This window comes from Solanum lycopersicum, chromosome 1, assembly GCF_036512215.1.
Source record: "Solanum lycopersicum chromosome 1, SLM_r2.1".
Taxonomy (NCBI): Eukaryota; Viridiplantae; Streptophyta; class Magnoliopsida; order Solanales; family Solanaceae; genus Solanum; species Solanum lycopersicum.
The window spans coordinates 69028207-69100295 of NC_090800.1; the positions used below are offsets into that span (position 1 = coordinate 69028207).

General features: G+C 31.4%; 1 protein-coding gene and 2 long non-coding RNA genes across 4 annotated transcripts; all 3 read right to left on the bottom strand.

Moving 5' to 3' along the window:
* Window positions 1-19626: 19626 nt before the first annotated feature.
* On the bottom strand, window positions 19627-21995 carry ERF6 (ethylene response factor). The gene is given in 2 exon segments (NM_001279196.2): window positions 19627-20398; window positions 21741-21995. Coding segments are annotated over 2 exon segments (765 nt in total). The 5' UTR covers window positions 21952-21995; the 3' UTR covers window positions 19627-19844.
* Window positions 21996-32101: 10106 nt separating this feature from the next.
* LOC112941300 (uncharacterized) lies at window positions 32102-44533 on the bottom strand. The gene is made up of 2 exons (XR_003246382.2): window positions 43945-44533; window positions 32102-32427 (listed from the first exon to the last, which is right to left on the bottom strand). It is a non-coding gene; the product is annotated as an uncharacterized lncRNA (long non-coding RNA).
* A 4948-nt stretch (window positions 44534-49481) lies between these two features.
* On the bottom strand, window positions 49482-56133 carry LOC104647587 (uncharacterized). 2 transcript variants are annotated; one of them, XR_741672.4, is made up of 3 exons: window positions 55525-56133; window positions 54774-54861; window positions 49482-51471 (listed from the first exon to the last, which is right to left on the bottom strand). It is a non-coding gene; the product is annotated as an uncharacterized lncRNA (long non-coding RNA). The 2 variants fall into 2 exon arrangements; XR_011221442.1 differs by lacking the exon at window positions 49482-51471 and adding an exon at window positions 53467-53853 and having other exon boundaries at window positions 55525-56095.
* Window positions 56134-72089: the final 15956 nt, after the last annotated feature.

Sequence of the window (72089 nt, forward strand, 5' to 3'; positions counted from 1 at the left end):
TCAGAATTAGGTGGGTCTTACACACTTATGTTGTGGAAATCCAAAAAAAAAATAAGTGTCTATTTTGTTAAGATATGACACCTGACCCAACTCAAGTTCATAAGCTATATTTTCATGAGGAGAAGATTGCTCGAATTTATATAAGGAGACCACTAGTCCATTTCTCAATAAATGTGAGACCTTTAACCATTCTAACACCTCATTTCATTCCCATACACACGTGATGACATATGGATCGAGAGCTCAAACGAGGATGAACCTGACTCTGATATCATATAAAAATATGGCACATGGGCCTAACTCAACCCAAATAGCAAGCTCATGAAGCGGGAAGTTTTCCATTTTGTATAAGGAGACCTATAATGACCTAGTTGGTCATTTTTGGGTTCATAAATTATCATTCTGCCCCTCTCGATATTGACTCCGAGTTAATTTTAATTGAGTTTTGAATGATAGTTTCAAACTTTGAGAAAAAAGTTGTGAATTTTTTTAAGTTTTGAACTTGAACGACTAAAGTTGTTAAAAATAATTTTTGGTGTATTTTGGAGTTTCGAGTATCGAAATAAAATTTTGTCAATGCCATCAGTCTTGAAATGTGAAATTGGTCTAAGAGAGTTGTTGGTTTCATATTCGGAGTCTTTTAAGGATTTGAGGTCCTAAATTGAAATTTTGTGAAAATTTAATCTTTGGATTGACTTCGATTTGCGTTCAAGGTTTGGATGCACAGATCAAAATTTCGAGAGTTCCGTTTGATTCGAGGAATAATGTTAGGTCTAAGTGAGGTCTTGATTGAATTTTCAGAGGTTCCAGACCTTATTTGACCTTTTTAGGCGTTATATTAATTCTTTGTGGCTTTCACAAGTTTCGAATCAAAGATACCTCAAATTCCTTCTTTGATGGTTCATCAAGTCTGGAACGCCGGGTATAGTCAATTTGCATATATTATTTGTGTGTACTGAATTACGAATCTTTAGGATCTTTTCGATTATTTTTGTGTTGGCTGATTTGCTAAGGTTTGATATTAACTACCCCTCGCTATTGCGATAGGATGTTCGCTTTCACGAACCTCGCGATTGAGAAATTCTGATCGTGAAAGCGAGATAGGTGGAATTCCAGACCTTCGATCGCAAAGGGCTTGTTCACGATTGCTATCTTCGTGAATGTGAAGGCTCTGCAAAGGCGAAGGCCGAGTTGGAAAGAAAATTCAAATAGTTTTATTTGATAGGTTATGAGTCACGTAACTATTTAAATTCAAAGACAAATGGCCGTTTGAAGTTAACCCAAGTAGAATCTTAAATCTAAAGTTAATTGGTAGGTATGCTTTTAACTTAACTCAACTTTGTGCTAAGGAATTCTATTGACCTTAATTCATATCAAAATTCATTTTCACACTAAAGAATTGAGTTTTACATATGTTGACAAATTTAAGAAACACCCAATACGATTTTAAATGTAAATGAAGAAAAGTTCGAGTCTTAGAATTTTGGGTTGACGTATCAATATTAACAAGGTTACAAAGGAAGAAATACATAGAAGTTTATCTTTGTCTGTTCCTTACAACTTGGGTCGGGTTCATGTTATTCCAGTATTGGACTTGGTCAAGTTTATTCTCAAATAGTCCACACAAAACAAAGCAACTATTGAAGAAGTGTCCCAAACAATGAGTTAATACCTCAGATGGTCACTCAACTATGCAGTATTCTCTCAGAAAGTCATTCAATTTTCAATTTTCACTCAAAAGTCACTCAACTATGCACTTCTTTCTCAGAAAGTCACTCAATTTTGAATTTTAACTCAAAAATCACTCAATCTATTAAATTATTTTTTAATTGAAATTTGTTGATATTAATTATTTATATAACAAATCAAAAATCTTAAAAAATAAATTAAACCATTTAGTGATCCATCAACCAAACCCGACCCATTAAAAAATATGATATGACCCATTTCATTGTCTTTGATCCTAAATTAATCCCTCTCTTTAAACCTTGAATTAGGATTAAAGACAAAATAAAATGGGTCATATCATATTTCTTAATGGGTCGGGTTAGGTGGATGGATCACTAAATGGTTTAAATTGTATTTTTATTTTTTTAAAATTTTGGTTTGTTATATAAATAATTAATATCAATAAATTTTAATTATAAAAACAATTTAATAGATTGAGTGACTTTTTTAGGAAAGAGTGGATAGTTGAGTGATTTTGAGTTAAAATTCAAAGTTAAGTGATTTTCTAAGAAAGAAGTGCATAGTTGAGTGACTTTTGAGTGAAAATTAAAAATTGAGTGACTTTCTGAGACAAGAGTGCATAGTTGAGTGACTATCTGAGGTATTAACTCTCCAAACAATTTGACCGCAACCTTTTGGCTATATAATTTTGGTTTTATAACTATATGTTTAAGAGTCAAAAGTTGGTAGTGGTATCTAATCAAAGAGGACAACTTGGTAATGATGAAAGACGTCAGCATGAAATTAGATATTACAATTGATAAAAAAGAGTTGTTGCAACTAGGCTAAATATTTGGGTGCATGTACGATGTTGTATTCTTTTATGTCATCACCCTCCTAGTTGTTTCAATTGCATCACCTCCTAAATATTCTTATTTTTTTTATTGTATTTATATACTTATTATATAAATTCAACCCCAAAATTATTGATTGCTAATGAATCACAAACGTTTCTCATTAAAGTATTTGGAAATATTTAGAAAAACTCAGATAGAGAAATACGAGTTAAATTAAAGTATCATAAGATTGAGGAATATTATTAAATTATTCAATTTCTCTTGGTTCATGTATGAAGTTTGTTAGCCAACTTGCCTCTTAGCACTCAATTGAATTTGAACAAGTGTTTAAAGATGGACAACTTTCACATATAGCAAACAAAAAAATTATATTTGTATAATATAGCAAACTTTGCATAATTGCGCTCCATAGCAAACATAAAAACTGTATAATTTGCTATACATATAAAAGTGTATAATTCGCTGGCCTATTTCGCTGCAATTGTATAATTAGCTTGGCATACAGTAGAATCGAATTAAAATGTATGTATATTACATAATTATAAGTGTATAGCAAGAAGATATATGTTTTTCTCGCTTTATACAAAAACATAAACACAATATATACACTTTTGTTGTATAAAGCTAGAAAAAAATTATATTTCACTGCAATTGTATAATTCTTTGGCCTTTTTCTCTGCAATATTTGAAGTAAAATGTTTGTAAATTATATAATTAAGTGTATAACACGAAGATATACATTTTTGCATGTGTATATACAATTTTCTCTCGCTTTATACAAAACAGAAACAGAAATTATACACTTCTGTGTATAAAGCGAGAGAGGCGAGAATGGGAGAGTGGCGAGCGAGACTTCTGGGAGAGAGACGCCTGGCAAATTTTTGCCAACGTTTGCTATGGAGCACAATTAAATCAAACCCTAGCTATTCCATTTAATTTAGGTTATTAGTTTGCTATTTTATACAATTTTCCCTTTAAAGATAGTACAGGTTAAAATAACTAAATAATAAAATCGCAAGGAACTTATTTGTAAGAAATAAAAAGTAGACAGGTAGTTAAACAATATATATTGAAATATCAAATACAATAGCCCTCAGCTGCGAAGGAAGTAATATATTTTTTAGAAAATTTAGTTAACTAGTCAAAAAAATTAACTTATTTAGTGATAATATTCATAATTTAATAATATTAGTAAACATGTCAAAAATGTCATTATTTTAAAAATAAATAATAATTCTGATATTATTAATATTTTCTCTCTCATTATTTACACCTTTTTTTCTCTCTCATAGATTACACATTTTCCTATATTTATGTAATTGGATAGATATTAATGTCATTTTAATTTTTCTCTCTTTTCTTAAGCTTATCAATTACTCTCTTTTACTTTCTTCCTAATCAAATCTCCAGATTTTTCTCTCTTTTCTTACGCTTCTTTTCAATTTCTCCCTCTAACATTCTTTCAAATCAATTCCACAGATTTTCGATTCAATATATTAATATTTTCTATTATTCTCATTTAATTTCATTGCAAGATTTGATTTGAAGATTAACATTGATTTGGATAGTATGTTTTTCAGATTACTTATTTATTTACTTACTGATTTTAGTGTTTTTTTTAAATTTTTTTTAATTTTGTTGTTGTTCTTAAAACATTTTTTAGGGTTTGAGACTACATAATTCTCTCTTCAATGGACGTTTTCAAGAGAGTTACTAAAGGTATTGGACAAAGTAATCAAAGTTCTTTCGATTTTTCATCATTTAATTTTTTTTTCACTCAAGAATTAAACAACAATATGGGTTCCACTTCTAAATATAAGGAGGATATACGACGGGAAAAAATGTCTGAATCCATCGATGTGCAAAATCACACACAAATTCATAACCATGAAGTTGAAGAAAACCAATTTGTTGGAGAAGAGGTATTTTTTTGTATGTTCTGTGTCTTGCATGTTTAGTTTAATTTGTTTAGTAATTTTTAAGATTAAAAAAATTCATGTTACAATGTGTTTGGAAGTGTATATGAAATTTTTATTATGTTATAGTTAGTATTTATTTTTGTATTTCATATATTTACTGTATTTTATGTTCTGTTTTTTTTGTGTGTTAGTTATGTCAATGTAACACATTATATGAGTTTGACTGTGTATATTTCATAGTTTTATGGTTTTTTGTATTCATAGATTTGAAAATGTATATTGAATTTTGTTGATGCTTTAGTCGGTATGTATTTTTGTATTTCATGTTTTATTGTATTTTCATAGATTTGAAATTGTATTTCATATATTTAATTAATTTTGTATTATTATTTTTTTGTGATAGTTATGTCAATGTACCACAGTTAGTATTTATTTTTGTATTTCATAGTTTTATTGTTTTTTATATTCATAAATTTGAAAGTATATATTGAATTTTGATACTGTTTTAGTTGGTATGTATTTTTACAATTAATAATTATATTCATTCAAAAATTATGTTGCATTGTTTCTGAATTTGACATTTTTTTCTAATTTGTATTTGTTCTAAAGATATGTCAACTAGTTATGTATTTTATTTAAGAATGATTACACCAAATATTCAATTATTTCTTTTCAATTTTATATTCATTCACTTTTTCATCACACTATTTTTTGTATTTTATATATTATTATACAAAATTCTAAATAAAAACTAGAATAAATAGAAATACAAATAAAATACATATTGAAATGAATACATACAAATTTTTGAAGAAAAAAATAACTATATAGGGAAAAAAATATATGAATACAAATATATTTCTTAAATGACTATATAGATACATTCGGCATATCTATTGGAATGAATACAAACTAATAAAATAATAATAATAAATAAATATAAATAGAATATATTGTGGAATGAATATAATTTTAAAAAAGTAAAAATTCTGGAGACAAAAAAAGAACAAAGTTTATATTTTATTTGAAAATGTAATTGATGAAAAAATTAAGTGATCCTTAACTTTTTTGAAATATTTTCTCTCTTGATTTTCTCCCTTTTGTTATTAGATAATTATATTCTTTAAATTAAAACAAATAACAAAAACATAAATTAGATATATAATAAACTAAAATTTGATATTTTTATTAAATATTAAAAGTGATGCTAATGAGCCCTCTTAAATATTAAAATATTTACATTTCAAAAAATTTCCCATAATTTTTTCTATAATAAGTGGCTAACTGCAAAATAATACACCAATTGGTATATCAAATTATACTACAAGATTTAAAATACAAACAACACATTATATAAAGTAAAGTCATATTTCTACAATCATAGCATAGACAATGTTTTTTTTTTAATTCATATAAAATTTGGTTTATAAAACATTTGTATTAAGCAATATCATTTATGAGGCATCATGTCAATTGAAAATTTAATATTCTCTAGGTTCCTAATTATTTGTTCACTTTTTTTGTGTAGTTATTCTTAAGTATTTGTCCATTCTGACAAATCAAAAAAAGATTAAAAAAATTACATATTATATTCTTAATTAATTACTTTGAAAAGGGTAGAACTTCTTGCAATCTTAAATTTTTAATTCATTCATTTCATAATTAATATGGATAAAATGGTAAACTCATTGTATCAATCACTGTTCTCTTAATAGGTGTGTTAATTCAAAAGTGGACAAATAATTAGGAGCCTAAATCAATCCATCACAAATTAATAAGGAGACAGTGAGTTATATGATTAAGGATGAAGCCGCAGGGTCATCTTAACTCCTAGATCATTAAAGTCATCACTTGGGGTCTCATATTTTTTTTGGGTCCCATTATTTCAAAACATTGTTGGTATTTTATAAACAGAAATGATATGTACTATGAGTATCATGATTTCTACTACGGAAATTGTATATGAGATGAATATAGAAACTGAATTTTGTAAGAAATAATTTGACGAAGATATTGATTAGGTAAAATCACAAAGTCCCTTCAAGAATCTTTTAAAGTTTATATATATATATATATATATATATTATTTTTTTGAACTAAAAGTGTCGATAGAAATAATACAAATAAAAGATAATGATCTAATGAAAATACTCAATCAAATAAAAAGACTTGATACTTTTCCATATAGACATATTTGCTTATATAATAATGTTGACAGTTCCTATAACTGTTGCCTCAGTCGAAAGAAAATTTTCAAAAATAAAGCTGATTAAATCTTATTTCATATCAACAATTTGTCAAGAGAGATTGAAAGGGTTAACTATATTATCAATTGAAAAAGAATTACTAAAACAAAACGATTATAAAACAATAATTAATGACTTTGCATCTACAAATCTAGAAAAATAGATTTTAAATAAAAGTATGTATGAATAGTATTATGAAAAAAAATATTAGGACCCTTCTCTTAGGCCTCCAATCTTTTCGAGTAAGTCCTAGATGAAGGAGTACTTATTAATCCACCACAATCCTTGTTGATATAGTTAAGATTATTGCATACAAATAATGACTAAAATATTTCTTCATTATTACATATTGTTACTTTTATGAAATCACTAGGGGTGTACATAACCAGATTAGCTTGGATTTTTCAAATATTAAATCAAATTATTTGTATCGAATTTTTAAATTTACAAATCAAACAAACCAATAAAACTCGAGTTTTTCAACTTCGGATTTTTTCGAGTTTCTTCGGATTTTTTGAATTTTCGGGTTTTTTCGATAAAGTATTCATACAAACATATAATTTACTTGTAGTTCAAACATTTCTTTACTCCTACTAAAATGCAACTATCTAAGTTATTTCTCAAGAAAGTAACACAAAATATGATATGATTAATGATACTAAAATATCCAACGAAAAAATAAATAATAAAATCGCGTAAAACAAATATTGCAAATTAATAAGTCATTGTGAAATTGATCATAATTTAAAGTACTAAATTATGCTAAAATAAGTTTAGTAAGTATTAGTTACATGACTAAATATTAAAAGAAAGTAAAATTAGATCATATATTTTAATTGTCTAAATCTATGTAAACTAAAAAACAAATATTCAATATTAATGTCATTCTTAGTGTTGAATTGATTTTCTTTTTGCATTAATATTAATTTGATTTTTATTTAAACTTTATTATAATTACCAACATGTATGGACTATAATCTTTATTAGATCATTAAGAATTTTAACTTCCAAACATGAAATAAATATATTAAAAGATAAAAACTATGAAAAAGTATAAGAGATATTTAAAAATTATATCAAAGTAAGTATTTTTACGTTTAAAATAAAAATTTAAAATTATATATATATATATATATATATATATATATATTGTCGGGTTGGTTTGATTTCGGGTTGGTTATTTTTAGTTGAAACCAAACCAATCCAAATAAAGCCAAATTTTTTCAACACTAAACCTAGTCAAATCAAACCACTACTCGAATTTTTTTCGATTTAACTAAATTTGCGATTTAATTCGATTTTTGGGTCGATTTTCTACACCCTAAATGTTATCATTAATGATTGTCCTACTCTATTTGTCCTAATTTATTTGTCATTTTAAAAAATTTTAAGATTCAAATTATGTTACTTTTGAAAAATATCTTGTAACATTTTTTTTTTAACTGTCAATATAAAAAAAAATTGCAACTTATGATTCTTTTTTCAATGATTTTTATAATTAATTTCAATTTTAAAGATTATGTTAATCTAATTTGATTTAGATTTAAAATTTAATAAAATTGACTCTCGATAAATTGAAGGTATCACACAAATTAACGTATTTGTGTTTGTTTATCTAATTATTAATAATAGAGATGATTTATTCAAGAAAACTATAACTTTTCTAACGAGGAATGAAATGAGATTATCAATTATAAAAACAACTTTCCCATGTAATTGTAAAAAAAAAAAAAAAGGAATCAAAAAGGTCCGAAAGAGAATGAACAAAAATTTAGTGAGGTACTTTACAAATTACTGAACAGTTATATTTAATCATGATTACTTAAAAGACACTATAAAAATGCATAATAAGATTTGGGAGCAGTAAGTAAGGAAAGAGATTTACATGATATTTGAGGGTTACGTTGAATTACAATTCATTATTTAGTTTATCTTAATTCATTTTATCTTCAGACAGAATTGAGAATTAGTCAATTTATTTCTTTAGTTCATTTTTATCTTTTCAAATTATCTATTCGTGTGAAAAAAATTAGAATTTTGAACTTTTTTTTTATTTCTTTCCAATAAAATACCATTGAATTTAAGTTTTTCTTCCCATTTTTGGAACTATTGACGAACTTCTCTCATTGTGAGAAAATTATGAAAATAATTCAGCAAAATATATTACTAAAAAACAACGCATTGTTTATGAGTGAAAATCATTTACATCCTTCGATTTAACTTCTTTTTTTTTTAAAAAAAAAAAACTCCTTAATTATGAACAATGAAACAATCTCCCCCTTTAATTATGAACAATAGATATCCCCTCCCTCTTTCTAACGTGTGTCTAAGAAGCCATTTACGAATATATGAGTAATAATGTCTTGAAACGCAGCCTACAAAAGTCTAAAACATAGTAAATGACATAAAGATAACATAAGGGTGTTGTCCTCGAATGCTATGAGGACTCATCAATCTTCAATCTTCTCCAAACTTAGGAACCTAGCCTACAAACACTCAATCTCCCAAAAAACCCTACATTTGGTTAGAAATGTAGGCAATATGCGTACAAACACTCAATCTTCCAAAAAACCCTACATTTGGTTAGAAATGTAGGCAATATGCGTTAGTACAAAAGTACTAAGTAAGAAAGCTAATATATAAAACATAATATATCTCGAAGGGTTGGTCAATATAAGGCATAATCATTAGAGATAATAACATAATCACAAGATAATTACGACATACGCATTCTAACATAGTAATTCAACTTAAGACATACATAGGTTCATACTTCAACTATTTGTCCTTCTTACTCAAGTGAACTACATCACAAGCCACCTCTAAGTATACTTGTGCAAGTCCAAGGTGGCATCCCATACTACTACCTAAGCTAAGTACCTCTCTTTGGTCATTCTTGATCATAATCCACTTGTATAATTAATACCTATGTCTCTATACGGAGGCATGCCATACAAATCATTTGAAAAAACTTCATTGAATATGGACACCACCGTAATAGACCCAATAGATGGAGTTTCAATCTCAACATCCCTTACATGAGCCAAATAAGTTGAACAACCTTGCTCTTTTAATTTCCTAGCTCGGATGGAGAATATAATCTTAGCTTGTTTAGGTTGTGCACCCCTTTCCACTCTAATTTTTTCCTTCCCAAAATTTCTAGAGTCTCATATTTAGTATTTACAATTAAAAACAACATAATGGGGACACAACCAAGTCATGCCTAAGATTATGTCGAAGTGCTCCATATCAAAAATCACCAAATCAGCCCAAGTCTGAAATCCCATAAACAAATTAGGGCAAACACAATACACATGTGTGACTATGACTGACTCGCTAACAGAGGTAGAAATACGTATAGGGTCATTAATAATATCACCTAACATCTCAAAATTAGAGGCAAATCTCACAGACACATAAGAATAGGTGGAATCTGAATCAAATAATACATTAGCCATTCGATCCCAGACAATAATAGTACCTGTGATCACTTCATTAGACATCTCTACCTCGTTCTTTCCCAAAAAGGCACAACATTGAGCTCTATCATCAACAGGAGTCACCTCATTGCCTAGTTGCGTGTTACCTCTACCTCCTTTATCATTTTCTCTACTTCCACGTCCTCTCAGATTTCCTCCATGTCCTACTTGTGGACGTCCCCTGCCATTATTATCATTTCTCGTGGGTACAATTGCTCGAGAAGGTTGTTGTACAGATTCAAGCAAACACGCTTGTGGGCAATTCTTCATCATGTGTCCCAGTTCCCCACATCTAAATCAAGTGCGGCCGCCAGATGGTTTGCTGCCTGCCATATGCTCAACACTCTGATCAACTTAAAAATTATTAGAATGAGTCCTCAAATAGTTACCAAAAGAGGGGGCATGGCAGATTAAATTGGCTTGGATGCGAATGTAGGTCGACCGAATCATCTACCATAGGAGCCTTGAATATTTCCAGAATTCTTGGTCCTCTTAGCCAATGCCTTATCTTGACTAGATCGTTTCACCCCCTCCGCCTTCTTAACATAATCAGTCATTTCAGTGAAGCTCCTTCTCACAAAAGTTATGTGAACGGATGACACTTGTAGCTCAGAATCCAAACCTTTAATAAACAACCAGATCCTATCATCTTCAGTGGTAACCAATTGTGTAGCATATCTAGATAAAGCATGGAACTTGGCTTCATATGCAGCCACATATATTTAATCCTGTTCTAATGTCATAAACTCATCCTTCTTGCAATCTCTCAAAGTTCTAGCTAGGCACATACTTCTCTAAAAGAAAGGGCATGAAATTTGGTCCAAGTAACTAGAGGTAATGTAGATGCTCAGCATTACATATAAGCTCTCCACCATTGATTGGCTTCACCTTGAAGTTGAAATGACACGAACTCAACCCATGTTGGTGAGTGATACCCAAGTAATGAAACCTCTCATAACAATCCAATATGAACTCATAAGCATCTTCTGTCTCAGAACCAAAAAATATCGGGGGCTTGAGCTTCAAAAACTTGGTCAACATATCATGCTCCTTACCGATCATCACAGAACCTAACAAATGATGGAAGAAAGCATCATTACCTACCTCGCCAACTGGCTTGGGCACAACGTTAGCAACATGATGATTCGCTTGGACTTGAGTAGGTGTAATCATCTCCGAACCATCCAACCCTTTCAAAAATGACATAATTTGTTGAGCTTACGCCAGATCAATGGGAGGGATTCATGTAACTTCAGCGTGCCCTTCTTCCTCGTTTTCAACCTCCTCGACATTCTCAAACTCAACTTCCTCTTCTATCTCTTCGTTATGTACCAGAGGGTTCTCATTTACCGAATATAATCGTTTGGCACCTCATTCACAATAGGCGCCACTCTCCCACGACCTCTTCTCTTAACTCTTTCTCTACCTCTGCCTCGACTGCGAGCTCTCATTGCGGGTTCCTCAGTTGGAGAATTAGAAGAAGCTACATGACTAACGTTGTTATACCTAGTATTAACCATTTGTGATAGAATAGTGAAGGAATTTATATACTAATCTGAATCGCTAGATACCAATTGGAATGTCATAGAAAGAAAGAGATAAAGAGAAAATGGAGATTTTGTAAAGTCCTATAGCCTCTTCAAGAAAAGTAAAGGAGTCCTCGTACCGTTCTACAAGTCTCTATTAGACTCGTTTCTGTACATCGAGATCAAAACCTAGGCTCTGATACAACCTTTTTCACGACCCACATCATCGTGATTGACATCCAGACTACAACTCGGTGGGAGAACCACTACTAACAACCAACCAAAGCAATAAATCTAAAACTAAAGCACTTAAGTTACGGAAGTAAGTTAAATAACTAAGCTAAGTTTCATTATTATTTAAAGATCTAACAACTAATAATAGTGCGGAAGATAAACCTAGAATCTAAAAGTTAATGTACCAAAACTAGAAATGAGATTCAAATCTAACAACAATTTCTAGTGAACTATCTAACTAACTAAAAGAAGGTCTAGTCCGAAAATGGTGGACATAGACTAAAGAGAATTTCATGGCAGCTCGAACGATGTGGCTCACCCTTTAACTCGAATCGATCATCGATATTCTAAGCGAGGCTGTCAATAGTCGCGTGAAGATGACCTGTACTCAACAAAAATAAGAGCAAGTGCTGAATAAATATACAACCACTGTGTATTGGTAGGATCACGCGGCTATCCCACTAGTGTAACATAAACAGACAATTACAACATTATAACACATGCATAAATATTAATATTCAATACTATCATATGAATCAACATCATAATTCACATGCTTCATCACATAGTTGGTCCTCTCACGTAACCCAAAGTCAAACGGTTAGCATGCCGGAATTGACAATCCAATCCAATTTCTTATGTTGAAACATGTCAACCGATCCCAATTATCATGTCAGAACGTGGAAGTTCGAATCCAGTTAGCATGCCAGAACGTGGCAGGCGATCCCAATCACGCATCAAAATAATACATCAAGATCACCCATTCAATCATGATTTCATAGTATCGATATTTATATATCTTCTTTCAACATCTATGAGCAATATTGTGATATGCATACATATACAAGTATCACAACGAAAAATAAGTGTATATTATACAATCATATAATCACAATCATCACTTACCTCGAAATAATCTTGAAACCCTACACAACTTAATCCTTCCCTTTTCGGATTCGTTCCTCTTGTTTGTGGTCTACAACTAACAATTTATATACGGGAGTCAATAAAGAAACACTAAATTCCCAGAATACTAACAAACTATGAGCCCTAGTTCAAATCCATGATCCCAACTAGTCAATTTAGGGTTAATTCCACCATAGGATTCTTCAAGAAATACTTCGTCATCTATATTGACCCACTCTAAAACATTTTACGAATCGAAAGACTAATTTAGAGGGTGAAAAACTTACCTCTAGCTCGAAGAATGGTGAAAAACGAGTTGGAAAAGCCCAGAGATGGTCGTCTAAGGATTTTATTTATGATTTTAAAACCTGTCATCCCGCTACAGCGACACCCATCCCACTGTAGCGGCGTCGCTACAACAACACCAATTCCGCTGCAGCAACACTTTTTGAACCAAGAGCTCCGTCTTGAAAATTTTCAAAACTCCTATAAATCAATCTCCGCCTCATCCGCTACAGCGATATCCACCCCGATATAGCGGCAACGCTGCAATGGAAAGAATCTCGCTGCAGCGGCACAAAGCGAGTTATTGAGCTCCTAAGGGATTTTCAATTTCCGTTTTTCATAACATAATCTTAACCCACCAAACTCAGAAAGTACCCTTAATGTTACGATCGATTCCCAGAGGTCTATTCGATTTCTCAAAGTTGTACGGATCCCCTATCGAGTTATCTAGCCGATTATGTAATCGAATTCCTATTTACTCCACCATAATGCTAGCAGATTTCCCTAAACCTTGATACTCCAATTTCTTCCAAATCTAGACAAGGTTAGAAAAAAATCTAGTACTACGAAAAAGTTTATCCGACTTCGATCCCCCCCCCCCTCCAATTAACATTTCTATAACGATGAAACGTGATTGTTATACTCCAATTAATCAGCATTTCTCACTTTTATTTTTGACAAAATTTATATTTTTATAGAATTTTTAAAAACATATTATTAAATAATAAAAATACTATGATTAGAAAGTATTATAACAATAAAGATAGATCTTGATAATACAAAGGTGAAATTAATATTTGGAAAATTAATTATGCAAGAAAGGGAAAAATGATTATTTCTTAAAATTGAGAAGAGTTTAATTTTTAAAAGTAAAATTCAGTTAATGTTATAAAAAAATTGTATTATAGTGAATGTCTAATTATGTGGAGTCCTTTTAGGATATGTTAGAAATCCTACTTGGGGATAAAGTTAGGTTTCCCCTATAAATAAAGGGGTTTTCGTTCATTGTAAAGAAGATCCATGAATCCTGAATATACTTCTAGATGAATAAGAAGTCTTTTCTCTTCTTCCTACTTTATTCTTCTTCTAAATTTATATAGTTTCATAACACATTATCAACACGATTGTTCTATTCTTAAAGAATTATGATAGAAGACAGGAAAAGTGCAAAAGAGATCTAGCATAAGTTATGAAATAAGGTTCTTAAATATTCAAGGTGTGATTTATCTATATGTTATAATTATTTATGTGACAGATCGGAGTTACCATCTGGAGTAAGTATTTAAAGAGACTTGTGGACTTTTTATACGTTTAATTTTAATCGATTGGAAAGAGAATTCCTTAATTTATTTTCATAACTAAATAAACACAATTAGTGAAAGGTAGGCTTTCAATCTTTATGTGAGGTATGTGATCTATTAAGTTATATTTATTAAATACTAATGTTGATTAATAATAAATCAATAATCTCAATTTTGTGTGTAATTATAATATACGATCATATTAATGATCATCAAAAGTGATAAAATTACAATTATTTTGAAGACTTGAGGTTGAGCCTCATTGTGGGTAAGACGGTGAATAAGTTTTATTGCACCAAAAGAATAAGACGATGGATTTACGTTCAATCGCACCAAGAGGGTAAGACATTGACTTAAAGTCTTGATGCACCACAATGAGAAGCTATTGGGTTCAAATTCTATCGATATATTTATGGCCTAAGACATTTTTTGTATGGATAAAACATTGAATTTGAGTCTTAATGCACCATATTGATGATATAATAATGACTAAAGAAAAACTAATGTCTTTTTTATGAGAAGTCATGAAATTTACTGAATTTGCTCCATTACTAAAGCGAATGTGGTAGTAGTGCATATATGTCTAAAAGAAGTCAAGTGACTGAATAATGCACATAAATATGGAGTGAGGTACTAAAACTATCATAAATTGATATGCTCACATTTTTGTGTTCCATTCATGAAGAATGAGAACTTTTGATAAATGTTAAAGATATAGATTCATTTTCTAAAGTGAACGAGGTGTAAGCCAATTGAGGCACATTCTATACTAATTACAATACTGTCTTACTTTTACATGATTGTATGGGACATCATAAGGCAAATTATACATAATTAAAATGAACATTCATTAAAGAATTTAAATATTCTTTTTAATGGTGAATTTTCTTATATTGTTTGTTATCAAGGCAAGTTGATTGTGAGACCATCATCAGTGAAAATTGTGATTGAATCCCATGCGTTCTTGGAACTATACATAGGGATATTTATGGACTTATTCACTTACCTAGTGGGTTGTTTAGATACATCATGGTCCTAACAGATGATCCTTCTATATGGTCTCATATGTGCCTATTGTCATTTTGCAATTTGGGGTTTGCAAAATTATTGGCACAAATAATATAATTACATGCACAATTTTTCGATAATCAGAGTAGTTCATTCAGTGATGGAGTCACGACTCACCTCTAGAAGGGGTAGAATTAATGAGAAGAAAAAATCTAAAAATTACTCTCGGAGTAATAAAATTAAAATATACTCATATAATAGTAACTTAGAAATTTACTAAAGCAAAAAGACACATGACATAGTAAAACTTGGAGTTTACGAGTACTAATAATTATTAGTTGGCATGAATAATTTGGTCATCCCAAAAATGTGCATACTGAGTAATAGACATACATTGAAGAATTAGGAGATTCTTCAAGAATTCTTTTTGTTGCTTGTTCTCATGAAAAGTTGATAGGATCAACTAATGTTGGGACTAAATCCCTAAATTCTGGAAAGTATAAAGATGAATATGGGCTTATTCACCTATTATGTGATATGATAAAGAGATACTATGACGGCACTCATCTCGCTGTAGCAGTGTCAATGCAGCGACACCTTTTGAACCAATGAGCTATGTCTTGAAAAATTCCAAAAATCCTATAATTCAATCTTCGCCTCGTTCGCTACAGCGACACCAATCCTGATGTAGCAGCGTCACTGCAGCGACACGAAGCAAGGCAGTAAGCTCCTGAGGAATTTTCAGTTTCCATTTTTCACAACATACTCTTAGCCCATTATGCTAGAAAGTACCTTTAACGTTACAGTCAATTTCCGGAGGTTTATTTATCCAAATTCAATTTCGTAAAGTCGTACGAATTTCCTATCGAGTTATCTAATAGATTATGTAATCAAATTCCTATTTACTCCACCCTATTGCTATCAAATTTCCCTACACCTTGATGAGTTTAATTTCCTCCAAATCTGAACAAGATTGGAAAAATTCTAGTACCACGAAAAAGTTTTTCCGAGCTCGATTTTCTCCCATTTACATTTTTATAACGACAAAAACCAATCTTTATAGTCCAATTAATCGGCATTTCTCACTTTTCCTTTTAACAAAATTTATATGTTTTATAGAATTTTTAAAAATATATTATTAAATCACAAAAATACTATGATATGATTTTAGAAAGTATTATAACAATAAAGATAGATGCTGACAATACAAAGGTAGAATAAATATTTGGAACGTTAATTAAGCAAGAAAGGGAAGAATGATTATTTCTTAAAATTGAGGATAGTTTAAATTTTGAAGTAAAATTAAGTGTAAATAAATTCAAACCCTTTTAATATAATAGATGTGAGTGTCCAATTTTCGTGTCTTTTTTCCCCTCATTCCAAAATTATCAATAAAATGGAAAAATTATTGGTTTATTCAAGTTATTAAATTTTAATATTTTAAGTTATCATCCTGAAAGTAATTTTACTTTTTGTATGATAAATAAATTGTCTATTTTAAATTATTAGATGTTAGATTTGTATATGTATATTTAATTTGATTATAAATAATAGATATTTAAAATAATTTCTCTCTATAAAATAATTTGATATTAAAACTACATTTGACACTTTTTCTTTTTCATAATTTGATTAAAAAAGCATTTTTCAAATGAATTAGTTAAATATAAATTGTTCTTACAAAAAATATTTTTTAAAAAACTATTTTAAAAAGTATTTATAAAAAAATAAGCAGTTTTTAGAAGTAATGTTAAACAGACTTTTATAATCAACTCTCTTTAGAAGAAAAAAAAACCTTTTATACATGTTTTCTTACTCTTGAACACCTCCTTCGCTCTTTCTAACAACGTCCTTAAATAATATAGCAAGTCACATTTCATTTTTAATTGTTTCAGTTATACTTTTTAACTGATGATTCAAAGAAGTATAGAATTCATCATAAAATATAGCAGGGTAGTTGCTTTTCTTGTGTCTATTACAATTATCAGTTCAAGGATAGATTATAAATAAACTTTAATAAGTTGTTAAGAGTAATAACATTGGTATTGAAAAAAAGTCGAGGGTAAAAACTGGAGTTTATATGTAGCTTTTTCTACTTTCTTGTAATATTTTTAATGGTTTTGACAAAGAAGTGGGACATGATATTTAATTAAGATATGCTGAACTTATATAAATGTTTTTTTGTCATTGTTAGAATAAATTAATGCTTTTAAAAAAATGCTCAAATTCATTTTCAAACCATTACAAGATTCCAACTCCTAATTCCATAATAGATGTTTTCTTAAGAAGTTCAATGAACTTACGTGGACAAGGACAATATTTTAATTTGTTTCTAATTTTTTTCTCACACTTTTTTCTTCAAAGCTTTATTACTTAAAATGGACAGAACAATTATATATATATAAGTTACTTTGTTGAGAAAATGACATAAATAGTCCCTCAATTATAGGTCTAAAACGGTCCCTAAATTTTATACTTAATGAATTCAGTCCTTCTTCAATTAATTAAAAATTTGTTAATTTAATTTTTTAACTATACACTTATCGATTTTATTCTCTTAACTATAAATTTAAAAATTTTAATCCTTTAAATATTTAAAAACTTATTAAGTTTGATCTTTGTCCGTTTTTAAATATAAATAGCTTAGGTTTTTATATTAACAGAATCTACGCCTCGAGAAACTAAATCATTTAGCAACTTTTTCTGGTGGTTCTATCTCCGTTACTTTTTCTTCAAATTAACCTTATGCGAAGAAGCTTAACCTCAACGATTTAAAATAAAATTTATGAATAAAGAAAATATGAGTCATAATTTTATTCAACAGAGCATAAAATGAAGCATATTATTATTACTAATGACTTGAATATGTTAAACTTTATTATAAAAAGAAAAAAATTAATATCCGTTAAATCCAAAGTTTGTACTCCAACGATTTCATTGAACTAGATTTGTTTAAATTTTTCAGAAATGATAATTTATAAAATGATAGATTTTATTTTTTAGAATATTTTTTTAAATAGATCAATTTTATTATTCAATTCCTTTTATTTTACATAAAGAAATTAGAGTAAATTACATAAAATTCGGACTGATTAGCATAATGCATGATGAGTTTCTCGAACAAAACTATCAAAGTTTAGGATGGTGCGTACTAAAAACCAAAGATATTTGTATTTTAAAAAATGGACAAAAATCAAACTATTGTGAATATTTAAAAAATTAAAATCGGTAAACTTATAGTTAAGAAATTAAAATTGATAAGTGTATAGTTAACAGATCATTTTTAGATCTACTCATATAGTTAAGGGACTATTTATGTCATTTACTCTTACTGTCTTTATTTTAATTTATGCACTCATCAATTTAATATAATTTTTTCATATTATAAATTTTTAATTATTTTAATTTATATTATATTTATATAATTTTTAAATAATATATATTATTTCCTTTGTACAATTTATATAACAGCAATAAAATTTCAAGAACTAACCAAAAATCATATTTGAAATAGTTCAAATTGTTAACTATTACAATTTTTATATTAGTTTTTGTATTATTTTCAAATAATATATGTTACTTTTTATCATTCAATTTTAGATAATAAAACTTTGAAAGTTAATTGTTTTTTTCTCTCAAATATTTTAAATTATTAATTTATAATTTTTTTTGTATATTTTTCAATTTAATCGTAAGACTTATAAAAATATAAACAAACTAAAACAAAAATATATAAAATTTCCATAAATACCATCGACTAGAGATTTGAGCTTCTAGACTCTTCTATCTAGTAGTACCCTCTATCTTGTTCATTTTTATTTGTCATATTGCGTTTTTTGAAAATGAACTCACTAATTTTTAAAATTAAATTATATTACAATAATTCAATATTTTATGCAAAAACTTTAAATGTTCAAAAATGATACATAAAATACTATAAATTAAAATTTTTTGCAGATCAATATGATAAAAAAAAATACATTACAAAATGTTAGTCAATTTTTTTATTGCTATAATAAAGAAAAGGAAAGTATGACAATTAAGAAAGAACAAAGATAATATTAAAACAAAGTACTCCATAAAAGAAAGTATGACAATTAAGAATGAACAAAGATAATATTAAAACAAAGTACTCCATATATATATATATATATATATATATATATATATATATAGTTAAAATACATGCACCAAACATTATAAGGTAAATCCAAGATTTAGAAAAGCATAAACAACAGCACAAGACAACAAACACTAATACTATTACAATTGCATGCTAAGGCACGCAACTTATTATTATTATCATCATATGTACTCTCTAATCTCTATTACTACTATTACTACTACTACACCCAAAAGCTAATTAATAAACTACTCAGCCATAAAATACTCCCGAAATAACACTTTGATCATGTTCAGTAGAACTGATGATGAGTTGAAGCAAAGTCCTCCATCAGAAAAACATTAAGAGGATCAGAATCGACGATCCCTGAAAATTGATCAGATGGCTCCAATTCCAGGAACGATTCCAAATTGGAAATCTGTTCCTTCAGTTCATAATCTTCACTAACTATGGGCATTTCCATGGGGTAGTAGGGAGTTTGGCTCTGATACTGGACATCATATCCAAAGTTCATCAAAGGAGAGTTGTCAGAACTCTCAAGGAGTAGTGCTGGTGGTGTATCAGCAGCAGCGACAGTGCTAGTGCACTGTCGCTTAGCTGGTGGTGATGGGGCTGGAAAGTTGAGTTTAGCCTTATCACCACGAATGCGCTTAGCAGCCTCATCATAGGCTCTAGCAGCATCTTCTGCTGTGTTGAATGTACCAAGCCAAACGCGTACACCCTTCTGTGGATCGCGAATCTCAGCAGCCCATTTTCCCCATGGCCTCTGTCTTATTCCTCTGTACTTGTTCTTCCTTGGCCTTGGTCCACTACTCTTCTCCTTCTCAACCTTCACAGTCTTATTACCTGTATAGCAAATACAAAATTTATTAATTATAGATTTATAAATAATTGATGGCTTTTGTTCCTCACATTATTTCTACGATACCAACAACTTTTAGTGGTGATTTAATACTTTAGTTGAAAAATAATTAAAGCAAAGTCTGTCATATTAAATATAATGAATTAAGTGGCCCACACAATTAATTGTACACGTAAAAAAAAAAAAAGACTAGTCACTTAATTCTTGATAAAATAATTTTGTTGTCTAATTTTCTGTTTAAAAAATGATTTTCCTTCATCAAGGATCGATTTGGTTAATTGAAACTAAAATGGATTAAATAAAAATGACCAAAGAATAGTTTTCAAACATAATATTAATGAAGAAACAATTAGCTAAGGAAAGAGGGTGCTTTCTTTTGGCACAGAAGACAGATAAATTTTGCTTCCATCAAATATTACTTCATAATAATTGATTTTCATTTTTTTTTTCAATTATGATAAGTTTGAGCATGATAATTGATTCGAAAACGACAAAAACAAAATACAGCATATAAGTAAGTAAATTAGTTTATGGAGAACACATGTGCAAATAGATAAACGCAATTGACAGATACTAGTCGCTGCAATAAATTTATTTTATTTTTCCCAAAAAAGAATTGAGAGTAATTGAATATATATCCTGATGGCTGATGCAATAAAAAAGATTAAAAATGAGTATATACGTACGTGTAGATAGCTACAAATAATAAAAAGCCACAAAATTTGATGGTATGTTCTATAAAAATCATAGGTCACTTTAATTCGCAGACTGTCCCGGCCTATAATTGCATTTATTCCCTCTTTATCACAATTTTTTTTATCACCTCCTGACATTATTAACTGTTCACACTGATTTTAAACGTTTTGAAAAAAATTATATTTTTCAAATAACTAATAATTTTGAAAATAAGTAACTAAAAAAATTAAGCAAGGATGGCCAAAATGACCAAAATATGTTACAAAGAACAAAAAGTAAAATTTTGATTTTAAGGCGAGTAAAAATAAATTGAACAAATATTTATTTCTAGCTCTTATGAGTAAAAATTAAAATCCAAATAAAATCTCTGGTAAAAAAAAAGACTTTTTGGTACCTGACAGTGAGTTCTATTGAAAAAAAAAATTCAAACGGATTTCAAAAAATATTTTCAATCGTAAAAAGAAAAAGAAAATTACATTACTTGGTGCATTTTTATACATAAATTTTAAGATAGTTATGTACAAATTCACTTTAAAATTAGATATTAAATAATTTTATCAAACACAGAAAGAAGCTAAAAATAAATCATTAGATACATACATTACAAGCACAGATATATCTCTATGTTACCTTTTTTGCCGGAATCTGATTTATTAGGCTTATCGACGGAGTGAGTCACCGGCGACAGAGCGGAATCAGGTTTTCCGACGGTTGAGGATGAGGAAGAAGAGGACCAGTAGTCGGAGATAGGGTCCAGCTCAGCCCAGAGGTCACGAGCAGAAAGTTTCCGGTAGAAGCTTCCGGCGGGATCATAATCGGAGATTATGGCACCTCCACACATCTTTTCTAACTCTTTTTTTTTTCTTTTTGTTTTCTGAGTGAAAGTAATTGAAAGAGACGATATATTTGTGCTTGGGGTGAGTGCTAATTTATAGAAAAGGATATTTGCAGTTTAGTCCTGTAGTGATTAATTACTTTTAATATTGCACCTCTTAGATAATTAATCTAGCATATACAACCTGAAACTTCTCGAAATGTTCATTTATGGTAACTTTTCATAAAAACTCACGCGATTTTGACAATTGTTAATCCGTAAAAGCACATTGGAACTAGTGATTCCGTTACGAATATGTAGTTTTATACTTCCTCAGTTACTATTTACTTTTACTTATTCATATGCTCTTCTCCGTTACTATTTAGAGAAAAATGTTTGTAGTATTTTTTTTTAGTTGAAATTGTTATTACGTTGTTAAATTTTGTAGAGGTTCTTTTATCCTGCATTATTTAAAAGAGTATTTTATAAGTATATATGTGTGCTTACATAGACACATTGTTATTTATTGTTATGCAATATTTTTAATATCCACATGAACATATATATACTTTTAAAATACACTATTAAAAAGTTAAAAAATAAAAAAGTTTTTTCTAAAGTTTGATATCGTTACTATTTATTTATTCATCTTTGATGTAATATATTATTTTCAAAGAATAATTAATATAGTGAATTTATCATTCAATTTATAAAAACCGATAAATATTTATGAGTTTATTTTGAATTAGGTATATTTTAAGAATATAAGTATTACTTATTCAGATTTAAAAGTTAACTTTGAATTAGTTTAAGAATACTCAGAAAATAATTTAAAAGATAAAAATAAAAAAAAAATATCAACTTATATCAATTTTTTAAAATAAGTATATATTATCTAAGTGATTCACTCGTTCTAAAACTTGATGTAATAATAAAGCATCTCAATAGGCGCTCATACCGATTTTACGTATGCACCAATTTTGAACTCTATAGCTCATAAGACAATGTATATGCTAGTAGTGGTAGTAACCAATCAAGTTCATGAATTGAAGCTAGTTTTGGCTATCTATTTTGAATTCTTTCTTAAAAAGATACTAATTTGATTATAGATTTTGAATAAAATTTTAAAAATTTATTTTAAATATTTTTCAAGTTTTAAGAAATTATCTTGATCAGTTTTTAAATTTTGACTTTCATTTATGATATTTAATTTTTTTCTCAAATATAATCTTTTTAAAATTATTTCTCAAGTTCTAATTTCAAAACATATGACAAAATAAAACATTAGAGGTAAAGACCGAATACACATCCAACAACTTTAATTTATCCCCATTTTAAATATTTGCACTATATGTTAACCTTATTCCATTTTTTATGTACTATTTAAACATAAATTATTATAATTTTATTTATACTCTTTAATTACAGTGTACACTTTAAAAGGTAACATTAGTTTGTTAATATTTAAATAAAAAATCGATGCACATCAATCAGTTGTTTATTTCTCAATCAATTTATTTGCTAATTCAAGAAAAAAGTTTTAAAAAATTTTCCCCATAGTTTCTGCATATTCTTATGGAAAAAACAATCGATGGAAGTACATGAATTTTGTTTTTATAAATAAAATTGATAAACCAACGGAACTAGTCGCATTTTAGTATTTTTATTAATAATGTATCGAATTTTGTTTTTCTTTTTACCTATATGGAAGATAAGTCATTTTTATCCATAGTGTGAGTTAAGTTAAGATTTAAAAGAAATGAATATTTGACTTAAATTCAGAAGACCGAGTATATAACATACAAAAAAATAGAATACATTAACGTCATTTACTCAACAATTTATATTTAATAGTATTTTTCGTGCTTAGACGATAGTACATGAAAAATAAAATTAAAAGATTAAAATGAAAATGGAATAAGGTTGCTAGACTGGACTGTCAAAATAAAAATTGAAAGCAAAGTCTATTTGAACTAGTTTATTTTAAGTGTTTTTAAATATTTTAGTATGTTCGATGGATTTATAAAAAAGTATTTATGACCATTTAATTTTTAAGGTAAAATAAAAAAAAGTAAGCTAAATTATAACTTAAAAATTCTCATTTATGACTTTTAATTTATAAGTTAAACCAATTCTAAAATGTGTTGTGTATATATATATATATATATATATATATATTATTTCAGGATCAAATTAAAAGTTGATGAATAACCAAAGGAAAAGTTATAAAATTCTATAAGAGGAATGAACGATTAACTAATCGGTAAAGACAAAAATGTATAGTAACATATGATCTGACGGTAAAGAAAGGGCCACCTATTGGAGGGTGAGATCATCGAGGTAGCAATTGAAATGATTTCAAAAATCCAAACACTGAACAAACTCTAGAACTCAAAAGAAAAGGCTACTGTACATCCTTATTTATAGTAGAGTGTAGGTAGATTTGGGTATAGCAGGACTTGATTTGCGATTATTAGGTTAAAAGTTTAATGTTTTTCACTCACTTTTAATTTGAAGTTGATAAAAGTTTGAAGGTTAATAAAATTAACATGTCGAATTTTAAAAGACGTGAATAAAAATTAAAGAGTTACAATTTTTATGAAAAGTTACAATTTCAATGAAGAATTGTGATCATTTTGAAAGATTGTGATTTTTCAAAGGTTTGTAATCTTTCTGATAAAATACAATGAGAATATTTTCACACTATCCTTTGTTTTTATAAATCGAGGATTTTCATCTCATTTTAGTTGAACTATTTTTTTGGACTTGTACTATATATTAGTACTAAATCTAGTATTTAAATATATTTTACTATGGTTAAGTGCTTAGTTGACACCGAAGTTTTAGATATCGATATATCAGTTAATAAGATCGTTGTATCCTAAGAGAATATATTTCATTAACCTGAGATATTTGAAGTGAATAATTTCCTTAAAATTTAATTTTCTAATTTTGAAAATATTCTTTAAACTTTTTTATATTCTACCAAATTCTTCAAAATTTTATTCTAAGTATCTTATAATTACAAAATAAATAACACAACATAGTCAAGTTTATATTATTAACTAAAACCTTTTTATAACAATCTCGTTTATTTTAAAAAAACTGTTATGGCAATGTTGATGTTTACCATGAAATTGGTACATTTGAATTTGTTATCATCCCCCCCAAAAAAGTGTTATATCAATGTCATTCTTTGTTATAGCGCACTAAAATTCATTAGTTGATTGAAACTTACAACTCTTGTATTTTAAAACTATAAAATTTGAGATTACAATTTTTGAATATAGTATCTTACAACAGGAAGTTAAAGATTTTTTTCTTAAATAGCTAAAATTTTTTAATTTAACTTCTACGTAAACATTCAATCAAAGTTAAATTGGTTAACTCTCGATAAATGAAAAGTGTCTTTCGATAAATGAAAAGTGTCACTCAAAATAAGACGAATGAACTATTACTTTACCTTATCTCAATTTAGAACATTTTTGTTCAATTTCAACCCACTTAAATGACATTTTTGCCTCTCTTTCGTTTAATAAAAAACATCTATCAAATTTCACCAAAGGCATCTATTTTGGTTCTTCTCTTTTATCTTACTTATATATAAAAAAAAAAAGAGTTTTTTTCCCCCTCATATTACTTTACCTTGTCTCCATTAACAACCACTAGCTATATGCATTTGGCGTGGGGGCCAACTAAAGTCACAAGTTTGTCCATATTGATGGTACAAGTTCAGTTGCAGTAACAACTCGTAACGTAACGTATCTCTTATATATATATGGATTCTATATAAAAAGTAGGTCTCGTTCACAATTTTATCATTTGTTTTATACAAGAAAAAAAAGCCAAATTTTAACAATAAACTCCAAATGAAAAATTGTTGTATTTGAAACTAAACTGAAACGGTCGAGGGTTTTAGGGAATACTCAACACTTGTTGTTTATTGTTAATTACACTTGGACTCAACTTTGATTATTTTACATGCATGCGTGCTTCATCATAAGATTTAAGGTCATTACTAATTAACTAATTAATAAATATTTGATTTATGTTTCAATACGAACTAATTATTCCCATAATGTGATATTAATTAGCCAAAATGTTCAACATTATATTGGTATAGTAGAGAGAAAGTTTTATGATTTTTTCTACTAAAAAGATAATTTTATGATGATTTTAGTGAAGAGATGATTTTAGAGAAGAGAGAGAGAGTCGGTAACTTTCCTGAGCTCCCACCTTTGTTTTCTTGATGACTTAAATTTACAATTTTAAAGTTAGAAGCCTGCGGAGCGATTCTCGCTACATAAAAATGATTTTTAGCGGTAATTAATTAGCAATTACCGCTAAATATATATTTTTAACAGTAATTAACACTTTTTGTATATGTCCCTAAAAGCGTTAGCAATATTGGATCTAATGATAGTTAATTGATGTCGATAAAGACTTCAAGATTCTTTATTAAATGTGTCTATTTATTATCGCTAAAATAGTGTTTTTTTTAGTGTCCCTCTTGTCTAAAACCTGTTACTCAAGATATTTTTAAAAGAAAAAAATTATTTTCAATTTAAAATATTTACATAACTTAGCTAAAGCATGCGCTATGCAAGTGTATAAAGTTATTTTATCTTGAGTTGGGTTTAAGTGTGAACTTAATGAAAGAGTTCTCTTCATAAAACTTTTTTCTAAATTATATAAAACAAGAAAAAAAAACTGTACTTTTATAATGAAAATTCTCGGGTTAAATTTCTTTATACAAAAAAAAAGAAGATAAATCAAACAAAGTTAATTTAAATTTCCATTGGTTAATTTTTCCTATTTTCTCATTAAAAAAATTAACTAAGTTCCCTAATTTTATCATCAAAAAAGTTAAAAGTTTCACCAAGAGAAATTAATAAAAGATGTTAACTCAAGTAAAAAAAATTACTGCAAAATTAGGAAAAAAAGACAAACTTCTACTATGAAAAAAATTGAAAACTATTACTTTTTTTAAACAATTAAAAAAAGAAGGTAAATAAAATTGAATTAATTTCACTTTTCATTGGTCACGTTTTCCTAAATCTTTTATGAGGAAAACAAAAAATTAATTCAACTTTCCAAATTCTGTAATAAGAAAATTTAAACTTCCATAAGGAAAAACTTGATAAATTTTTTAAGCTCCAGTTAAATTGTTTATTAAAAATATCAGAAAAATGTTAAACTGCTACGATGAAAACTTGAGTTAACTTATTTTAATTCCAAAAAAGAAAATTTTAAATTAAAAACGATAACTTAACTTTACATAGGTCAACTTTTCCTTATTTCTTTTCATTACAAAAATACTTAACTCAAGTTTCCTAATTTTGTGCTAAGAAAAGTTAAATATTCACAAGGAAAAACTTAATTGAAATTGTTGAAGTCAAGATTAATATTTTATTACAAGATTGGCAGGAGACTCAAAGATTGTGCCATTTTTCGCCTTTAGTGGGTGCTTGTTGCACTTTCACCAGAGTCAAACAACAACATCCCCATTTTTTAATTTTCCTTTCTTTGATAGAGGGTATAAAAATAATGTTAAATAAAATATATTAGTAATGTTTACATTAACAATATTTGTATTATTTATGCCATTAGTTATATATAGATTATTTTTATGCATTATTTAGTTTGCTGCATAGAAAAAATAGCATGCATTGCATAAAAATAATAATTTACAAAGATATATACCCTCCACTATTATGATAAAAAAAATATAAAAAAGGTTTTGAGGAACAATTGAATTTTTAATCATGCTAATGAATGCATTAAAATCATTGCATTGCTAATACCTAAAAATCCATGATATTATCAATACACACCTTAATACACAATAGAATGTATAACATTAGTTATACATAGATTGAAAAAGAGTACCAAACAAGGTGCTAGTAATACACAAGAGTAATGCATGCATTATTTTTCCTAATACACTCTACCAAACGACTTCTCGATCATAGTCTCTTGCTTAGTATTAGTGTCCCCTTCTTGTTGTTGTTTTCCTTTTGTTATATATGTTGTCATAGTGCTTTTTGTTCCTTGCACCTTTGACCAACCATACAACATGTGGGTTCCCAATCATAATAGATCATGATCTGGTTGATACATTCACCATTTGAACAATCTATATATGTATACTTTCATAGACTTAGGCAGTGGCCTAGTTAGTTATTTCCATATCAATGAAAATTTTGACATAAGAGATCCTCTCAAACGTAGATATACATGTTGCATCAACATATAAAGGTTTACAAGACGATTGATTTGGCAATTGCTATAGTCTGTACTAGTTAATTTCTTTTTGAAATCAAATGTTCTTCAACTAATTAAACCACTGATATACATTTGGCTTTGACACAAAGTTCAATTGACTAGCAATGGATCCAATTGATTGATTTCTCAGACATAGTATTGAACTCTCAGAGATTTATCGTCTTCTCCTTCTTTCGCCTACCTCTCTTCCTCATTTTCCGAGGGGTGCAGGATAGTAATTTTAAAAAAAATGTACATACTCAAATTTTCAGTCAATATAACACTTAAAAAAAATACAATATATGGATGTTATATTAATATGATGATATAATATAACTAAAATATCAAGAAAAATAAATTTAAAAATTAATCCACAAATTAAATCACCACATACGAAAAAATCACTACAAAAATAAATGAAGTCCTAATTTTTTTTGTTTTCTCTAATTGTGCAAAAGTATTATTGTTACCTTGTTCTGATCCTACGATGCAAAATAATACCTAAAAATATTACACATAAAATAAAAACAAATTTTGTAAATGAAACTTAACCAAGCTTATGAGATAATCTAATTAATTTATAATAGATATATTTGTAAATTATGTATATCTGACAACGAAGTTCTATTGATTTGTCAATTGTGAAGCACCATAATTTTTAAAAAAAATATCTTTTGTCAAAACAAGTGTATACGACTTCCCAACAGCAATGTCAAACATGTTGTATATTGAAGAAAGAAACGTAACTGTAAAGAGTGAATCTGAGAAAAACAAAAAGGACAGAAGGATGAGAATAGTAAATAGTGTCACTCAGAGAAAATAACCAAACAACACAAAGCACAGTTTGTTGGGAATCAAAAAATAGTGCTAAAAAGTAAGTAGTTTATAGATTATTGCTTCCCAACACCTTATAAATAGTGACTCTCTCACTAAAGGTGACTTTGTCTTCCCTCATCTATCTTGTCTTCTTTCCATAGAGGTTTCTCAATCTTGTTTCTTTCTTTAGCTAAAATTGCCTCATTCCCCCAATGCTATGTTAAATAAAGATAATGTTGATATATATACACATACGTAATCATGAATATGATTGGATGCAAAATAATTTATGAAGTATAACCTTCATAGTTAATTGATTTTGTTTAATTGAGGGGAATCATATGTAAGTTTGTTGAAATTGAATTGAATTTAATTGTCACATTAATACATATTTGGCATTAATTAGGTTGCGATAGGACTGTGAAATTAGGTTTTATGCCTACTCGCGCCTCAAAAAGTTAGCTCAAAGGGAGGAGAATTATCCAAATCTTATTAGGAGTCCACCCATCTCATTGATTACCAACTTGAGACTTTTGTCATTCTTTGACACCCCACCTCACGCCTAGTATTTAGCATTTGGTGCGTAGACAATTTTAATTTTGGAGGCCCCAATATTGAGTGAGATAGACTCTGCTATGTTATCATGTTAAATTAGTTCTTAGGACTAACTTACACCTCAAAAATTAGCTCAAAGGGACTCAAAGGGAGGAGGATTGCCCCAACTTATAAGGAGTCCACCCATCTCATCAACCATTAGCGTGAGACTTTTGTCATACTTTAACAAGGGCTCAATACAAGTAACTGCACATAAGGCGAATCCTTTAAGCTGAAACATGTGAATAGTAAAGAAAAAAAATAAAACCTACTTTATTAGACATATTTCACTATCATATATATTATTATTGTTATTATCTATACTTTCAAAATATTATGCATCTTACCACTATTTAAGAGTTTATTACGTATCTTACACTTAGATGCATGCATTTTTACTACCAGATGCATAAAAAATAGAGAGAGTGACGAGCTAAATGGGAGAGAGATGATGAGGATTTGCTAATGTATCTTATATATATATATATATATATATATATATATATAGAGCAAATCCACCTGGATACAATATATCTAGAATAAAATTACGCTTGAATTTAATTTCATATATTCAAGATATATATAACTAAAGACACCAAAATCCGATAAAATAAGTAATATTCAAAAACTAAAGTGTATCCAACTCAACGGTTATTTATCACCCAAAATGGTCATTCGGCCCACTTTGTTGTAGCCGAATTGAATAATGGACTGCTTATCTTCTTCACTTCATCCACTTCGTTACATTTTTCTTTCTCATGATCTGAGTAACAACGTGGAAAATATCATTTTCTTTTTTTCATCTTTTCCACTTCGTTTTATTTTATTTTCTTTCTCCAATTTAATCACAGAAATGTTAGACAAAATTTTAAATATTTACATCATCAAGATGCAATATAGTATAGAAAACTAACTTAGAAGTAGAAAAGCAGTCTGAAAGAAGAAAGGAGGAGCATAAGAAAGAAAAATTGAATTATCTGTCGTAAAAGAGTTTTGAAGCTCGACTTTTGAAATCCGACAAACGCGGCAAACGTGAATGGTTTCGAGTGAATAATATATGAAAAGACTAAAAACATCGAAAGGAGATCATATTTAAAATTTAGGACTGTTTAAAAGAGATTTGAGTTGGTCAGAATTGAAAAAAAAAGTTCATTTGAGGAAGATGAACTAATATAATATATAAATGTCGTATAAATAGTGTATATGGATGTATATACATCTCGGATTCATAATTATACATCATACATACATAATTATATGCTTTTTATACAATATTTATACATTATATATGCATGCTACCATTTAATTGAATTTTTGTGACATATATCGTTACGTAACCAGCCCTACAAATAATCACACAGACACTATTTTTGCTATTTCTACCGAACCGCTATGGACCATAGACATAATACACAAATGTTGCCTTTAACTTGATTTCATTCCACATTTATACCCTCCAACTTTGAGTATGCACAATCAGACACATGCGCTCTACATGACATATGTCACGTCCCGAGTTTACACCCCGGATGTGGCTGGCACTCGAAGACCATTGCTGGCCCCAAGTGAACCCTTGACATGACTTACTTAACTCAGCGAAAGACAATATTCATATCTATATTGATCAATGAACTTAAGTAAACTGAATATTAAAATAACTATGAAAGTTTTAAAGAATAAACATTCAACTTGGCCAAAAATGGCAACCCAAATCTTAACATTAGAAATGATAATGAAAAGACCCAAAAGACTAACATCTGATTGTTTATGAAGTAGAAAAGCAGTTTGAAAGAAGAAAGAAGGAGCATAAGAAAGAAAAAAATGAATTATCTGTCGTAAAAGAGTTTTGAAGCTCGACTTTTGAAATTCGACATACGCGGCAAACGTGAATGGTTTTAAGTGAATAATATATCAAAAGACTAAAAACATCGAAAGGAGATCATATTTAAAATTTAGGACTGTTTAAAAGAGATTTGAGTTGGTCAGAATTGAAAAAAAAAGTTCATTTGAGGAAGATGAACTACTATAATATACAAATGTCGTATAAATAGTGTATATGGATGTATATACATCTCGGATACATAAATATACACCATACATACATAATTATACACTTTTTATATAATATTTATACATTATATATATATATGCTACCATTTAATTGAATTTTTGTGACATATATAGTTATGTAACAAACCCTACAAATAATCACACAGAAACTATAATTTTGCTATTTCTACTCGAACCGCTATGGACCATAGACATAATACATAAATGTTCCATTTAACTTGACTTCATTTAGCATTTATACCCTCTAACTTTGACTATGGACAAGCAGACACTTTATGTTGTATAAAATTAAACAAATAGATGTAGGCGCTCACGTGACATATGTCACGCCCCGAGTCTACACCCCGGACGTGGCTGACACTCGAAGATCATTGCTGGCCCCAAGCAAACCCTTGGCCTAACTTACTTAACTCAGCGAAAGACAATATTCATATCTATATTGATCAATGAACTTAACTAAACTGCATATTAAAATAACTGTGAAAGTTTTAAAGAATAAACATTCAACTTGGCCAAAAATGGCAACCCAAATCTTAACAATGATAATGAAAAGACCCAAAAGACTAACATCTGATTGTTTATGAAGTTGAAGCCTCTAACATAATTAAGATGGATGTTGAGACAAACCCCACAACATCCTAATGAACTACACCAGAAAGCAAATAAAGAGTCCTCCAAATGCAAGAAGGCTCACCAAGAGATACTAAATGCTCAAGATGGATCAACAAAGTGCTGGATGCTGATCCTGGTTACCTGCATCTGCATCATAATATGATGCAGGCTAACTGGCATCAGTACATTGAATGTACGAGTATGCGAGTTGAAATGCTAACAAACATAGGTTTGAAAGAGATTCTGAAATAAACACTTACCTTGACTCTTCTCAACTCATGAATACTTAGCTAAACTCATTTCATTATAAAGTATTTTAAAATAGATGCAATATAAAGAAAATCTTGTTGTAAAACATAATGCCAACTCCGTGTACATACAATGATATAACATAACTCTGAAATGTATGTATAAATACAATAAACAGATGTATATAAAAATATAATAAACTTCTGTGGGAGATTCTCTAACCGACAACTATCATTATGAGCCTAGTTATGGTGCAACATTTTACCTCACGTTGACAAGGACCGTCCTATACCTTGCCATCGATATAGAACCTGAACTACGAAGTGGATCCACTAGTCTATCCTAAAAAGACTAAGGAATCATCTTAAAAGTATGATCCTTTCTTTGCCCATGATGACTCCATAGTTTATGGGGCTTGAGCTAATATGAACTCACATCCCCATATCGGTGCTCAATACTACTCCTAAAATATACTTAACTCATATGTTTTTAAAAAACTTCTTCTCTGGTTTGAGATAATTACTCAAACTTATCTGAAAAGCTCTCTTAGAAACCATAGTTTCCTCTTTACAGAAAAACTAGCTTAATGACTCTTTTGGAAATCTCAGTTTCCTTTCTTGTTTAAATCTGAAAACATTTACAAACTTTTAGCGAATACTTAGTTCCCTTATAACTTTTTGAGAAATGAACTCAACTTTTTACTCTTACTTAACTTGAAACTAGAGTTTAAAAAAAAAAATTAAAAACATTATTAAAGACTCTTGAAAACTTTATAAACTTTACTTTGACTTGCTTCTTAATTAACTTCTGGACTTAATTCTTAACTTCTCTTAACTTTGATCTTAACTTTTCTTGAATTGGATTATGGATTCAAGGTTCATGATCTCATATTTATGGATGATTTCATGATGTTTAGATGTACCTTAGAGTGTTGTGATCAACTAGGAAACATAGGTACATCACTAAGGAACTAGTACGGAAAGATGGGGGGAGAATGGGGAGAACTGACATCCCTAGTTCTCTGAGAGGCGCAGGGCGCTAACCCTCAAAATTCAGAGAGCTTCTTGTGGAGCTTTGGTTGACGTGACGCGCCAGAGGCTAAAGTTCAGAAGAACTTTTATGGCGCTCGGGCAGACACGGCGCCCCAAGCCTTCCCAAGAAAGTCTACGACTTTTCTTCTTCGTTTTTCATCCCTATACCTTTTGAACTTCCAAGATTCTTTCCCCAAACATTTAGGATCATTAGTACCCTCAATATAAAATAGATTTAACTCAAAATTACACCCGAAAACATGAATCAAAATTCAAGAAACTTCAACTAAACAACCCACAAGAATTCAAACGAATTTTATTGAGAATTCAAAGGATTTCCTTTCAAATCAAACATCATTTCCTTGAATTGAAACATGATTGTCGCTTGAGTGAAGTAACCCAATTCTATGTGATATCACATACCTTGTAGGGATCACCCCAGACGAAATCCACACGCAAAGCTTGAATCTTCTTGGCGATTTCTTGATTTTTCTTCTTGTTTCTCCTCTTTTCTCCAAGCCCTAGCGTGAAATCTAACATTTCTAAACTGAGCAAACATCTGGTTTTACCGCAACTAATTCCCAAAAACGAATTAACATAATTATGTAAGGAAAAGACTAATTTACTCTTCCCAAATCCATATTAGACTTTCCTTAATTCAATAACCCAACTTCAGAAAGATATAACTCACTTATACAAATTCAGAATAGCACAAACTTAGCGGCGTTGGAAATAACATTCCAAGAGCTTTCCAAACATATCTGGAACTACATCTAACTCATCCCGAGCTAGGAGTTATGATCGCTTGAAGTTGACTAAAAACTCACTTTCAACTTGCTTAAAAATTTCTAGATTTCCTTATACTTTCCAAAAGTAACTATTCCCAGATTTTAAATTTCCTTCTGGTTCTTTCTAGTTTTGAGGTGTTACAACATAATACACATAGGATACCACGTAAGATGAAAATTACCATATAGAATGCCATGTAAGATATGTGTGTCTATTTGTTCAATTTTATTCAAATTTAAAAGCCTACTTAAGCATACCGAAGTTGGAGGGCATAAATGTAAGTTGATGCCAAATCAAATGACATATTTATGTATTGTGCCATGCACCATAGGTTTCTTATCTATACCACTTGTCACATCTTTTTTTTTTCAAATAATGTGCAACATTGTGGGACACAAAAAATAACCAATTTAAATAAATATGGTAGCCATCTAATTTAAAGAAAATTCAAATTATTTAATTAATTAATTAATTTTAGTCTACAAATCTATTAAATTCTAGGTAAGAGTTCAAGTTATTAATTATATTTTTAGTGGTATTTTCATAAGCTTTCATAATAGGAAAAGGTCTTTTAACTTTTGTTGATTAAATTGCATATTACACTATCTTTTAGTTCCATATGTTAAAGATGTTTTCAGTTACCCGTTTAGTCTTTGATAGAATATGATAGAAGGGTTTGTTTAGCCGCTGTTGGACTCTTTTTGATTCATGTTTGGATTGCAAGCTTGTCTTCAGCATTCCATTCTTTTCTTTCGTTTGGGATTTTGGTGATTCTATCAGTTGCGGTTTTCATAGGTATGGTTGGGCCATCTAGAATTACTCCCCATAGATAAGGGTTTTCGCCAATAAGATGGTCCATCATACGATTTTTTCACCATCCATAATATTTGCCATTGAACAGTGGGGGTCGTGTTTGTGAAGCTCCATCTTGTGGGGTAGGTGGTGCTGCCATTGAGTCTTTTCAAGGTCTGAATCTTTTATCGAAAAGACCTGCTCTGATACCAATTGAAGAAATCTTACCCCAGACCAAGAACCAGGTTCTTGTAAGTTGCTTTTAAGTAAAGACACAAACACTTATTGAATTAAAAACCTTCATCACTCAAGGAAGGAAAAACCTCGTTTTATTAATTCAACTATAAAATTTTGTGATTACAACTCAATAATCAAAAGTCTTATCTCTACTACTCCCTTGATTGACTCCAATCGATCTCTCCAAAAGGCCAAACCCACCTTTTGTTGTAACTCTTACTAACACTCAACCCTACAAAGAGCCAAACCCACCCTTTGTACCATAAACTGTAAATTACAATCAAGAATAAAACAAGAAAACAGTTCTACACGTTAAAAACCTTTTCACTCAAGAACGTTTTAAACGTAGCAAATCTATCAATCTTGAAGACTTCCATTTGATGAATAATTCTCCCTTTTCTCTCTATGTGAAGTCGTCCTATTCTTCATCTGCATCGTGCTCTTCTTATAGAGTTTCTTTTGCCTTGTACACTCCTTATCAGATAAGGTAAGGAAGTTATTGTTAAACAAGGATTCCTTTTTAAAGTACAATCCTTATTATATACAACTTCCTTCCTTAATAATATATTTAAGGTTTTCCTTATTTGTATCAACTTGTACCTTTAATATATTATTTTTGGCTTTGACAAATAACTCCATTTTACTCGATCTTGGACTCTAGCTTGGCTTCTTTTGCTGCGTACATTTGCTACTGTTCTTTGCGCTTCTTGTCTATCATCAAAACATGAATTATCGATTCAATCATATTCTATCATATTCCCTCCTTTTGATGAAGACAAACAAATATTTCTGTGTGATGCATGCGCAAATACTCTTCCCCCTTTTGACAAATCAAAAAGAGTCCAACAGCGGCTAAACAAACCCAATCAACATCCATAGCAACAATATAAACCCAGCCAGTTGAGCATAATAAGTTTAAACAACTAAGAGAACTAGGTTCAAACAAGATGCTTTTTCAATGTGAAGGTTGACCAGGCCTAGTTGAAGTAGAAGCCAGCATATCCAGAACTCTGTCAACTCTTGCATTGTTAGCAAGTTGCTGCTGCAATAACTGATCCTTCAACCTGTGAATTTCAGCATTTGAAGTGTCAAGTTTAGCACGTAACTTCTGGTTTTCTGACTCAAGAGTGGAATACTTTTCTTCAGCTACTTTAAGTTCCCTGAGTAACTGAGCAACATGACCAGATGTACGTGGAGACGCAGTTGCAACCTGCTCCGACTCCATGGGAATGCCACAATCAGCAAGAATGGTTTGAGTGAACATATCTGCACGAGTTAAAATCCCGCCTTCTCCCAATGGTACTTCAAATGCATCAAACACTCTAGTTAACAGATTTCCAAAAACTTCAATTCTTTGTCATCCATCAAAACTACAAACTTCATGTTTTCTCATTCCCTAAGAATTTCCCCCTTTTTGATGATGACAAACTATGCATATGTCTATCCACATTATATAATTCCCCCCTTTTGGCATCATTGAAAATCAATAACCAAAGAACTCGAATAACATTCAATGAGTGCAATATCATTTTTAACTCTTAGCCAATTGGGCAACACTTTCAAGTACACTTCTTCTAACAAAATGGTTAGTTAATCTGAGGATATTAGTTATCATACACTCATACACAATTAAGATCTTCAATGAGAAACAAAATAAGCAAATATGTACCAGTTTATGCCCTTAATCAAAAACATATAATATCATGAGTATGAGACAGACATAAGCACATCAAAGAGTCAAAAGAGTATTAAATTTGAGGATAAGGATTGTGACAAAGATTACTAAAGTGAGGAAGAAAGGGATGTTTACTGCCATTGATAATTTTTTTCAGTATGCCCGTTGTGCACCAGCTTCTTTATTCTAATCAGTTTTCTTAGAATGTGAAATTTCATCAAGAGAAACATGATATACATCATCACTTTTTTTTAACTCTAATCCGTAACATTTTCTTTCCTCCATGATTTTCTTCCTTTTTTTTGATGACAACTTTGAAGGAGTACCAACTACCAGTAAGAATTCATCACATTTTGGTGCACAAAGAGATGTGTTTATCAATAATGAAAGCAAGCAACAATTTATTTCTGTGAGAATTGTTCCCCCGAGAGATGGACAAGTTATACACTTGGAATGGATGAAATATCAATTTGGAGTTTATGAACCTGGTTCAGATGTGGGTGGTAAAGCAAGGTTACCCCTAAATTAAAGCATGAGTGACTTCAATCCTGAGATTTTAATTATTAGAGCAGTTTGGGATTGAACGATGCTTATTGCCAAAGAGGGTTCTTGGTGATCTTTATGAAAGTTGAATTTTTGATGATCGACCAGGTTCATTAGTGCTTATGTTTGACCCAAACTCAGGAAATTAATGCATTTGAAAAAGGATGGTACATACCTGAGTATTACAGAGAAACTAGGTTCCCTTTTTTTGTGTTTCTCCGTGATTTACTTAATGGTGTTAGCAAAGAGTAGAGATAACATCCACAAAATTTCTAAGCATTGTTTGAGATGTGACTTGAGTGTGTACCTGTTACAGTACGAGGTTGAGTTAGCAGATATTCATTGTATAATTACTCAAGCGTAAGATTATTCTTTTACTAGCCAATTATTAAAGAAAGTCATGATAATGCATCAACTTGTTTCGATAACACCATGCTTTGACTGATTTTTCTCAAGTTCTTCATATTCAAGGCCTTCACAAGAATGTCGCATCATCATATTCTCCCAGATCAAATGAATCTCAAGCTGATTCACAGATAACCAACCCTTGTCAATTTTTAATACCTTCCAATGAACAACAAGGACCATGTTCACACAACAAAGTTCCCCCTATGGTGTGCCATACTCTTACTGTCTCGATTGCTCTAATATTCCCCCAATCTCCAGAACCATAGATAAGTAGTAATTCATGTTGCAGGTGCATCAATGATTGTTAGCTGTGAACCAGGTTCATATGCAGTGTTCCCTAAATTTGCATCATCAAAGATGTTTGATATCATGTCACTTTCTTCAACTTTTTTTTTATTTTTCTCATCCTTTTTAAGGAATAAACTGCCTCCTTGAAAATCAAAGAGCGAGAGGAAATTTTCTACCATTTTTAGCACCATTTTGGAGCATGCACTATTCATGTACCAAGTTGATCTTTTCCCTCTCACCTTCACCTGAAACACTAGTCAAAGATTAGTCTTAGGAACCAAGATTAGCTTGGGCCCCTTTATGTGAGTAAAAAGATGGATAAGATTTCTTCTAGCCCATAAAGGCAAAGAAAACCTTTTATTTGGAGCATTTTTATTTCGAACCAGGTTCTTAGACGTATCAGTCTTTTCCTTTTTGGTGAACTTAACATTTTTCTGAAAAGCCTCAAATAAAGCTTTTCATTTATTCTTTAAATGACCTGAGTTTCCACAATGAGTGCATAAAGTTTTAGACATGTGAATAGGGTGTGACACAAGATTATTCTGTTTTTTAAAACTTATCCCACTTCGACTAGTGGTTTGCTTTTCTTGAATCTGAGTTAAAATTTCAGAGGACCTGGTCCATCTAAGCTTTCTTTCCAGATCTAGTTTGGTATGATCAAGATTTTCTTGTAACAACCTATTCCTTTCTGTTAAAGCTTGATATTTTATGGTTAACAATTTTATTTTTTCTTCTAGAGCTAATTGAAGTTCACTAGCAGAGTTTTTGCCCTTGTGACTTAACTCTGAGATTTTAATTTATTCTTTTAATTTATTTTGAAGAAAGTGATTGTGTTTCTCAAGATTGTCATTGACTTCTCTTAAAGATGCATAGTTTTCCATCATTTGTTCTCTTTCAGAATTGAAAGACTGATATGCATCTATAAGAGTACTCAATAAGGACTCTAGTTCCTTTTTAGAATATGATTCAATATTTACTTTGATGTGATGAAAACTTACCTTGCTTTTACTGTCATCTTCTTCATCATCTTCAAAATCTGTTTCAGCAATGAGTGCAAGAAAATCATATTTATTTGATTGTTCTATTGCAAGTAGTGACTGATTTTCGAACCCTCCATCCTCAAATTCTTCTTTAGATAAGTCCTTTTAGCGGCAAAGGCTCTTCTCGTTGAAAGATACGCTTCTTGATTGGTCATTCTTCTGTTTGTGGGAATGTACTTATCATTCTTGATGTCTTTGCCCTTCTCAAAGTTTGCCTTTTTCTGCGCTAAAGCCCAAAGTGGACAGAATTTGATGAAGTGATCTAGGCTCCCACACTTATGACAAACCTGGTCTTTAGTGTTTTCAGATGGTTTTTGAGAAGTTTTCTTTTGAAAGGCCTGCCCTCTCTTTAGCATTCTGGTGAACATTTTGGTTATGAGAGCAGTATTTTCATCTTCAAAATCATCTGATGTAGTAGCCTTTAGAACCAAGTTCCTTTCCTTCCTTTTTCCTCCAATTTCCTTTTCTTGGTTTTTCTTGAGTTCGTATGTGATGAGATTACCAATCAACTCATCCATGGAGTTATTTGTCAAAGCCAAAAGTAATATATTAAAGGAACAAGTTGATACAAATAAGGAAAACCTTAAACATATTATTAAGGAAGGAAGTTGTATATAATAAGGATTGTACTTTAAAAAGGAATCCTTGTTTAACAATAACTTCCTTACCTTATCTGATAAGGAGTGTACAAGGCAAAAGAAACTCTATAAGAAGAGCACGATGCAGATGAAGAATAGGACGACTTCACATAGAGAGAAAAGGGAGAATTATTCATCAAATTGAAGTCTTCAAGATTGATAGATTTGCTACGTTTAAAACGTTCTTGAGTGAAAAGGTTTTTAACGTGTAGAACTGTTTTCTTGTTTTATTCTTGATTGTAATTTACAGTTTATGGTACAAAGGGTGGGTTTGACTCTTTGTAGGGTTGAGTGTTAGTAAGAGTTGTAACAAAAGGTGAGTTTGGCCTTTTGGAGAGATCGATTGGAGTCAATCGAGGGAGTAGTAGAGATAATACTTTTGATTATTGAGTTGTAATCACAAAATCTTATAGTTGAATTAATAAAACGAGGTTTTTCCTTCCTTGAGTGAGGAAGGTTTTTAATTCAATAAGTGTTTGTGTCTTTACTTAAAAGCAACTTACAAGAACCTGGTTCTTGGTCAGGGTTAAGGTTTCTTCAATTGGTATCAGAGCAGGTCTTTTCGATAAAAGATTCACACCTTGAAAAGACTCAATGGCAACACCATCTACCCCACAAGAGGGAGCTTCACAAACACGACCCCCACTGTTCAATGGAAAATATTATGGATGGTAGAAAAATCGTATGATGGACCATCTTATTGGCGAAAACCCTTATCTATGGGGAGTAATTCTAGATGGCCCAACCATACCTATGAAATCACCAAAATCTCAAAGGAAAGAAAATAATAGAATGATGAAGACAAGCTTGCAATCCAAAACAATGCCAAAGCCAAGAAAATTTTGATCTGTGGCATAGGACAAGACGAATACAATCGAATCTCGTATTGTCAAGATGCCAAAACCATATGGGAAACACTACAAACCGCTCACGAAGGAACAACACAAGTCAAGAAGTCCAAAATTGATAACTTGAACAGGCAATATGAGCTGTTCAGGATGGCAGAAGGGGAGACTATTCAAGACATGCACACAAGGTTCACCTCCATCATCAATGAGATGTACTCCTTGTTATTGACTTCTCTTAAAGATGCATAGTTTTCCATCATTTGTTCTCTTTCAGAATTGAAAGACTGATATGCATCTATAAGAGTACTCAATAAGGACTCTAGTTCCTTTTTAGAATATGATTCAATATTTACTTTGATGTGATGAAAACTTACCTTGCTTTTACTATCATCTTCTTCATCATCTTCAGAATCTGTTTCAGCAATGAGTGCAAGAAAATCATATTTATTTGATTGTTCTATTGCAAATAGTGACTGATTTTCGAACCGTCCATCCTTAAATTCTTCTTTAGATAAGTCCGTTTAGCGGCAAAGGCTCTTCTCATTGAAAGATACGCTTCTTGATTGGTCATTCTTCTGTTTGTGGGAATGTACTTATCATTCTTGATGTCTTTGCCCTTCTCAAAGTTTGCCTTTTTCTGCGCTAAAGCCCAAAGTGGACAGAATTTGATGAAGTGATCTAGGCTCCCACACTTATGACAAACCTGGTCTTTAGTGTTTTCAGATGGTTTTTGAGAAGTTTTCTTTTGAAAGGCCTGCCCTCTCTTTAGCATTCTGGTGAACCTTTTGGTTATGAGAGCAGTATTTTCATCTTCAAAATCATCTAATGTAGTAGCCTTTAGAACCAAGTTCCTTTCCTTCCTTTTTCCTCCAATTTCCTTTTCTTGGTTTTTCTTGAGTTCGTATGTGATGAGATTTCGCTACAACAGAAAGGACGGGGGTCTCGCTGTTGTATACAATATTGTTGTATTGGGGCCTTAATTATCTGTCAATTCTGTATGTTGGGCCCAAGACTGTTAGGGCGTAGCTTAGCACTATATATAGACGCTATGGCAAACCCTATTATGTATTCTGTTTTTGCCTCTCCATAATAAAACTGCTTCCTCTCTTCCCCGTGGACGTAGCCAATTTATTGGTGAACCACGTAAATCTGTTGTCTTATTTTTAGCATTTATATTTTCTCGTATTATCTCGAATTCCACACAACAACAACAATAAAAATAATAAAAAAGAAGTAACATAAACAGAGAATCCAAAACTGAAAATTTCAGCCCCAATCAAACTATTTAAGGGGGCTGAAATTGTTGTCTTTTGCCGCTGAGATCTTAGGCCTTCGACCCAAAATGCTTTCTGTTCCTGTTGTGATATTCTCAGACTTTTAAAGTCGAAAAGAAAGTCATTTTAACACTTTGAAACTGCTGCAATTCTGCCTAATTTCAGCTGTTCAAATTTCGGCCAATTTGAACGCAAAACACTTTCATTTTCAGCTATTTTGACTTGTTGTTGCTGCTTGTTTTTGTGGTTTCTCTTTCACTACTTAAAGAGGGTTAAATTAGAGAGGAAAATGCAGGAGATGGGGAGTCCAAATGGACTCAAACGAGAGAATTTATGAAAAAGAAAAATTAAATTGCTAAACGACCAACTTAAACTAGACACATATTTATAACTCTGGAAATTATAAAATAAGAGTAGTGCTAACAGTGGTCACAAGAGATACAGACAAAATGAATGAAAGAAGCAACGGTAAAATTCAAAAGGAGAAAAGCTTAACAACAAAAAAAACACAAATTTGAACAAATCCGTTATAAGGACGAACCATATCCTTACAGAATCTAAGTTAAATCCCAATGAACATGTCATTATCTCAAAATTTCATTCAATAACAGAAACCATATTAACACTAAAATAAATGAAAGAAAAGGGAGCATAGCATGAAAATCACATAAGATAAATTGACATGTATTAACATAAATATGCTAAGGGTAGTGGAAATAACAGATCATAGAAATAGTCTTCAAAGAATTCAAGGCTAACATGCTTAGTTTCTTTAAACTGACACGAGCATTATATATATATATAAAAAAGCAAAGAACGAACACTACCATTTCTGAAAAATGACCAAACCAATAATCAACCAGGATTAGTAAAGCATCGACTGACACATGAGCTCTCAAATAGAACATCTAAACTAATCATTAGCTAATAGTAAGAAATCTGAAACCAAGGCAATTTACACAATTTAGAATCTATAGCTCAAAGAAGATACATGAGGATCTAAGGGATTTAGGAGCAACCAAAGAGAAGTCGAATTAGAATTCAACTTCATCTAGAGCTCGACTAAACCTAAGATCAACTCATGATTTCTGACCAAATAAAATCCTTCACATAAGAAGCAAGCAAGATAGCCACATTGTGAAAAAGGGACTGGATGTGAAAAAAAAAGCAGGGGTTTACTTTAGGGAGCACGTCTTAAAGTAGAATTAAGATTGAGTGCACTCAAAATGAATCTACATACGACATATTGTTGTTCAATCCCCTTGGACTACAAACAAACCGAATAGAGTATCAACGATGTCATAATAAACTAAAGAAACAAGTTCATAATATAAACAACATGAAACAAAACTATCTTGAATGATAAATCTGAGACCTCAGATTTTATAACCTTATAAATAAAGTCTTATTTCACAGAGACCAAAATGATAGAAAGTAAACCAAGTATTAACATTTTTATCCGCTTCATGGAGCAAGAGATAGATTCTTAAGGAAATAATAGAGGAGTAACTATTCATTCAAATTAGCAATGCTAAGACCCCCTTTTGTTAGATTGTTTTGAATCACCAGATGCGATACAAAATCAACAAAGCAAAATGTTCTATTAAATTAAAACAGGATTTCTCATCTTTACTAAAAGAACACTGCTAACTTTCTCGAGAAGCTAGGATTGGAAACTCAAACAACGCACGAGGAATAAAAAAACACTGGTAGATACTTGTAAAATAACCAATACTAAGACATTCAACAGAAAAGGACTCATCAACATAGAGAAATTAGGAAACATAATCAGCCTTAATTCGGCTCCAACACATAAAATTAAACAACATAGAAAAGGAAAATAAAGAATTACCTGGTTCTGGACAGCGAATGGAACGACGAGTTGAAAAGATGACTCCTCTTCTTCAACTCGAAAAGACACAAAACATTTTAAAATTTTAAACTATGGAACCATGAATTTCCAAAACATTATGGGTACTCTTTGGTCTCCGAAAATGGTGTCCTCTGAAATAGTGAATGAAGAGGATTTATATAGAAAGGATTCTAGGTCAAAATTGAGGGGAAAATGATGTGGGAAAAGCTAAGATTTCAAATTTTCTTAAAGAATAAGGTGTAAAAAAACAGCTCGAATAATACAAAATTCATCACCTGTGACAAATTGGAACGACTAAGAAAACTAGAGTTGTTCGATCTAGAAGCCAGGACAAGTGAATCGTTGATCTCGTTCCACCTAGCAATGGAGCTTTGTATGAATTGTCGATGGAGCAGGGAAGATGACAAGAAAATAGTACTGGATACCTGTACGCGTCTCTCGCATGAAGAAAAACGCGTATAGGAGGGTGTTTTGGTATTATTGCGTTTCTCAATCAATCATGAAAATGATGAACAGGGTTGGTCGAGTCGTCTGAGTGTTTCTGTATGCGTGTGTATTGGAATTGTGGGCTGGGTTTTCTGTTGTGAACAACTAAAAGTGGGTTGGGTACGGGTGTTTAAAATAATGGGCTGAAGGAATTAGAAAAGGGAAAATTACATGGGATGGGAAACATCCCTATGTAATTAGTTAATAAGGGTATAGTTAAATTTATTTACGGTCAGTAAATACAGTTTCAATTTTTTTGTCATAATTAATGGAAACCACTATCTATTTGTACATAGAATAAAAATAGTCATCCAAAGATTTTTATATAATTTTATTCAAAATCAAATTTATCTCTCTTATTCTCATTTCATATCTTTTCCTAAAATTACTCTTCCCTTCTAATTTGAATTTCCATTGAGAAAGTTTTAACCTTCTCCCTCCGATATTCTTCCACTTTTCGTAGGTAACCGCCAAATTTATGGTTTTCAATATTTTTTTCTTAATATATACAAAGTATTATGAAACAGATCTTAATTGTATATTCTATTAGTTGTATACCAATTACTAAAGTTAGGTATATAGTGGGTTTCATATTTAGGTAACATATACAAAGTCTTATGAGGAAATAGCTATTTGTATACAATTATTTAATTTTGTATAAATAAATTTGTTAAAATCACTCCATAATATTATAATACATTATACAAATTCGTCGATAAATACAAAAAATTATGAACATAATAAAATATTGTATATATAAACGTTACACCCTCAAATATAGAAACATATTTCAAGCTTACTATATATACAATTAACAAATGAATATTATATACAATTAGTTTAATCATTAATATTTTTTTTAAAAAAAAAACAAAAACATGAAATCACAGATGCAGATTTATAACTATAATATATATATATATCAAAATTATTGTACATTATACAAATTCCTAGAATTATACAAAAGAAAAAATAGGAACATTATAAAGTATTGTATACAAACAGATTACCCAAAAAAAATTAAAAGAATATATGATGTCATATACGGTTTAAAACATAAAATCAATTACACACAAATATTGTAAAAAAATTATATACAATTTCGCAAATATATACAATATAATCAATTTATATATAAATATATTTGTGTGTGTGTGTTTCATAGATTTATCTTAAAAAATTAGAAAAATATTTGATTTTGAACCGGTATTGTCTTTCTATAGCTTTAGAATTCTTTTTTTTGGAGAAATATTTGATTTTGAATGTTTTGCTTAAATCATGGGATTATGTGAATTTATTGTTAGCATCTTTTGTGCTACTGTTACCATTTATCGAAAAATATATTTTTTTGTATAAATTTAATTAAAAAATGAATTATACAAATTTAGAGTCACCTAACAAACTAAACTATACCCATGAAATGTAATTATGTAAACTACCCATGGAATGTAATTTCATAACATCGGATTGCCATATATGAAATTTTCCCATTAGAAAATGGAGAATTTTTTGAGGTGTTGGGCTGGTTGGAAAATGTAAGAAGGAATGTAGATTGAGTGAATTAAAAAGTTGGGCCAAGATTTTTGGAATGGGTCCACTGAATTGTGAAGAATTTGCCAAATTGAGTTTAATTTGTAAATCGGCTAAAATCTAAATAAGATGGATTTAGATAAGATTATTTAACAAACTTCTTAAATTTAACAGATTGAAATAATTAACTTAATCAAACTATTCATTCAAAAATATTAACTATAATTTAAACTAAACTAATAAACAAAATATTTATTTAATAGCAAAATCTTTTTGAGATGATTTTTGAAATATTTACACAATGTGATAATTATATATAAAATATATATATTACTTAAAAAGTTATAAAAATGTTTTAAAATATTTAAAATATCTTCAAAATATTTTAAATTTTATAAAATTACTTTTTTCAAGTCATTTAGAATATAAGAAATTTTAAATTTAATTCCAATCATGAAGGGTCAAAGTTGAGTGTCAACAACTGACCCTCGTTTGCTTAGGATGGATGAAAGAGATCCGAGGCAAACGAAATTGACAAATCCAATTTTGTCCGACCACTAATTCATATTTTCTAAAAGGAAATGGTTAAGAATTTGAGGAAATATGACCGAGCTCTAGTATTGAATTTCCTACTTATCTGAGGTTAAATGAGAATTCCGGCCACTAGTAGTTTGAAAACGCTTGATTTACGCAAAATTATGAAGGAACGCAAAACCTATTTCGATGTCGAAGTATGGAGAGACCGAAATGCTCGAGAATGGAGTGATGATAAAATTATTGCAAAACAGTCGAGTTTTCAACATTGAGCCTGCCTACATATCCTAAACTTGGGAATATGCTTGTAGTTCGACTCAATCAATTGAAAAGGAAATCTCTTATGCAAATTTATCCTTTAGATTAAGGTTGAGTGACAAAATAATTAAGCGTAGAAAAGAGTATTGCAACCATCTCAACTGTGAATGCGGGGCCCTTCGCACCCATAGATAAGAACATACATGGACATAACTTCTGAAGCTCTCTAGGTGTATCGTCACCAAAATTTGGAAATTTTCCTAATGAGAGTTAAAATTTTCACTGAAGGCGAAGCTAAAACTATTAAACTCGAGAAAAACCCACATGCCTTAGGATACGGATGTGGTTCAATTCTGGTGGAAGTCGCTCCTCAACTCGCATCCTAGGAGTTTGATATTCCTCTTTGGACTAGTCCCAGTTCGCTGCTAAGAAAAAGTTCGACGTTGTGTTGCGTCCATTTGACGTAGTCCGCTTTGTGTATTGGGAAGTCTGGAAAAAAAGTTGTCAATGGAAAATGTAACACACATACAAATATAATTTGTGCAAACCTGGTATAACATGTCATACTGAAGGAGATGACGATCCAATTTCAAGTGTAATTCTCTTAAAGGAAGTGGTGATCCAAAATGGTGTGTCAATTTGAACGATGTGATGATTCAATAATAATAAATATCGTGTCACTTTTAGGGAGATGCCGCTCTAATAACAATTTAATATATTATGTTGAAGGAACTGACGCTCCGATCCTAATTTTAACATGTCACGTTGAAGGAAGTGACGCTCCAATAACAAATTAACATGTCACGTTGAAGGAAGTGATGCTCCAATAATAATTTAATATGTCACGTTGAAGGAAGTGAATCTCCAATAATAATTTAACGTGTCACATTGAAGGAAGAGACTCTCCACTAATAATTTAACGTGTCACGTTGAAGGAAGTGACGCTCCAATAATAATTTTAATGTGTCACGTTGAAGGAAGTGACACTCCAATAATAAATTTAGCGTGCCACGTTGAAGGAAGTGACGCTCCAATAATAAATTAATGTGTCCCGTTGAAGGAAGTGACGCTCCAATAACAATTAAATGTGTCACTTTGAAGGAGTGACGCTCCAATAATATAATGTGTCACATTGAAGGAAGTGACTCTCCACTAATAATTTTAACATGTCATGTTGAAGGAAATGACGCTCCAATAATATAATATGCCACGTTGAAGGAAGTGACTCTCCAATAATAATTTTAATGTGTCACGTTGAAGGAAGTGACGCTCCAATAACATAAAATAAAGTTGTAACAGACTAATCTGATTATCTTCTTTTGTTTGTGAAGCTGGTAATATCTCCAATTGTTATTGATATTTTGTCATCCTTGTGCTCATAGAAAAAAATTATTAGATAAGAACATAGAAATTAATATGTCAAGACTTTTGAATGACTCACGACGATCTGGTAGCTTCAGAGAACGCGAGATTCTAGAAGAATGATCTAAAATCTATAACGTTGAAAGGAGGCGCTAATGAACCATTAGGGATTTTACATGAGATATATCCCTACTTTAAATTTGGAATCTCTTATAAAGAGAAGACTGGTTTGACAAGGAAACTTTTGAAGCTTGAAGTTGAACAGAAGATTTTGAGAACTTTGAACCATTTCAAAAAGTTGCCCCTGTTTCCAGTCAAAGGGTACTCAATTGAAATAATTGGTAAGAAACAAGAATGACTGATTCAAAAACATGCCATGTTTCCTCTGAGGTCTGTAGTTTGAAATGTAGAAAGACTGAATCCTTATATAGGATTGCCTACGTATCTTGCTGGAATAAAAAATCAGGTTTGGCGTAGTTCAAACCTGAAACTTAACTGAATTTAAAGAGAACAAAATCTTTGTCAGAGAAAATACAAAGGATTAGAAATAATGGAGGGAAAAACCCTTAAACATAAAAATATAGGAGAAGAGGGTTTGATGAATTGGATCCTCGGTGTCGAGAGTTCTTCATAATAACATCTTTGTATGAGGACTAGTGTGTGTCCTTTGTCTGGTGAATGTATGGGTTGATCTTTGAAAAATTGAAAATATCTCTTGATATTTCGAATCCAATTCAGACGACACCTGCAAAGTTCAGATGTAACTAGTAACAAAATAAAATTAACAAAGTAAAAGATAAGTTTTCAAATGAAGTCGTTCAGCTTATGTTGGTCTGGATAACGTCTTATGGTCTTCGCCATTGTGCAAAGATATCTCATCTGTAGAATTGAGAATGTGTAAGTCATGATAAATTGAAAGAAAAATTTTAAAAGATAAGAGAGAGTAGAATTCATCTGAATTATGATGACAACATTATGAGCCCATTGATTTCATATAATTTGTAGTTCCTGCATCCAAAGAAAAATTCTTAGTTTTGAGAGACTAATTCACTTTATGGTAAATTTTGAGATCCACAAAATTTTTCCTCAGTTTCATTATAAAGAGAAATTAAAAACTTACAGGGAACATGACCGAGCCGGTGTGGCGCTTACGTATCTTATTGACCAGGAATCATGTCAAATGTAGTTCCAACTCAATAGGATTAACAAGAATAATATAATTTCACTTAGAAAATGACCGAGGCCGACATTGGCTTCCTATGTATCTTATTCTTCAGAATTCAGGTCAAAAGTAGTTCAAGTACAAGGAAACATTAAAGGGGATAAAAGGATGTTCGAAGCTGACATAGGCAATCTACGTATCTCATTCTTGAGAATTCAGGTCAGACGTAGTTCATTACAAGTGAAAGCTGTTTAAAAGGGAAATCAAAACCAAACAAATGATTACAAAGTAACAAAGCGATAAAAGTGTGATTACATAGAAATAAATCAGCAAACTCCAAATGCAAGACTAAAAGCTTCCAAAAGTGCGACTTTGAGGAAATTTGCTTCTTCTTTGCAACTACTCTTTATGCTTGGGTAGAGGGTTGGTGTTCACATTCGGTGGAGCTTGAGCGAGTTTTACCACCTCATTGTCATTCAGATCTTGAATTTTGTGTTTGAGAATGATACACCTCTCGGTATCATGTCCAACAACTCCTGAATGATAAGCACAATGCCTACTTGGGTCATACCAGTCGGCTGAAGTATTGACAGTCTTTGCTTCCACTGGATGAAGTATTCTTGCCTTTTTTAGCCTCTCAAAAAGTTGAGTCCGTGTCTCACACAATTGAGTGAAGACTCTGGGAGGCTTTTTCTCAAAATTAGGACGAGGTGCATTATTTCGAGGATTTTATATTGGTCGTGGAGAACGAAATGTCGCTTGATTATTGAAAACATAGTATTGTGAATTAGGATAGCCTGGAGGTGGTTGACGGTTACATGAGGTAGCTCCTCGAGTCGTCAACATTATAATTCTCTCTTTTTTATTTCCAAAGGAACCAGTTGGATAGGCTCTATTAGAAAACTTAGATGAGGTGTAACTCATTATTCAACCACTTTTGAGACCGTCTTCAATCATTTCTCCAACTTTGATAACTTCAGCAAATGTCTTTCCACCCATTGTCACCATTATCTCATAGTATTCTGAATCTTGAGCTTGAATAAAGTAGGTGATTATTTCCGATTCCTCGATAGGTGGATGCACCCTAGCAGCTTCTTCTCTCCAACAATTGGCCTATTCTCGAAAGCATTCAGCCGACTTTTGTTTTAGCTTGGTAATAGAGATCCTATCAGGAGCGATTTCAACATGAAACTTGTAGTGATCAACAAAAGCATTTTCTAGATCATCCTAAGTACGCCATTTGGTCTTATCTTGCTTAGAGTACCACTCCAACCCTTTTCCAGTCAGACTTTGATCGAATAGCTTGATTCTTATCCCTTCGTTGTTCCCAACGCTAATCAACTTTTCATCATAAATTTTCAAGTGAAAGAACAGATTTCCTGATCCACTAAACTTCTCAAACATAGGTATCTTGTAACCAGGTGGCAACTCAACTTCAGGAAATGTGCACAATTCTTCGTATCTAACACTCTGGCTACTATCGAACCCACGAAGACCTCTTATAGCATCTTCCAAGCTTTTCATCTTATTGTTCATCATTTCAGCATCAATTGATTTTCCATCACCCTCAATTTTAACGTAGTGATTAACATTTGGGTAGTGAAACTCTAGAATCTTGGTAACAGGTGGAGCAGTGACATAAGTGTACACTGGCAGAGTGTGATATGTTACCGTTGGAGCTATTGGAGGAGCAAATTGTTAAAGAAGAGGAGTATCTTGAGTTAAATTAGTGAGTGAGGCACTTTGAGTCTGTTGAAAGGTGGTAAAATGATCTTCTTGTTGAAACTCACTCGAAGTCGGATACACAGGTGGCATGGGCCCCTTTTGGCGAGCATCGGGTAGTTGATTTGGATAAGAAGCTTGGTATTGAGCTACCAGGAGATTCAGTGTGCTAATTTGTCGCTCTAGACGAGCAATGACTTCCATAGGTGATTTTGTTGCTACGGAGGCACTACGATTGGCCGCGATAGATGAAGTGGAAATCATTTCGGACGAAGCAACTGTGTGAATAGTTGAATCCATTTTTGAACGAGTGCTTTTAGTAGTCCAAGTAAGAAATGAAGAGTCTATAGAGATTTCCTTGACCTTGGACCGTGCAAAATATGAATCTTCTGCCAGCGGTTACTTTGATGACGTGAGCAAGTTTGATTACCAACACAAAACAGTCTCTCCTTCTAAAAACAACTCAAATACAAGAGAGTTAGTCCATTAATCATATAAATCAACCAAAATAATATAAAACGAATAACATTTATTTTGCTTAAAACAGGTTAGTCCAAAATTCGAGGAGGTGGAGACTTCAAAAGTGATCAAATGGATAAAATATGATCATATGTGAACTCAAATTTTGACGAAAGAAAGGTATTTGAACAAAATAAACTACATGATTTGAGTAAAAATTCAAATGTTTATACTTGGAAAATTCAACTAAAAAGCTTTTTTAAGAAACAAAGATATCTTAAAATTGACTAGAAACTGACATAAATTTTAGTAACGGCGCCTAAGTAGGTAAAGAATTATTTTCAATAAAAAATGAAATCAACATGAATTTGTTTGATGACCTAATATTTTTAAAAGCTCTATTAAACCTAGAACATAAGTGATTTTAAATGTATTTTCGTAATGGAGTTAAAGTATTTTGGGAGGTTTGAAAATTGAATTGATTTTTTCTAAGATATTAGAATTGAATAATGGACCAGTTATGTTTAAAGAAAAACATATGTATAAAAACATATAGGTCAAACAAGCATAAATGTAACATTTAACACACTAACAATATACAACGCCTCCTAACATACGTGTGACCTTTTAAGTCAAAGGTAAGCCTAACGTTTGAGGGATATATATATCATTTGTAAATCGTTCCATTGACCCAAAAATATTTATACAAAACTTATGAATAAAATAAATAGGGATACACAATAGAGGAAAGGGAAATAAATATCAGTCCCACGTAGGGGTACAATGGTAAACTAAGCTAAGCTTCGATATGAATCTTCATTCCCGAACTTCTTGAAGCTTTTTAAATTCTTCTTGATGAGGAGAGTCTTCACTTGAATTAAACAAACAAACTACCTATAAAAATAAAGATCCCAACCCCAAAGGACAATGGTACTTACAAATCGACATACATATCCTTCAAATTTAACAAATAATTGAATGATCGTCTTATATTGACCGAGGGTGAATTTGACTCAAGGGGGTCTTATAATGGGTCCAATACACCTTTGGTATTGGATCATCTTAGGTTAATGCGCCTAAAAAGGGTTTTGGTTGAGCTCTAACTTAGTTGACTAAGAGTGGCTTTTGAAGGACCGGGAGCCTAAGCGGACAACTTAGGCTGAAATTCACGATAACTATTGAACACATGACGAACAAATAAATTATCAGTAATTCCAAAAAAAGGTTGAGTATAAAAAGTCTGGTTGCAGTTTCGCAAACCATTCTTTAATATACTGTACATATAATATCAGAAGATACCATGAATGCAATATAATAGTTAATAATCAAAATTTAAACACAATTGCATCAAATAACAATTAATACAATAATAGTTAGCCAAATAATAAAATCCTTTGGGTTAGAACCTAGATGAATCCCTAGCAGAGTTGTCATTCTGTTACGACCCGGTTTCAAAAACTGAAAAGGTTTCAAAGACGATTTCGCAACTTTGGTCAATTTTTTGTTGTGTTTTTGGAAAAAAAAAATTTTAGGAAGTCGCCACTTATTGTTTAGGAAAAAAATAAGAAAATCATTTAAAAGGAGATTTTTGAAAGAAAACATTTAAAACCAAAGTCGGGTAAGGGTTCAAATAATTCTTTAAGGAAGGGTTTAGGCGCCTTAGAGAATCCGCTAACACGCGGATGACCGACGGATTTTAAAGTTTGGCTAATATTTAAGAAAAAACTTAAGGTCACTTGTTAAGTAAGGAAGATGTTTAAGGTGTAAAAACCGTCGAAAATATTTTTTGACTTAATAATTTATCCGAGTTATTATTTTGAACCAAATGGCTAGTTCAAATTCATAAAACATGGATTCAAAGCTTTTTAATAAATATGAAAGAACATACATAGTTCTTCAGTTATTCCATAAGCTTAAGTCGCCTAAAAATAAACTGTGTTAACAAATCCAACTCCTTGAAAAGGAATTTGATAAAGGGAAAAACTAAATAATGTTAAACTCATATGAGGATTCATCCAAGCCAATAAAATGTTAGAGAATGTTAGCAATCACAACAATAACAATAATAAAAAGGAAGTAACATAAACAGAGAATCCAAAACTGAAAATTTCAGCCCCAATCAAACTATTTTAGGGGGCTAAAATTGTTGTCTTTTGCCGCTGAGATCTAAGGCCTTCGACCCAAAATGCTTTCTGTTCCTGTTGTGATTTTCTCTGACTTTTAAAGTCGAAAAGAAAGTCGTTTTAACACTTTGAAACTGCTACAATTCTGCCTAATTTCAGCTGTTCAAATTGCGGCCAATTTGAACGGAAAACACTTTCATTTTCAGCTATTTTGAGTTGTGGTTGCTGCTTGTTTTTTTGGCTTCTCTTTCACTACTTAAAGAGGGTTGACTCAGAGAGGAAAATGCAGGAGATGGGGAGTCCAAATGGACTCAAATGAGAGAATTTATGAAAAAGAAAAATTAAATTGCTAAACAACCAACTTAAACTAGACATATATTTATAACTCTGGAAATTATAAAATAAGAGTACTGCTAACAGTGGTCACAAAAGATAGAGACTAAATGAATGAAAGAAGCAACGGTAAAATTCAAAAGAAGAAAAGCGTAACAACAAAAAAACACAAATTTGAATAAATCTGTTTTAAGGACGAACCATATTCTTATGGAATCTAAGTTAAAATGCCAATCAACATGTCATTATCTCAAAATTTCATTCAATAACAGAAACCATATTAACACTAAAATAAATGAAAGAAAAGGGAGCATAGAATGAAAATCACATAAGATCAATTGACATGTATTAACATAAATATGCGAAGGGTAGTGGAAATAACAGATCATAGCAAAGACTTCAAGGAATTCCAGGCTAACATGTTTAGTTTCTTTAAACTGACACGAGTATTATATACAAAAAAAGCAAAGAACGAACTCTACTATTTCTGGAAAAATGAGCAAACCAATAATCAATCAGGATTAGTAACGCATGGCCTGACACATGAGCTCTCAAATAGAACATCTAAACTAATAATTAGCTAATAGTAAGAAATCCAAAACCAAGCCAATGTACACAATTTAGAATTTATATCTCAAAAGAGCGACATGAGGATCTAAAGGATTTAGGAGCAACCAAAGATAAGTCGAATTAGAATTCAACTTCATCTAGAGCTCGATTAAACCTAAGATCAACTCATGATTTCCGACCAAATAAAACCCTTCACATAAGAAGCAAGCAAGATAGCCACATTGTGAAAAGGGGACTGGATGTGGAAAAAAAAGAGAGCAGAGGCTTACTTTAGAGAGCACGTCTGAAAGTAGAATTGAGATTGAGTGCACTCAAAATGAATCTACATACAACATATTGTTGTTCAATCCCCTTGGACTACAAACGAATTGAATAGAATATCAACGATGTCATAATAAGCTAAAGAAACAAGTTCATAATATAAACAACAACTAAACACAGAGAAGTCACATCAACATTTTAATCATTTATGCTTAAGAAATCTGATAAACAACATGAAACAAAACTATCTTGAATAATCTAAGACCTCAGATTTTATAAACTAATAAATAAACTCCTATTTCACAGAGACCAAAATGATAGAAAGTAAACCAAGTATTAACATTTTTATCCGGTTCATGGAGCAAGAGATAGATTCTTAAGGAAATAATAGAGGAGTAACTTTTAATTCGAGTTAGCAATGCTATACCCCTTTTTTTTAGATTGTTTTCAATCACCAGATGCTATACAAAATCAACCAAGCAACTTGTGCTATTAAATCAAAACAAGATTTCTCATCTTTACTAAAAGAAGACTGCTAACTTTCTCGAGAAGCTAGGATTGGAAACTCAAACAACGCACGAGGAATAAAAGGACACTGGTAGATACTTGTAAAATAACCAATACTAAGACATTCAACAGAAAAGGACTCATCAACATAGAGAAATTAGGAAACATAATCAGCCTTAATTTGGCTCCAACACATAATACAGCAACATGGACTAAAATTAAACTAAATAGAAAAGGAAAAGAAAGAATTACCTCGTTCTGGGCAGCGACTGGAACAATGAGTTGAAAAGACGACTCCACTTCTTCAACTCGAAAAGCCACTAAACGTTTTAAAATTTTTAACTATGGAACCAAGAATTCCCAAAACTTTCTGGGTACTCTTTAGTCTCCGAAAATCGTCCTCTAAAACAGTGAATGAAGAGGGTTTATATAGAAAGGATTCTAGGTCGAAATTGAGGGGAAAATGATGTGGCAAAAGTTAAGATTTCAAATTTTCTCAAAGGAAAAGGTATAAAAAACAGCTCGAGTAATACAAAATTCATCACCTGGTGACAAATTTCAACGACTAAGAAAACTAGAGTCGTTCCATTTAGACGTCAGGACAAGTGAATCGTTGATCTCGTTTCCACCTAGCACTGGAGCTTTGTACGAATCGTCGATGGAGCAAAGAAAAAGACACCAAAATAGTACTGGGTACCTGTAAGCGTCTCTCGCATGAAGATGAACGCATATAGGAGGGTGTTTTAGTATTGTTGCATTTCTGAGTAAATCACGAAGAAGATGAACAGGGTCAGGTCATCTGGGTGTTTCTGTATGCGTGTGTATTGGAATAGTGGGCTGGGTTTTCTTTTGTGAACAATTGAAAGTGGGTCGGGTACGGGGTTTAAAAAAAGGGAAAATTTCTTATATGGCAAATAGATGTTATGAAATTATATTTCATGGGTATTTACATAATTACATTCAATGGGTATAGTTTAGTTTGTTAGGTGACTCTAAATTTATATAAAACATTTTTTTTAATTAAATTTATACAAAAAAAATTATTTTTCAATAAATGGTAACAGTAGCACAAAAGATGCTAACAATAAATTTACATAATCCCATGATTTAAGCAAAACATTTAAAATCAAATATTTCCCCCCAAAAAAGAATTCTAAAGCTATAGAAAGACAACGCCAGTTCAAAATTAAATATTTTTCTAATTTTTTTTAGATAAATCTATGAAACACACACACACAAATATATTTATATATAAATTGATTATATTGTATATATTTGCGAAATTGTATATAATTTTTATATAATATTTGTGTGAAATTGATTTTGTGTTTTAAACTGTATATGACCATATGTATTCTTTTATTTTTTTTGGGTAATCTTTTTGTATACAATATTTTATTATGTTCCTATTTTTTCTTTTTGTATAATTCTGGAAATTTGTATAATGTACAATAATCTTGGTATATATATTATAGTTATATATGTGCATCTGTGATTTCATGTTTTTATTTTATTTTTTAAAAAGTATTAATGATTAAACTGATTGTATATTATATTCATTTGTTAATTGTATATATAGTAAGCTTGAAATATGTTTCTATATTTGAGGGTATAACGTTTATATATACAATATTTTATTATGTTCATAATTTTTTGTATATATCGACGAATTTGTATAATGTAAATATTAAAGAGTGATTTACAAATTTCTTTATACAAAATTAAATAATTGTATACAAATAGCTATTGCCTCATAAGACTTTGTATATGTTACCTTAATATACACCCACTATATACCTAACTTTAGTAATTGGTATACAACTAATAGAATATACTGTTACGACCCGATTTCAAAAACTGAAGGGTTTCGAAGCCGATTTCGCAACTTTGGCCAATTTTTGGAAAATGTTTAATTTTAGGAAGTCGCCACTTAATTTTTAGGAAAAATTAAGAAAACCATTTATTTATTTATTTATTTTTAAAAGAAAACATAAAATAAGAGTTTTGGGTAAGGGTTCAAATAATTCTCTAAGGAAGGGCTTAGGCACCTTAGAGAATCCGCTAACACGCGGTTGACCGACGAATTTTAAAGTTGACTAATTTTTAAGATAAAACATAGGAAAGTTTGCGAAAAAATTTTATTTTAAGACAACTAAAATCTTTTGATACTTATACACTCATCTTATTTCAAGCATAAATAACGAATTATAAAACTGAAATTTCCAGCCCTACTTGACCATTTTGGGGGCCGAAATGTCGATTTGTTACTTCGTCGATTTTGGATTTTAACCCCATTTCATGCTTCTTGCTTAGCTGCTGTCGGGATTACTATATAAATTGGACTTGTTAAAGTCCGAGAAATCAACAATTTGTATCCCTTTGGGGACCTGCAGTTGCTGCTTCAGGTTTGGGGGTTTAAACCCATTTTTTGCTTCTCAGTTTCGGCCTTTTTAGGCTGCTGCTGCTGCATTTTTTTTGGGGTTTTAAACCCAATAACGTAACTCCCTTTTTACGACTCCGAAGAAAGTTGACTCAAGAAGAGGAATAATGCAAGAGAAGGGAGTCCGGATGGACTCAAATAAAATAGTTCATGTAAAAGAAAGAAGGAAAATAAAGATTAGCAAGATGATCAAGTTATAAAATAATGACCAACAAGTGATATAATTCAATCCAACAATAGGAATTTTCAGAAAATAAAAGCAACACAGTGATTTACTAAAATCCTGCAACAACATGACTTAATCATATAACTTCAGCAAGAGTTGGTTAACTACATTGGCAAGTTGAACACCTCTGTAATGAATAATAGACAAGAAGATACAATCTTTTATCCGTCAACTTTGATCTAAGCGATTCAACAAAAAAAATAAAAAAATAAACAAGCAATAGTGATAAACAGCCAAAACAAATACAAGACAATGACTAAACAGAAGTTCCCTGACACGTCAACTATCAAGTAAACTACTTAAACCCAACAATTGATCAAACCAAAAGGGAGTTTGAAACAGAGTCATACGTGATTTAAAGATAAACAACTTTAGACTCAATTTGATCAAAGTGTCATTCAATTACAGGCACAAGAAAACTTTTTCAAGCCATTGCTCAGGCAAGCGACGAATTAAATCATCACGAAGTTTTATGAAACAGATGCAAGGGATAAGATATGAGAACTAGGGAGAACAACGAAAAATTTAACAAGGAAAACAGGAGTGAGCGAACAATTTCCAAAATGGTCAGCTTAGGAATTCTAGAAAATTAAAACTCATGAAGCAGTCATTTGAGAGCTTTTTTTTTTCAAACTTAAGGAAAAAAAAATCTATAGTATGGTTCCAATACTATATCTACAAGAAACTCCCAGATTTGAAGAAAACAAGTTTGAGGCAACAATTACAAAAGGAACTCAAAACTATACCAAAACAAATTAACAACCCAAAACTTGAACAAATATAAACAGTGAAGAAAATGAGCAACAGAGCCACCAGACTAAAGGAAACACTCGAACAATGGAACTTTCAATCAAAACAACTCTTAATAGAGAACCTAAACTAATATATTTGACATTTCTAAAAAAGGGTGCAAACACGAATTTAAATACTTGTTATTTACAAGAACAAATGTAAGAACTAAATCCAAAATACAATAGACTTTAAAACTAATCTTGGATAAGAAAACACAAACAGAACACCGAAGATGCTAGGAAAATTTACAACCAAAATCATAACAACGGGAAAACAGAAAACATTACAGGAAAACTAAAACAAAGCTAATAACACCAAATAAAAAGCATAAAAGAACTGGAAATTAAATAAAACAAGGACAAGAGAAAAAAAAATTACCTGGTTCTGGGCAGCGAACCGGATGACTAGTTTACGGAGACGATTCCACCACCTCACTAAACTCGAACAGTCACAAAGTCACAAAATTTTAAACTAAGGAATCAAGAATTCCCAAAATCTTTTGGGTACTCTTTTCTCCCCGAAAATCCCTTCTTTAAACAGTGAATGAAGAGGGTTTATATAGGGCAACTTCTGGGTTGAAATTGAGGGGGAAACGATGTGGGACAAGCTGAGATTTCAAATTTTCTGGAGGGTAAGGTGTGAACTGCAATTCGTACCAAACTCTAACGGATTGGGGCGGAGAGTCGTCCGATTTCGAGCCAAGGACGAACTTTGAAGGAGATGGAGACATCTGGAAAAATCGAGTACATTACTCGTACGAGAGGAAAAAGAGAGAGCATGCGATTTTGCTGGGTTCGCGTCTGATAAGCATTTTCTGGGTTTTCCACTGTTGTTTGAGCGTTGTATCTGGAAAGTTTGGAGAAGAGAAAAAGGTGTAAAAGGGGAAAAATGGGCCGAATCCGTGAAATTGGGTTGAAGGAGTTGGATTGTATTGGATATTTGTTGGGTTATTGAATTGTGGGCTGATGGGCTTCTGGTAATTGAAACAAATGGATTGGGAATATTGGGTTAGTCCAATTGTATTGGAATGAGTTTGTTGATGGTATTGTATGAGAATTAGAGAGTTTGGGCCGGTTCAGATTTGGGCTGCTGGAAAAGGCCTAATAAAATGGGATAAATGTCCCCAAACTTAAAGTTGTCTACAATTTAGCTAGTTTCGGCCATATAGATTTAAATTAATCAATTAGAAATTAAAAATGTAGCCAAGCTGATCATAGGATAAGCTTGACTAGTGATTAATAAGACGAATGATATAATTAACTTACGAGCTTCTTAATTTTAACAAAATAAAATATTTAGTTTGAACGTAAACTTATGATTCAAAAATTATAAACATAATTTAGCTAAACTAATTTAACAAAATACTTACTAAAATAATGAAAATCTTCATGAGTTGATTTTCGGATAGTTATAAGATATACTAAGCATACATAACATTTAAAATCGTCTAAGATGACTAAACCATTTAAAATAACTTGAGAAAATATTTGAATTTTATAAAGTCAATTATTTTGAATCGCTTGGAATTTAAGAAGCTCGAAAGTTAACTCCTATCGTGGAGGGGTCAAAATTGGGTGTCAACAGCTGCCCCTTGTTTGACTTGGGTTGATGAAAGAAATCCGAGGCAAATGAAATTGACATATCCTATTTTGACCAACCACATTTTCACCTTTCCGAAAAAAAACTTTTAGTACGGACTTTAGAAATTGTGGCCGAGCCCCGGAAGTAAGTTTCCTACATATTTCAGGCTATATGAGAATTCAGGCCACTTGTAGTTCGATACACTTGATTTCAAAGAAATGCAAAGGCTATTTCGTATCGAAGTATAGAGAGACGAAAAAGCTTGAGAACAGAGTGATGACAAAATAGTTTGAGTACAGTCGAGTTTTCGTCATTTATTTTGCCTACATATCCCTAAACTTAGGGAATTAGACTGCTTGTAGTTCGACTCAATCAGTTGAAAAGGAAATCTCTTATGCAGATTTAACTTTATCTTAAGGATGAGTGACTCAATAATTGAGCGCGAAAAAGAGGCTTGCAACCATCTCAACTGTGAATGTGGGGCCCTTCGCACCCATAGGTAAGAATTTACATGGACATAATTTCCGAATCTCTAGGTGTATTGTCACCCGAATTTGAAAAATTGCCTTGGGTGAGAGTTCAAATTTTCACCAAAGGCGAAACTGAAACTAAAAAGACCCAAGAAAATACCCACATGCCTTAGGATAGGGGTGTGGTTTGATTGTGGTGGAAGTCGTTCCTCAACTTACGTCCTAAGAGTTTGATATTCCTCTTTGGACTATACCCTAGTTCACTGCTAAGAAAAGTTCCGCGTTGTGCAGCGTCCCGGCTGACGTGGTCCACGTTGTGTATTGGAAAGTTTGGAACACGTTGTCAGTGAAAAATGTAATGCATATACCAATATAATTTGTGCAAACCTGGTATAACATGTCATACTGAAGGAGATGACGATCCAATTTTCAAGTGTAAATCTTTTGAAAGAGGTGACAATTCAAAATAATATGTCAGTTTGAACTATGTGGTGATTCAATAATATTATATGACGTGTCACGTTGAAGGAAGTGACACTCCGATAATAAATTAACGTGTCACGTTGAAGGAAGTGACCCTCCAAATAATAATTTAATGTGTCACGTTGAAGGAAGTGATGCTCCAATAATAATTTAACGTGTCACATTGAAGGAAGTGACGCTCCAATAATAAATAATGTGTCACGTTGAAGGAAGTGACTTTCCAATAATAATTTAACGTGTCATGTTGAAGGAAGTGACTCTCCAATAATAATTTGACGTGTTACATTGAAGGAAGTGACTCTCCAATAATAATTTAACGTGTCACATTGAAGGAAGTGACTCTCCAATAATAATTTAACGTGTCACGTTGAAGGAAGTGACTCTCCAATAATAATTTAATGTGTCACGTTAAAGGAAGTGACTCTCCAATAGCAATTTAGCATGTCACGTTGAAGGAAGTGACGCTCCAATAATAAATTAATGTGTCACGTTGAAGGACGTGACGCTCCAATAATAATTAATGTGTCACGTTGCATGAAGTGACGATAATATTTTAAGGTGTCATATTGAATGAAGTAACGCTCCAATAATAATATCCTATGATAAAGAACATCTCTGATTGTCGTTAAAGTTTTGTCGTCCCTTATATTGGTCTGGATAATGTCTTATGGTCTTCGCCATTTTGCCAAGCTATTACATCTGGTAAAAATATAGAATGTGTAAGTCACAATGAATTGAAAGGAAAATTTTAGAAGATGAGCAAGAGTAAAAATCATCTGAATTATGACGAGGCCACTGTGGGTCTAATGATGTGTTGTAACTTTATAGTTCCTGCATCCAAAGAAAAATTCTTAGATTTGAGAGACTGATTCGTGTTGGCTTTGTCTTGCCATCCTGATGCTCTTTTGCCTTCTGGATTACAAACTTGTTTGGTCTTGAAATGTCGCTTGATGGAATTTTTGAGGACCCTTCTCAAAAATTCTGCCCCAGTATAAAACATAATCATAAATTTCAAACTTTCTGTAGTTTTCAGTTGAATTTTTGAGTGAATCTCAAAAATTCTGCCCCAGCTGCAACTCAAAAGTAATCCTTGATTCTGGACTAAATAAATTTCTCTTTCTGATGAATTTTGAGATCCTCTCAAAATCTGCCCCAGTTTTCATTATAAAGAGAAATGAAAAACTTACGGGGAACATGACCGAGCCGGTGCGGCGCCTATGTATCCCGTTGAGCAGGAATCAGGTCAAACGTAGTTCCAACTCTTGAGGATTAACAGGACTAGAAAAAAAAATTAACTAAGAAAATGACTGAAGCCAATATAGGCCGCCTACGTATCTCATTCTTGAGAATTCAGGTCAAAGGTAGTTCATTACAAGTGAAAGATACTTAAAAGGGAAATCTAAACCAAACAAATGATTACGAAGTAATAAAGCGATAAAAGTGCGATTACAGAGAAATAAAATCACAAACTCTAAATGCAAGACTAAAAGCTGCCAAAAGTGCGACCTCCAGGAAACTTGCTTCTTCTTCGCAACTGGTCATGTCAACCACTACTCCTTATGCTTGGGTAACGGATTGGTATTCACATTCGATGGAGCTTGAGCGAGTTTTACCACCTCATTGTCAATTAGATCTTGAATTTTGTGTTTGAGAGTGATACACTTTTCGGTATCATGACCAACAACCCCTGAATGATAAGCACAACGCTTACTTGGGTCATACCACTCGGCTGAAGTATTCACAGTCTTGGCTTCCACTAGATGAAGTATTCCCGCCTCTTTCAGTCTCTCAAAAAGTTGACTCCTTGTCTCGCGCAATTGAGTGAAGACTCTAGCAGGTTTTTTCTCAAAATTAGGATGAGGTGCATTATTTCGGGGATTTTGCATTCGTCATGGAGAACGAAATGTTGCTTGATTGTTGCAAACATAATATTGCGAATTAGGATAGCCTGGAGGTAGTTGACGGTTATATGATGCAGCTCCTCGGGTCGTTATCATCATAACTTCTTTATCCCTTTTCTTTCCAAAAGAACCCGTTTGATAGGTTCTATTAGCAAATTGAGATGAGGCGTAACTCCTTATTCTGCCAGTTTTGAGACCGTCTTCGATCATTTATCTAGCCTTAATAACTTCAGCAAATGTCCTTCCACCCATAGTCACCATTCGCTCATAGTATTCTGATTCTTGAGCTTGAATGAAGTAAGTGATCATTTCTGATTCCTTCATAGGTGGGTGCACCCTGGCAGCTTCTTCTCTCCAATGAATGGCATATTCTCGAAAGCATTCAGTCGACTTGGGTTTTAACTTGGTAATAGAAATTCTATCGGGAGCAATTTCAACATGAAACTTGTAGTGATCCACAAAAGCATTCGCCAGATCATCCCAAGTACGCCATTTGGTCACATCTTGCTTAGATTACCACTCCAGTGCTTTTCCAGTTAGGCTTTGATTGAATAACTTGATTCTTATCCCTTCGTTGTTTCCAACGCCAATCAACTTTTCACAGTAAATTTTCAAGTGAAAGAATGGATTTCCTGATCCACTAAACTTCTCAAACTTTGGAATCTTGTAACCGGGTGGCAACTCAACCTCAGGAAATGTGCACAGTTCTTCGTATCTAACACTCTGGCTACTATCAAACCCACGAAGACCTCTCATAGCATCCAAACTTTTCATCTTCTTATTCATCATTTCAGCATCAATTGATTTTCTGTCCCCCTCAATCTCAATATAGTGATTAACTTCTGGGCGATGAAACTCTGGAGCCTTGGTAACGGGTGGAGTAGTGACATAAGTGTACACTGGCGGAGTGTGATGTGTTACCGTTGGAGCTTTTGGGGGAGCAAATGTGTATACAAGAGGAATATCCTGAGTTAAATTAGCGAGTGAGGCACTTTGAGTTTGTTGAAAGGTGGCAAAGTGATCTCCTTGATGAAACTCACTCGAAGTAGGATATACAGGTGGCACGGGCCCCCTTTCGCGAGCATCAGATGGTTGATTCGGAGAAGCAGATTGGTATTGAGCTACCAGGAGATTCAACGTGCTAATTTGTCGCTCTAGACGAGCAATGACCTCCATAGGTGATTCCGCTGCTACCGAGGCATTAGGATCGGCCGCGATCGATGGAGTAAGGATCATTTCGGATGAAGCAACAGTGTGAATGGTGGGGTCCATTTTTGAACGAGCCATTTTAGTAGTCCAAGTAAGAAGTGAAGAGTCTGTAGAGATTTTGAACTTAGACCGTGTAAAATATGAATGTTCTGCCAGCGGATGCGTTGGTGAAGTGAGCAAGTTTGATTACCAACACAAATCAGTCTCTCTTTCTGAAACAACTCAAAATAAGAAAGTCAGTTCATTAATCATAATAATCAACCAGAGTAACACAAATAACATGTGTTTTGTTTTAAACAAACTAGTCCAAAATTTGATGAAGATGAGTTTCTAGAAAATGATCAAATGAAAAAAAATGTTTATTGTAAACTGAAATTTTAACGAAAGAAAAGGGTTTGGTTCAATTGGAAATCTCTTTCGGAAAACAAAAGCGTGTTGGTAATTGCTTGAAATTGGAGGAATGTTTAGTAACGCCGGCCAGTAGGTGTGGAAAATAATTTTCAAGACATAACGAGGTCAACGTGAATTTGAATGATGACCTAATAATTTTTAAAAGTTCTAGAGTAATTTTGAACGTATTTTGGTAATGGAGTTGTAGTATTTTGGAAGGTTAGAAAATTGGATTGATGTTCTAAAACATTGGAATAGAATAATGGACCAATTATGTTTAAAGCAAAAACATATGTATATAAACACATAGGTCAGACAATCACAAATGAAACAAAATTTGTAACAATTAACACAAACAATATATAACGCCTCCTAACATACATGTGACCTTTTAAGCCAAAGGTAAGCCTAACGTTTGAAGGATATGTATATCATTTGTAAATCGTTCCATTGCCCAAAAATATTTATACAAAACTTGTAAATAAAATAAAAGGGGTACACAATAGAGGAAAGAGAAATAAATATCAATCCCGCGTAGGGGTACAATGATAACTAAACTAAGCTTCCATATGAATCTACATTCCCGAACTTCTTGATGCTTTTGAATTACTTCTTGATGAGGAGTATCTTCATTTGAATTAAACAAAGAAACTACCTAATAAAATAAAATAATAATAATAAAAAAAAAAACTCCAACCCAAAAGGACAATGGTTCTTACAAATCAACATACATATCCTTCAAATTTAACAAATAATTGAATGATCGCCTTAGTTGACCGCGGGTCAATTAGACTCAAGGTGGTCTTCTAATGGACTCAATACGCCTTGGGTATTGAGTCATCTTAGGTTAATGCACCTAAAAGGGTTTTGGTTGAGCTCTAACTTAGTTTACTAGAATAATTTTCAAATTGACGGTTACCCGAGTCGGACAAACATCGGGGTGAAGCTATCAAACAACGTCGGATGACCGCATTCCAACTATTTGTTTGATACTTCCAAATGAATTCTTATGTATTTCTGGAAAAAGCCGTGGAAAGCCACGTAACTTTCGTTTCCTAATGCATACTACTTGCCGTTTGGCGGGAATATGCCATGAATGCAAAATAATAGTTAATAATCAAAATTTAAATACAAAATTGCATCAAATAACAGGTAATTCAATAATAATTAGCCAAACAATAAAATCCTTTTGGTTAGAACCTAGATGAGTCCCCAGCAGAGTCGCCATTTCTGTTACGACCCGATTTCGAAAACTGAAGGGTTTCGAAGCCGATTTCGCAACTTTGGCCAATTTTTGGGAAATGTTTAATTTTAGGAAGTTGCCACTTAATTTTTAGAAAAAATTAAGAAAACCATTTATTTATTTATTTATTTTTAAAAGAAAACATAAAATCAGAGTTTTGGGTAAGGGTTCAAATAATTCTCTAAGGAAGGGCTTAGGCACCTTAGAGAATCCGCTAACACGCGGTTGACCGACGAATTTTAAAGTTGGCTAATTTTTAAGATAAAACATAGGAATGTTTGTGAAAATTTTTTATTTTAAGACAACTAAAATCTTTTGATACTTATATACTCATCTTATTTCAAGTATGAAATAAGTCCAATGTTAAAGTGTCAAAATGATAATTTTAACTTCATATTTCTATCCGACTTCAAGTTTTAGAGTAGAAAAATCAACACAATAACTTAAACATGGAATTGAAAGCTAACTACTAACTATGAAAGAATATAAATGATTCTCAAGTTAGCCTCGAAGCTTACGTTATCTAACTTAAAAGAGGTCTTGAAGATTTAAATATTTAAATAAACAACAAAATAGAAGAGCCATAAAGAAAAAATCTCCAAAGGATTTATCTAAGTTAAAAAAAAAAAAGTTAACAACAAAACAAAGGGTTAGCATTCACAATGACCAAAATAATAACGAGAAACAAACATAAATAACAAATTATAAAACTGAAATTTCCAGCCCCTACTCGACCATTTCGGGGGCCGAAATGTCGATTTGTTACTTCGTCGATTTTGGATTTTAACCCCATTTCATGCTTCTTGCTTAGCTGCTGCCGGGATTACTATATAAATTGGACTTGTTGAAGTCCGAGAAATCAACAATTTGTATCCCTTTGGGGACATGCAGTTGCTGCTTCAGGTTTGGGGGTTTAAACCCATTTTTTGCTCCTCAGTTTCGGCCTTTTAAGGCTGCTGCTGCTGCGTTTTTTTTGTGATGTTTAAACCCAATAACGTAACTCCCTTTTTGCGACTCCGAAGAAAGTTGACTCAAGAAGAGGAATAATGCAAGAGAACGGAGTCCGGATGGACTCAAATAAAATAGTTCATGTAAAAGAAAGAAGGAAAATAAAGATTAGCAAGATGATCAAGTTATAAAATAATGACCAACAAGTGATATAATTCAATCCAACAATAGGAATTTTCAGAAAATAAAAGCAACACAGTGATTTACTAAAATCCTGCAACAACATGACTTAATCATATAACTTCAGCAAGAGTTGGTTAACTACATTGGCAAGTTGAACACCTCTGTAATGAATAATAGACAAGAAGATACAATCTTTTATCCGTCAACTTTGATCTAAGCGATTCAACAAAAAAAATAAAAAAATAAACAAGCAATAGTGATAAAAAACCAAAACAAATACAAGACAATGAATAAACAGAAGTTCTTTGACACGTCAACTATCAAGTAAACTACTTAAACCCAACAATTGATCAAACCAAAAGGGAGTTCGAAACAGAGTCATACGTGATTTAAAGATAAACAACTTTAGACTCAATTTGATCAAAGTGTCACTCAATTACAGGCACAAGAAAACTTTTTCAAGCCATTGCTCAGGCAAGCGGCGAATTAAATCATCACGAAGTTTTATGAAACAAATGCAAGGGATAAGATATGAGAACTAGGGAAAACAACGAAAAATTTAACAAGGAACACAAGAGTGAGCGAACAATTTCCAAAATGGTCAGCTTAGGAATTCTAGAAAATTAAAACTCATGAAGCAGTCATTTGAGAGCTTTTTTTTTTCAAACTTAAGGAAAAAAATCTATAGTATGGTTCCCAAAACTATATCTACAAGGAACTCCCAGATTTGAAGAAAACAAGTTTGAGGCAACGATTACAAAAGGAACTCAAAACTATACCAAAACAAATTAACAACCCAAAACTTGCACAAATATAAACAGTGAAGACAATGAGCAACAGAGCCACCAGACTAAAGGAAACACTCGACAATGTAACTTTCAATCAAAACAACTCTTAATAGAGAACCTAAACTAATATATTTGACATTTCTAAAAAAGGGTGCAAACACGAATCCAAATACTTGTTGTTTACAAGAACAAATGTATGAACTAATCCAAAATACAATAGACTTTAAAACTAATCTTGGATAAGAAAACACAAACAGAACACCAAAGATGCTAGGAAAATTTATAACCAAAATCATAACAACGGGAATACAGAAAACATTACAGGAAAACTAAAACAAAGCTAATAACACCAAATAAAAAGCATAAAAGAACTGGAAATTAAAGAAAACAAGGATAAGAGAAAAAAAATTACCTGGTTCTGGGCAGCGAACCGAATGACGAGTTTACGGAGACGATTCCACCACCTCTCTAAACTCGAACAGTCACAAAGTCACAAAATTTTAAACTAAGGAATCAAGAATTCCCAAAATCTTTTGGGTACTCTTTTCTCCCTGAAAATCCCTTCTTTAAAAAATGAAGAGGGTTTATATAGGGCAACTTCTGGGTTGAAATTGAGGGGGAAACGATGTGGGACAAGCTGAGATTTCAAATTTTCTGGAGGATAAGGTGTGAACTGCAATTCGTACCAAACTCTAACGGATTGGGGCGGAGAGTCGTCCGATTTCGAGCCAAGGACGAACTTTGAAGGAGATGGAGACACTTGGAAAAATCGAGTACATTACTCGTACGAGAGGAAAAAGAGAGAGCATGCGATTTTGCTGCGTTCGCGTCTGATAAGCATTTTCTGGGTTTTCCACTACTGTTTGAGCGTTGCATCTGGGAAGTTTGGAGAAGAGAAAAAGGTGTAAAAGGGGAAAAATGGGCCGGATTCGTGAAATTGGGTTGAAGGAGTTGGATTGTATTGGATATTTGTTGGGTTATTGAATTGTGGGCTGATGGGCTTTTGGTAATTGAAACAAATGGATTGGGAATATTGGGTTAGTCCAATTGTATTGGAATGAGTTTGTTGATGGTATTGTATGAGAATTAGAGAGTTTGGGCCGGTTCGGATTTGGGCTGCTGGAAAAGGCCTAATAAAATGGGATAAATGTCCCCAAACTTAAAGTTGTCTACAATTTAGCTAGGTTTCGGCCATATATATTTAAATTAATCAATTAGAAATTAAAAATGTAGCCAAGCTGATCATAGGATAAGCTTGACTAGTGATTAATAAGACGAATGATATAATTAACTTACGAGCTTCTTAATTTTAACAAAATAAAATAATTAGTTTGAACGTAAACTTATGATTCAAAAATTATAACCATAATTTAGCTAAACTAATTTAACAAAATACTTACTAAAACAATGAAAATCTTCATGAGTTGATTTTCGGATAGTTATAAGATATACTAAGCATACATAACATTTAAAATCGTCTAAGATAACTAAACCATTTAAAATAACTTGAGAAAATATTTGAATTTTATAAAGTCAATTATTTTGAATCGTTTGGAATTTAAGAAGCTCGAAAGTTAACTCCTATCATGGATGGGTCAAAATTGGGTGTCAACATATACAATTAAGAACTGTTTCATAATACTTTGTATATATTAACTTAATATTCAAATCACTATATACATAACTTTGTAATTTGTATATAAATTACACTACCTGATATTCCCGATATTCTTCAGATTTGTCCAATTCTGATGAGGCAGATTCAATTGAATGACTTTATGAATTTCCATTGGGTCATTTTTTTTCATGGATCTCAATTCTTCAATAGATTGTTCAACTTAAACTTGTTTATGTTTTGACATAGACCCTACATTAACCCAGAATCATGAGTTAACCCAATTGAAACGAAGGTGGATTATCAACAACATTGACATGCAATGACATACCTCTCGTAATCCTCATACATGAACAGAAATCATCTAATCTGATTTTGAAAGATTTGTAAATTAATAAGTAATAAAGATTTTTTTAAAAAAATATGAAAAAACTAAAAATCATACTACATATACAATTGTTGTAGAAGGAACCAAGAAAAAAATATTGAAAGCCATGAATTTGGCAGTTACCTATGTAAAGTGGAAGAACATCAGAGGGAGAAGGTCAAAATTTTCCCAATGGAAATTCAAATTAGAAGGGAAGAGTAATCTTAGGAAAAGATATGGAATGAGAATATGAGAAATAAATTTGATTTTGAATAAAATTATATAAAGATCTTTGGATGACTATTTTTATTCTGTATACAAATAGATAGTGGGTCCCATTAATTATGACAAAAAAAATGAAACTGTATTTACTGACCATAAATAAATTAAACTATACCCTTATTAAATAATTACATATGGATGTTTGCCATCCCATGTAATTATCCCTAAAAAAATAGGGTAAAGGAATTAAATAAATGGAGAATTTTTTGAGGTGTTGGGTTGGTTGGAAAATGGAAGAAGGAATTAAAATAGACTGAACTAAAAAGTTGGGCCAAGATTTTGGGAATGGGTCCACTAAAATGTAAAGAATAAAGCCTAATTGAGTTTAATTTGTAAAATCGGCTAAAATCTAAATAAAATGAATTTAGATAAGATTAATTAATAAACTTCTTAAATTAACAGATTGAAATAATTAACTTAATCAAACTATTCATTCAAAAATATTAACAATAATTTAAACTAAACTAATAAACAAAATATTTATGTAAAAGCAAAATCTTTTTGAGATGATTTTTGAAATATTTACAAAAATGATAATTATATATAAAACATATATATTACTTAAAAAATTTTAAAAAATGTTTAAACCTATTTAAAATGTCTTTAAAATATTTTCAATTTTATAAAATCAGTTATTTCAAGTCATTTAGAATATAAGAAATTTGAAATTTAATTCCAATCATGGAGGATCAAAATTGGATGTCAAAATTTGGGGAAACACATGTCAGCCAGGAAACCCAATGCTTATTCTTCCCTTCTTCCTTATTTCTCCAAAAGAACTTTATGTGTAGTTCCTTGATAACACATTTGAGGGGGACAATAGCTGAAAGGAAATAAAGATTTATATTCTTCAGAACACTTGCAATTAATGTTTATTTCCCACCATAGCTGAAAGGAAATAAAGATTGATATTCTTCAGAACACTTGAACTTTGTCTCTGACTTTTTTAAGAAGACCAGAATAGTGGTCCTTCCTTTAATATGGTATGTGTAATTGGGCAAACCAAATAAATTAGTGGGAATTTTCTTCTTGCCACCCCTATACTATGCTCGACCATGATTTTCAAATCATTGGACATATACTGGTGCATATAGAATGCACTTTTAACTTTATTAATCTTCTGCCCTGATTGAGTTTCGTACTCTGCAAAGTCATTCATGATCATTCTCAAAAAATACGTATGAGCAGATACAAATATAATAGTATTATCAGCATAAGCAATATGATTTAAATTTGCACTCCATTTAAGCATACCATATCGAACATCCAATCCATCCTCAAATAACTGATTTCAGGATCTCATTAAGACTTCAACACCCAGTATAACTAAAGCAAAGATAGAGGATCTCCTTGTTTATGGTCGTCACTTAGATCAAAATCATCTTCTACTTCTTTTTTTCATTTTTTCCCACAAAAGCACAAATCTGTCTACACATTCAACAACACACATCAAAGCATACAAAAATACACTCAATTCTAGTATTAATTCTTAGTTTTCAAGCATCAAATGTGTCAATATTATGCGGTACATCAATACCCTCAACTTAGAACAATTAATTGTCCTCAAGTGATGAGAAAGCAATACACTCAGTCCTCAGATTATTAAAACACTTCTAAAACCACGCAACAACCATCTCGAACCTAATTTGTATCCAAAACCATGAATCTAACATGCAAGCATCAATCTATGACATCTCATTACTCACAGTCGATTATGCTTTTGCATATGATTTATCATCTAACACAATCTACTCTCAAATGCAATCATTGTGTCATCACACCAAAGAAGTCCCTAACTCATGATAATTGGGACTAAGTACTACGCTCACACACTCAAAGAACTTATAACACTAACAACAAACTACCATAGGTTTGCCCTTGTTTTCTACGCTCTATCTT